The sequence below is a fragment of the Scyliorhinus torazame genome, chromosome 10 (assembly GCF_047496885.1).
Source record: "Scyliorhinus torazame isolate Kashiwa2021f chromosome 10, sScyTor2.1, whole genome shotgun sequence".
NCBI classification, from domain to species: Eukaryota; Metazoa; Chordata; class Chondrichthyes; order Carcharhiniformes; family Scyliorhinidae; genus Scyliorhinus; species Scyliorhinus torazame.
The window spans coordinates 23133768-23205612 of record NC_092716.1 but is presented as its reverse complement, the minus strand read 5'-3'; the positions used below and the strand labels follow the sequence as shown (position 1 = coordinate 23205612).

Sequence of the window (71845 nt, the reverse complement as noted above, 5' to 3'; positions counted from 1 at the left end):
ACCCTGGAGAATGGACATGGGACTAATGGCAGATGAGGGGGTGTGTCTAAGGGTGAGGGGGTGCATTGTAAAGTACTTGGAACTCAATGATAATGGGGAGGTCCAGGTGGGAGTGGTCTGGGAGGCGTTGAAGGCGGTGGTTAGAGGGGAGCTGATATCAATAAGGGCACATAAAGGGAAGCAGGAGAGTAAGGAACGGGAGTGGTTGCTGCAAGAACTTTTGAGGGTGGACAGACAATATGCGGAAGCACCGGAGGAGGGACTGTACAGGGAAAGGCAAAGGCTACATGTAGAATTTGACTTGCTGACTACGGGCACTGCAGAGGCACAATGGAGGAAGGCACAGGGTGTACAGTACGAATATGGGGAGAAGGCGAGCAGGTTGCTGGCACACCAATTGAGGAAAAGGGGAGCAGCGAGGGAAATAGGGGGAGTGAGGGATGAGGAAGGAGAGATGGAGCGGGGTGCGGAGAGAGTGAATGGAGTGTTCAAGACATTTTATAAAAAAATATATGAAGCTCAACCCCCGGATGGGAGGGAGAGAATGATGGGCTTCTTGGATCGGCTGGAATTTCCCAAGGTGGAAGAGCAGGAAAGGGTGGGACTGGGAGCACAGATCGAGGTAGAAGAAGTGGTGAAAGGAATTAGGAGCATGCAGGCGGGAAAGGCCCCGGGACCGGATGGATTCCCAGTCGAATTCTATAGAAAATATGTGGACTTGCTCGCCCCGGTACTGACGAGGACCTTTAATGAGGCAAAGGAAAGGGGACAACTGCCCCCGACTATGTCTGAAGCAACGATATTGCTTCTCTTAAAGAAGGAAAAAGACCCGCTACAATGCGGGTCCTATAGACCTATTTCCCTCCTAAATGTAGATGCCAAGATCCTGGCCATGGTAATGGCAATGAGAATAGAGGAATGTGTCCCGGGGGTGGTCCACGAGGACCAAACTGGGTTTGTGAAGGGGAGACAGCTGAACACGAATATACGGAGGTTGTTAGGGGTAATGATGATGGCCCCACCACAGGGAGAAATGGAGATAGTAGTGGCGATGGATGCCGAGAAAGCATTTGATAGAGTGGAGTGGGATTATTTGTGGGAGGTGTTGAGGAGATTTGGTTTTGGAGAGGGGTATGTTAGATGGGTGCAGCTGTTGTATAGGGCCCCAGTGGCGAGCGTGGTCACGAATGGACGGGGATCTGCATATTTTCGGCTCCATAGAAGGACAAGGCAGGGATGCCCTCTGTCCCCATTATTGTTTGCACTGGCGATTGAGCCCCTGGCGATAGCGTTGAGGGGTTCCAAGAAGTGGAGGGGAGTACTTAGGGGAGGAGAAGAACACCGGGTATCTTTGTATGCGGACGATTTGCTACTATACGTGGCGGACCCGGCGGAGGGGATGCCAGAAATAATGCGGATACTTGGGGAGTTTGGGGATTTTTCAGGGTATAAATTGAACATGGGGAAAAGTGAGTTGTTTGTGGTGCGTCCAGGGGAGCAGAGTAGAGAAATAGAGGACCTACCGTTGAGGAAGGTAACAAGGGACTTTCGTTACCTGGGGATCCAGATAGCTAAGAATTGGGGCACATTGCATAGGTTAAATTTAACGCGGTTGGTGGAACAGATGGAGGAGGATTTCAAGAGATGGGATATGGTATCCCTGTCACTGGCAGGGAGGGTGCAGGCGGTTAAGATGGTGGTCCTCCCGAGATTCCTCTTTGTGTTTCAGTGCCTCCCGGTGGTGATCACGAAGGCTTTTTTTAAAAGGATTGAAAAGAGCATCATGGGTTTTGTGTGGGCCGGGAAGACCCCGAGAGTGAGGAAGGGATTCTTACAGCGTAGCAGGGATAGGGGGGGGCTGGCACTACCGAGCCAAAGTGAGTATTATTGGGCCGCTAATATTTCAATGGTGAGTAAGTGGATGGGAGAGGAGGAGGGAGCGGCGTGGAAGAGATTAGAGAGGGCGTCCTGTAGGGGGACTAGCCTACAGGCTATGGTGACAGCCCCATTGCCGTTCTCACCGAGGAACTACACCACAAGCCCGGTGGTGGTGGCTACACTGAAGATTTGGGGACAGTGGAGACGGCATAGGGGAAAGACTGGAGCCTTGGGGGGGTCCCCGATAAGAAACAATCATAGGTTTGCCCCGGGGGGAATGGATGGGGGATATGGAATGTGGCAAAGAGCAGGAATAACGCAACTGAAAGATCTGTTTGTGGATGGGAAGTTCGCGAGTCTGGGAGCGCTGACCGAGAAATATGGGTTGCCCCAAGGGAATGCATTCAGGTATATGCAACTGAGGGCTTTTGCGAGGCAACAGGTGAGGGAATTCCCGCAGCTCCCGACACAAGAGGTGCAGGACAGAGTGATCTCAAAGACATGGGTGGGGGATGGTAAGGTGTCAGATATATATAGGGAAATGAGGGACGAAGGGGAGACTATGGTAGATGAACTAAAATGGAAATGGGAAGAAGAGCTGGGGGAGGAGATCGAGGAGGGGCTGTGGGCAGATGCCCTAAGCAGGGTAAACTCGTCGTCCTCGTGTGCCAGGCTAAGCCTGATTCAGTTTAAGGTATTACACAGGGCACATATGACTGGAGCACGGCTCAGTAAATTTTTTGGGGTGGAGGATAGGTGTGCGAGGTGCTCGAGAAGCCCAGCGAATCATACCCATATGTTTTGGTCATGCCCGGCACTACAGGGGTTTTGGATGGGGGTGACAAAGGTGCTTTCAAAAGTAGTAGGAGTCCGGGTCGAACCAAGCTGGGGGTTGGCTATATTTGGGGTTGCACAAGAGCCGGGAGTGCAGGAGGCGAGAGAGGCCGATGTTTTGGCCTTTGCGTCCCTAGTAGCCCGGCGCAGGATATTGCTAATGTGGAAAGAAGCCAAGCCCCCGGGGGTGGAGACCTGGATAAATGACATGGCGGGGTTTATAAAGCTAGAGCGGATTAAGTTCGTCCTAAGGGGGTCGGCTCAAGGGTTCACCAGGCGGTGGCAACCGTTCGTCGAATACCTCGCAGAAAGATAGACGGAATGGAAAAAAGAAGGCAGCAGCAGCAGCCCAGGATCAGGGGGGGGGGGGGGGGGGGGGGGGGGAAACCAGAAGGACTCTCAGGGTTGTTAATATATACTGTATAGTATGTATAGGCCGTTGCTACAGATAATTATATATTGGACTGTTAAATTATATTTTTGGAGAGTGTTACTTGTGACAAGGCAGTTGCCAATTAGGACTAGTTTTCATTTTTATTATTTATTATTTATTCATTTTTTGTTTATAAAATAGGTCATTGTTATTTGTGTTGTTATAATATTGTGTAAAGGATGCACAATGTACTGTGTTGGTTGACCAAAAATTTTCAATAAAATATTTAATTTAAAAAAAAGCACATCTCGGTTTAAATTTGCACTTTTGTATAGCCAGGTGAAAGGTAAACCACCTGTTATATCATGGCAGTGGCAAGGAGGCTTTGGGACGGCATAATTGGAAAAAGAAAGGGAGCAATTAACATATGGTACAGAAAGAGGCCGTTTGGTCCAACAGGTCCATGCCATTTATGACCCACACATGTCTGCTCCCAGCAAAACTTATCAGCATAACCTTCTATTCCTTCAACGCATCTATACTTTCCGCTTCATCTACGCAATTGCATGATTCGCATTCTAACCACTCTCTTCTCTTTATATCCCTTTACTGTCCCTCGATCTGCAGACCTTTTATAAAACTTGCCCTGACTGACTCTAACCCACTTACTTGATCGTCTGAGGGAAAAAAATAATGTAAGTACATCACGATTGCCAAAGGATTCCAAGTTGAACTCTGGAATATTTATTGATCTCTATCGCTCTCCTCTTCTCCATAACAACACCCTGCACTTTTAGCTGAATAAACCGTCCCAAGAGACTGCGCAAGAGAGTTATCAAATATAACTCGACACCTCCTTCCGGTGACGGCGGGCGGGAGGCAGCCGCACAATGGAGGGCTCCCGTTCGGGAACGGCATTTTCGGGGCTTTAAGCCCGGTCCCAGGGTCCATGGAGGCGGCAAAAGCAGGGAGAGGGCACAGAGGAGGCACAGTGAAGGCACAGTAAAGAAAAATGTCGAGGGTGAGCAAAAAAACGGCCGTAAAAAAACAGCTGAAGGTCCGTCGGGGAGTGGAAAGGTCACCACGGGGTCACCAAGGAAAATAGAGGCTGGAGCGCCAGGGGAGGCCGCATTGCTTACGGCTGAAGAAATAACTAAGGTGATGGCTGCGGAATTCGAAAGGCAGTTTACAAAATACATGGAGACAATGAGGGAGGTTTTGAGTGCATTGGTGGAGGAGGCGATTTCCCTGGTGACGACGGCAGTGGCGAGCGCAGTAGCGGAGGTGCGAGAGCAAGGGGAGGCGCTGAAGGGAGTGGAGGAGACATTATTGCAGCACGGTGATCAACTTACCTCGATGGGGAAGGAGATGCGGAAGGTGATGGAGATTAACAAGGATCTGCGAGGAAAAATGGAAGACCTGGAAAACAGATCCAGGCGACAGTATTTGAGGATTGTGGGGCTGCCCGAAGGAGTTGAAGGACCGAGGCCGACTGAGTATTTTGCCGCGATGCTGGCGAAACTATTGGGGGAGGGGGAGGATCCCTCCCGATATGAGCTGGATCGGGCTCATCAGTTGTGGAGGCCTGTACCAAAGGCGAGTGAGTCGCCAAGGGCAGTGACTCTGTGCTTCCGTAGGTACAGTGTGAAGGAGAAGGTCCTGTGCTGGGCCAAGCAGAAGCGGGTGGTGCATTGGGCTGGAGCTGGTATCCGTGTATACCAGGATTTTACGGTGGAGTTCGCGAGGAGGCGGGCTGCCTTCAACCGGGTGAAGAGGGCACTGTACATTGGCAAGGTGCAGTGCGGCATTGTATATCCAGCGAAGCTGAGGGTGACTTACAAGCTCAGGGACTTTTATTTTGGAACGGCGGAAGCAGCGGAGGAGTTTGCGAAGGCAGAAGGACTGTGGCAGAACTGAGAAATTGAGAAATGGCCAAGTGTCGCTGTAATCTCATGACTGTATTTTCTTCTTTTTTGTTTCACTGCGTGCGGGTGTATGGGCTAAAGGAGCCAATGTTTTATATTTTTGGACAAGGAAAGGGATGGGACTTTCATTCGAAATGAGGGCTCTTTGGGGTGTCGGTGGATATGCGGGGTTTGTGTGCTAAAAGGGGATTTCTGGGCTTTCCTAGGGCCGGGCAAGGGGGAAAGGGACCCGGGCGGGGGCCTCCACGCTGGCTGGTTTAAGCCGGCCAGTGAACGGGAGTGAGGTGGGGGGAGGGGCTGCGGCCATCGGAGCCTAGCAGAACAGGGTCTAGCCGGGGTGGAAAGTTGGGGGGAAGGAACCGAGGTTGGGGGGAGGAGTTTTACACGAGGTAGTGGATGGGAGGAGTTGGAGGGGGGGGGGGTTTACAACTCTTGGGTATCATGTACAGTACTCTTTCAGAGGTTGGAGGGCGTTGAGTGTGTGGGAGGGGGGGGAGTGGACTCTATAGGTCAATGGTGACCATGGGCGGTCCCGGACTCCTTATTCTTTTTCTCCTTTTTTGTTTCCACCGTGGGAGGGTTTGTTTTATTGGATGCACATATTGACAGGTGGGCTGTTGTTTGGGGTGGTGGGAGGATGGGATCGTTGTTATTGTTAAGGGGATTGATTTTGTATTTTTTACCGTTTACTGTCTGTGGGTGGGGTGTAAATTTTGAAAGAAAATGTGAAAATGGAGAATAAAAACATTTTTAAAAAAACATAACTCGACACCGGGCCACATAGAAACAAAGACTTGCATTTATATAGCACCTTGCATGACCACCAGACACCACAAAATGCTTGACACCCAAGGAAGTATTTTTGAAGTGTTGTAATGTAGGAAACCCGTGGTGAGGTTGCTGGGTTACGGCGATAGGGTGGAGGTGTGGGCTTAAGTAGGATGCTCTTTCCAAGGGCCGTGCAGACTTGATGGGCCGAGTGGCCTCCTTCTGCACTGTAAATTCTATGATTCGATGAAACCCAGCAACCAATTTATACACAGCAAGCTCCCACAAGCAGCAATGAGAGATTCATCAGATCGTCTGTCTTTGTGCTGTTGATTGAGGGATAACTATTGTCCAGCACACTGTGGATAACTGCCCTGTTTTTCTTCACAATAGTGCCATGGGATCTTTTATCTCCATTTGATAGGGCCTTGGTTTAATGTCTCTCTGAAGAATGACACCTCTGGCAGTTGTCATAACCGAAATGGGAGAAGTGCGCAGTTTCTCGAGCCTCACTACTCCGCAGGTTGCACCACAGGTCTAAGTGCTTAATTCACTTACCAAAATGGTCAATTGTTTACCTTCGCTACAGTTAGACCCATAATAAAAGAGACTTTAACCAGGCTTCTTTCGATAAACTCAGAATCATTGATTTGTTATAAAACAAAACTTTATTCATAAACACATTGAAAAATAGGTTGACGTACAATTTGTAATCTGGAAATGTAACTATTTCGCACGCACAAAATTGAGGCATGGCATGTCTGACAGCTAATGTAGGTTAACAAGCACAGGGTGATGGGTCAATGGGGCTTAGTTCAAGCTAGGTTATGGGCAGCAGATTTTTGAATGAGGTCACCGCATAAGGGCTGCCAGGAAACAATTGAAATAGTCAGTATTTGCTTAACTACCTCAGAACTAGGAACATGATGTCCCTTGGAACATCACATAAAATTACTATCCCTTTGACTTCCAAATATGTTCACTCATCAGCTATTAGATGTGCATTGAAATAGACAGGACTTAAGAAAAACTGGTGTATTATGGGTCAGTTATGTATCTGAGTAATGGGGGAGGCAGGGTTTGCACATTCTCCTCTTCTGCGTGGGTCTTAGATGTGCAGGGTAGGTAGATTGGCCATGCTAAATTACCCTTTAATTGGAAGATAAATAATAATTGGTTACTCTAATTTTTTTTTTTAAGTATCAGAGTATTAGGGGCGGCATGATAGTGCAGTAGTTAGCACTGCTGCCATACTAGGCCAAGGACCTATGTTCAATCCCGGCCCCGGGTCACTGTCCGTATGGAGTTTGCACATTCTCCCCGTGTCTGCGAGGGTCTCACCCCCACAAACCCAAAGATGTGTAGGGTAGGTGGATTGGCCGCGCTAAATTGCCCCTTAACTTTTAAAAATGTATCAGAGTAACACCATTGGTTGGTGTAATGTCACGTATTATGCAATGACATCATCAGGGCGTTTTGCAGGATTTTATGGAGTTCACCATTGTACCTGTGTGAGCAGCATCTTGTAAATAAGCTCCTTGCACTATGTTATATGAACTCACAGAATCACAGAATAATACTGTGCAGAAGAGGCCCTTCAGCCCATTGAGTCTGCACTGACGCATGAAAGACACCTGACTTGCCTACCTAATCCCATTTGCCAGCATTTGGCCCATAGCCCTGAATGTTGTGACATGCCAAGTGCTCATCCAGGTACTTTTAAAAAAAAAATTTAGAGTACACAATTCATTTTTTCCAATTAAGGGGCAATTTAGCGTGTTCAATCCACCTACCTTGCACATCTTTGGGTTGTGGGGGCGAAACCCACGCAAACACGGGGAGAACGTGCAAACTCCACACGGACAGTGACCCAGAGCTGGGATCGAACCTGGGACCTCGGTGCCGTGAGACTGCAGTGCTACTGCTGCGCCACTGTGCTGCCCCTAGGTACTTTTTAAAGGATGTGAGGCAACCCACCTCAAGCAGTGCATTCCAGACTGTCACCATCCTCTGTTTAAAAAGGTTTTTCCTCACATACCCCACAAACCTCCTGCCCATCACCTTGAACTTGTGTCCCCTCGTAACTGACTCTTCAACTAAGGGGAACAGTTGCTTCCTATCCACCTTATACATGACCCTTATAATCTTGTACATCTCGATCAGGTCACCCCTCAGTTTTCTCTGCTCCAGCCAAAACAACCCAAGACTATCCAACCTCTCTTCATAACTTAACTGTTCCAACCCAGGCAACATCCTGGTGAATTGCCTCTGCACCACCTCCTTCCTATAATGTGGTGACCAGAATTGCATACAATACTCCTATGGCCTCACCAAAGTTCTATACAACTCCTTCTTTTGTAATCTATGCTTTGATTGTTAAAGATGTGTCCCATAAGTCTTTTTCATCACCCTATTAACCTGCCGTTTTGCCTTCAGATATCTATGGACAAACACGCCAAGGTCCCTTTGTTCCTCGGAGCTTCCCAGTGTCAGGCCATTCATTGAATACTTCCTTGTCAAATTACTCCTTCCAAAGTGTACCACCTCACATTTTGCAGGGTTAAATTCCATTTGCCACTTTTCTGCCCATTTGACTATCCTGCCTATATATTCCAGCAACCCAAGACACTCAACCTCACTGTTAACCACCTGGCCAATCTTTGTGTCAACTGCAAACTTACTGATCCTACCCCGCACACAGTCATCTATGTCATTTATATAAATGATGAATAATAGGGGACCCAGCACAGATCCTTGTGGTACGCCACTGGATACTGGATCCTCGTCACTAAAGCAGCCGTCTGTCATCACCCTCTTTATCCTACAGCTCAGCCAATTTTGAATCCACCTTATAAAATTACCCTGTTTCCCAGGTGCATTTAACTTCTTTATAAGTCTCCCTTATGGGACCTTGTCAAAGGCTTTGTAGAAATCCATGTAAACTACATCAACTGCACTACCCTCATCTACACACCTGGTCACATGCTCAAAAAATTCAATCAAATTTGTTAGGTATGACTTCCCTCTGACAAAGTATGCTGACGATTCCCGATCAAACCTTGCCTCTCCAGTGGAAATAGATTCTCTCTTTCAGAATGTCTCCAATAGTTAGAGAATACCCAATGTGTGCCATCTCTGATTCTTCCTCTTTGCGGCTACAACAAAGAATATAATAGGATCCCTGAGTGTATTCCATGGTTTCCTAAACGCTGAGATTTCTTCAGCGATCTCCAATGGTCACCTTCTTTGAGAAGCTAGCAAACTACCATGACAGAATTCCATATGTGCACATTCAAAGATGCTTGACACAATTTCCCAGAATGGGAGAAGATTCTATGCATCTGCCTGCAGTGCGCTTAAGTGCTTAAATGTCTGACACCACTGTTACAATCCCAGTTCAAAAGACTAATAGTTACTTTTTTTAATAAAACATGGAGGAACAGAGTCACAGGACTGCTAATTAGTTTTAACAACAAGAAAAAAAACATTTACCCCCCCTTATCTTAACAATTACACACAGGTTTTAGGATTAACACGGATTACAATGGGCATCTTAATCTACAATGGTCTCATTAATACAAGGTCCCTTTTAAGCACACAAAATGACTGTGACCAAATACACTCTCCACTCTGAACCCCAAGTGAATGTTTGTAGATGTTTCCTCAGAATCCCCCCAGATGATTGTCACGTGAGAGTTTCCAAACTCCACTCCCAAAAACACACTTTAAAATCTCATAATTATAATGCTTTTCCTTGGTGGGTTACATTCCAAAGTCCAGACCAGGTTTTCCAAATGACACTTTTAAACAAATTTCCACTCCACTTTTAACAGTGAATCCAGTTCAAGATTTCACACCAACCGTTATAGAAATTCTTGACTTTATCTTGACTGCTGAACAAAGAGCTCACAATTGCTTTAACTCTCGATTCCCTGACTGTATTAAAATGGCATCAGATGCTTATTTTACTAGTTTACATTTGAAGACTGTTGTCCTACTTTAAATCTGGTTACTGCAGTTGTCTCTTTAACTCATAATAATAATAATATAATATTTATTGTCATAAGTAGGCTTACATTAATACTGCAATTAAGTTACTGTGAAAAGCCCCTAGTCGCCACATTCCGGCGCCTGTTCGGGTACACAGAGGGAGAATTCTGAATGTCCAATTCACCTAACATGCACGTCTTTGGACTGTGGGAGGAAACCGGAGGACTCAGCGGAAACCCACGCAGACACAGGGAGAACGTGCAGACTCCGCACAGACAGTGACCCAAGCCAGGAATCAAACCTGGGACCCTGGCGCTGTGAAGCAACAGGGCTAACCACTGTGCTACCATGCTGCTGTCACTCTTCCTTGAATTCTTCTGACCAATATCTTGGTCTCAGTTCACTTAACTCCAGTCATCGTAAACATTCTTTTTGTTTCAATTCCCTGGTTATCTGGACTGTAACTTATACTTTGGGCAGACTGCTTCATTACAGCTCCCGTTCTGTCCAGTCTTTCTTCTGGCAGAGTTGAGAGATGTTCACTTCCTGAGATTCTGTCTCCAACTGCCTACAAATTCAGCTAAAACCAAAACTTAAAAGCTTCTCTGCATTACAAGACCCCAGTTGTTAAGCAACACCGCGTGCCGCTGCTGGCCTGTTTATTTATTCTTCACACCATAGCCCTCTCTAAGCACAATAGAAACACAGTTGGAAACTTAGCCAACCGGAACACAGATAAACACCTTTGTCCAGCATGAATCTAACTATAGGTTTTACCCTCCCAGGCACAGAAACATTACACTAAACCCACTTAAAACTATACCTTATTTCTAATGTTTACCAATAGAAATAGAAATCCCTTAAAACTACCTTTGTTTTCCTAACACCACTGTCAAACTTTTCTCTGTGTCAACAGTAAAAGTTTAAAAATGTGAAACACTGTAATGTGATCATTTGAGTTGGTCGCTGAGAATTCATGTATATTTTTAAAAGTTATCAGTCTCCACGGGATTGTAACAAGGGGATCCCACAGCAGCAGTATTTCACTATAAAAAAAGAGATAGCCTCAAAGTCCTGGACGATATTCATTCCTCAACCAACGTCACTAAAAGAGACTAACTGTTTATTATCACACGGCTGTTTGAGGGAGATTGCTGTGCAAAAATTGGCTGCCGGGTTTGCTACACTACAATAGGGAGTACACTTCAAAGGTACTTAATTGGCTGTAAAGTACTTTGGAACATCCCAATGTTGTCGAAGGTGCGAAATAATTCAAGTCTTTTTTTTTCTCTTTCAAGGCTCAGACAGACCTTTCTTTCACCATTTCAAAAGTACATGCATGTCTTCCGACCTGGACATTTCTAATTATTTTGGTTTAATAAGGTTTTCAATTAATTTCCATGAGCCCATCAGTAAGCATTGGAATTCAGCTTATGGTACAATCTCATTCTCTACCCGATATCCATCCTGTTCCCTGACCTGGTTTCCAACACAGCAAAGCTTCATCAGAAAATACCAGCAGATCAATAGCGTAACACTTTCAACATCAAACCAGAGTGCAATTTGCAACCATCTAAAGTTCAAAAGTACATTCAGCTTGTCACTTGGACATTACAAGCTGTCCTGCCTTTGCTGCTAGTTTATTTGGGTGGGTTACTGTCCTCATTGAATATTCATCGTGGCATTGGGAGCAGTTTGACCTTTAGTACAAAGGGGCCATTAATATTTCACTGCCTGCTGGCACACATCCTTGTTTTGTTTTTATTGGTGCCAAGCTAGAAGTAGCTTTTGGAGTAGACAATTCTAATTTCAGCTGCCATGCTAAAATAAATTTTAAGTCGTGTTGGTTACTGAATGAAATCAGCTTTCCCCATAAGCATTCCTCCAGCTTTGACTCAGACCTGTCGCTTGAGTAATGCCAGGGAAATAATGACATTCCCCCTTGATTCAATTTAAACCACGGTTCTTAAGTGATAGACATCTGAAGCCGCGATGCCCTTTTCTCCTGCAGTTTTCTATCATTCAACATGGGGACCCCTAAGGAAGTAAGCTTGGACCCCTCCCACCTCTCAGCAAGCTGTCCCTCAACCACCTCATCCAAAAATACATCAAGTTGTTGTTCGTAACTTAATTTTTCTGTGGAAAGGGTAAACCAGTGGCCGAGTCACAAATGTTGCTGCTTTTTACACCAGTGAATTTCTAGCACAGAAAATGAAGCTGAAAAATACATATTTCATTTCCACCCTTTGTGTTTTCAATGTGGAGGAGTGCCAATCTTTACTACGTCAAACACTATCAGGAGTCAACATCTTAGTAGGAGCCAACATCTTCAAAGAAGGTAGCGACAAATGTTGGCAACTGGAGACAGTGTCAGCTCGGCTTAGCAATAATAATCTTACATCTAAGTTGGAAGGTTGCGGACTCAGTTTAGGTTGTGAACACAAATTCGCTGCCGAATCTCCAGTGCTGTACTGGAGGAGCGGTTCACTGTTAGAGGTGCAGGGTTTCAATGAGACATTCAGGTGAACATAAAAGATTCAATGGCACGATTAAAAGAGGGGAGTTCCCCCCCATGTCTTCACCAACATTAATTCAACATCACCAAAAACAGATAAATTGCGTGCAGTTCTGGTCACCACATCATCAGAAGGACATGGAAGCTTTTGAGAGAGTGCAAAGAAGGTTCACCAGGATGTTACCTGGTCTCGAGTGTGTTGGCTATGAGGAGAGGTTGAATAAACTTGGATTGTTTTCACTGGAAAGATGGAGGCTGAGGGGAGACCTGATAGCTTTTTCCAAGGGTGGAAGTGTCAATTACAAGGGGGCACAGGCTCAAGGTGAGAGGGGGAAAGTTTAAGGGAGATGTGCGGGGTATGCTTTTCATACTGAGAGAAGTGGGTGCCTGGAACACGCTGCCAGAGGATGTGGTGGAAGCAGGCAAATTACAACATTTAAGAGGCATCTGAATGGATACATGAATAGGGAGGAAATAGGGGGATACGGACCAAGTAAGGGCAGAAGGTTTTTTTTTTAGTTAGGGCGACATGATTGGCACAGGCTTGGAGGGCCGAAGCTCTCCTGTGCTGTATTTTTCTTTGTTCTTTATTCTTTGTTAACTCATAATTACTGTTTTTTTGTGGAACTGAGCTGTGGACAAATGAAAGGCCTTGATTGCTTACAAAACAACAGTGATTGCAGTAGTACAATGACTGTAAAGGATGTAAAAGGGTGCTATATAAATGCAAGTTCTTTCTTTTGACAGTAATGCTATTCTTAGTGTCCACTTTATGGATCCAAGATGCTCCTCTCATGTCTGACCTTCAGCTTTTCGCTCTCAAGATTAGGTTCACTGGTTTTTTACATTTCATTAATAATTATTATATGACAGTGTTTTTCCTAATTATCATACTAGCAAGTTATCACTAACCCATCTCTGCTGTGAAACTTTTCACTTTGCTTCATGTTGGCGCCTTTGGGTTGTTATCGTAAACTCAAGCTTTCTCGTTATTTTACTCACAGAATGTAATTTACATGTTAATGCTGTGTTATGGATGAACTCGCACACTTGAATTGGTGGCTCATTAGCAATGAATTACCTCCCACCAGCCCAACGTTACTTTTATGAGAAAGTGCTAATGTGCTAAGAAGGTTGTCTTTTAGCATGGGCTGCAGTTTTGGGGACGAAAGCAGGAAGCAAATTGATAGATTAATTTCAGCTCAACATTGAATGTATGAATGAAGGATGACAATTCTACAGACATTCCTGCAAGTGTGCCTATGGAAGGAACTCAGCCAGATTGACTCAGTAGTAATGACATTCAGACCAATAAAACAAAGCTATTGGATTCCAACTTCACAGAAAATACTGGTAAAGATACTAGGATCACGCATACTGAAAACGAAACTTGATTTTGTCACATGCAAACCAATGGGCCTGTCAATCACCAATGAAAACCCGTACTGTAGTATCAATAATAGGGTTGCTTTGTCAGTTCTGTTTGATTTTTCACCTCCTGTTTTCCCTGAAGGAATTGATTCAATGTAAAACTCACTCCCATAGGCACTACTCATCCTCCAATGTCTAGGTGCATTTCCGTCAATTTTTCTTTCACTCATTTGTTCTGGGGTGCGTGGAGTTAATTTTTTTTTTTAACTTCCTTCCTGTACGTTTGATTCAAAATCAAGTTCCCGATGAAAGGTCTGTGAAGAATACAATTCAGAACATTGCTGAACTGTTGAAATGAAACTACTTCATAACTAGGACGTGCTCTGCTGGAGCTGTGCTCTACACAACCACCAAGCATACTTTTGTACACAGGTCGAGCGCATTGATTATAAGAAAGTTGGCTTGATCTCAGTCAGTCCCATTTCCAGTTCTGTGTCAGAATTACAGAATGATATAATAGAAAGAAGGTGACTCGGCCTATCGTGTCTGTGCTAACTCCTAGAAAGAACTATCCAATAAATTCCATGCCCTTCCCCTGTCCTCAAAAGCAGGCAATGTTTTCCCCTTCAAGGATTTACCGCTTCCCCTTTTGCATGTTATTTTTGTATGTGCTTAGATTAGGCAGTGCATTCAGATTATGAAAACTTGCAGCATTAAAAAAATCCTTCTCATTTCGACTCTTTTCCCAATTACCGTTAATCTGCGTCCATTGAACGCAGTTCTTCTTTAATTATCATCTCAAAACCCTCCAGCATTTGGAACTCCTCTCTTAATTATCCCCTTAATCTTCTCATTTGTATCCAGAACAACCCCAACTTCTTCAGCCAAGAAGATTCTGGGCTGCAGCCTCATAAGTGGATCTCAACTGAACACACAGGCTGACGACGATGCAAAGCAGAGGAAGTCAAGTGCTGGCCTTTCCATGAGATACTAAACCGGGTCCAATCAAAATGTAAAGGTCCAATGACACTATTTAAAGACAAATATTGGGTTTGACTGCTCACCTGGCTAAGATTCCTCTCCCAATCCAATGTGACCAAAAATAACCCATTTTTAGTCATTTATCTCCTTTATCTGTAACCTCTTCCCAGGATGTAGTGATAATATTATTGTTATTATACCAGCAAGGCCATATATACAAATAACCTTTATTGTCACAAGTAGGCTTACATTAACACTGCAATGAAGTTACTATGAAAAGCCCCTAGTCGCCACACTCCGGTGCCTGTTCGGGTACACTGAGGGAGAATTCAGTATTCTCAGCTGGTACGGGAATTGAACCCACGCTGCTGGCCTAGTTCTGCATCACAAACCAGCTGTCTAGCCCACTGAGCTAAACCAGCCCCTTTATATTGGTGGGCTAGTTGATCGTAGAAAGTGCAGCGATGGATAGGAAATTCCAGCATTCTGAACCCAACTACAATAAAAGAACAGATACATGGTTGTGGGGATAGGGTCGAGGTGTTGACCTTGGGTGGGGTGCTCTTTCCAGGAGCACTCGGTGCAGACTCGATGGGCCGGGTGGCCTCCTTCTGCACTGTAAATTCTATGATAATCTATGATTAATCTAGGACAAAGGTTCGGCACAACATCGTGGGCCGAAGGGCCTGTTCTGTGCTGTATTTTTCTATGTTCTATGTTCTATGTCCGAATCAAGATGGGCATATGACCTGAGGATAACCCAGAGGTGATGGCGTTCTCTTGACATTAGTACTCTCCCTCCACCCAGTGACTGAGCTCACAAGGCTGGCAAGTGCTGTTCAAGTAAACTTGTGAGTTTGGTGAAGTTCCTCTTGAAATCATTACATGATAGACTCGGTCGGGCAAGTGGCTTTCTTCTGCTCCTATGTCCTTTGATATGGCCAGCATGTGCCAGTGGTGGAGTTTAATCCCAGGAAAACAGTTTGAGCTTTGACTTTGAATGTTGATGTACTATAATCTTCCAAGTGAAAGCTGAGTATTCCTTATAGAGATTGGAGTGTACAGAGGTGAGGCAGTATCTACGCTGTTCCCGGTCTCTACCTTGTTGTTACAGCCATGGTGACCCTCAGGATACGCTCAGGATATGGTATTCTACATCCATAGGGGAAATGATTTTGCTAGGTAGAGATGGTCATTATTTGGCATTTAGATTGCTGCCAATTGTCAGCCAAAACGTAAATGTTGCCAAGATCCTTTTGTAGACTGGTGTGCTCTCGTTTCAATATTGGTAGAATTTTGAGTATAGCTGAGTTTTGGAATCATCAGTGAATCACCCCATTGCAGCTGAACTTGTTGGGCAAAGAACACATTCCTCAAGATCTCCTGCAGCGATGTACCATGGATGCAATGATTAGCTTCCAAAAAACTATGACCATCTTCTTTTTGTATCAGGTATCACTCCAACCACTGGGGCGTTTTGTCCAGGTTCCCCAGTGGGCTACCTGGTACCAAAATGGATTTTTAAAAATCTTGCCTTGATCTTGCTCCAACATCCTCCTCTTGCATTCATGCCTGAATAAGGGCTGTGGAAAGGTCTGTTGATGTGTATTGATGAACAGCTTCTTTCTGGAGAGGTGCTACCCGGTGACAACATTGATGAGTCCTTCCATTAACTTGCTGATTATTTGCAGGATGTTTCTGCTGCTGAATGGAGTTGTGTTTCCCTGCGTAGTCACTGAGCTTCAAAAAGTCCTTTGAGAAGCTCCTTTTAATACAGGAGAAAAATGCAAATTCCTAATCTCTGTGGTCACCCCTCTTCCAAAACAAGCATGGACATCAGTGGTACAACTAGGTATAATATTTTGAGTGAGGTATCTATAAACTTTCCACGAGTTTTAATGGGGGACATGGCACTGGCAAAACTCATACCAGAAAAAAGAAGCATTGTACAGAACTTATAGCCCATAAACTAAACACTCAGCCCAACTGGTCTATCCTGGTGTTTGTGATCCACTTAAGCCTCCTCCCACCCTGCTTCATCCAAAAAAACTTGCATTTAGCCCCTATCACAATCTCAGGGTGTTCCAAAGGGCTTTACAGCCAGCGCAGTACGTACTGAAGTGACGTCATTGTTGTAAAATAAGACACATAGCAGCCAATTCTCGCACAGCAAGCTCCCACAAAGAGCAATGTGATAATGACCAGATAATCTGATTTTATTAAGTTGACTGAGGAATAAATATTGGCCAGGACACTGGGGAGAAAGCCCTTGCTGTTCTTCCAAATAATATCATAGATTTTCTTTTACATGGACCTGAAAGAACAGAACAAAGCCTTGGATCAACATGTCATCTGAAAGATGGCACCTCTTACACTCAGTACTGCACTGTCGGCCAGCCCAGATTGCTGTGCTCAAGCCTACGGAGTAGGACTTGAACTCACAACCCTCTGACTTGGGGGAAGAGTAGAGTGTCAACTTGAGCTCTGGTGGTTACTAATCCAACCATCTCAGCATAGCTTCTCTTTCTTTCTTCCTTCTGTATTTATCTAATTGGCCCTAACATTTATCTGTGGTGTTTACCTCAGCTACATAAAACATAAACACTGATACCAAAAGCTTCTAGAAGTATATAAAGAGGAAGAGATAGCTAAAGTAAATGTTGGCCCTTTAGAGGACAATACTGGTGAGGTAATAATGGGGAAGACAGAGATGGCCGAGGCACTGAACCAACATTGTCCTCTGTCTTCATGGTAGAGGATAATAAAAAATTTCCAGAAACTGAAGTAAATGCAGAGGAACTTGGTGCAATAACCATCACTCGGTAATGAATAAACGACTGGTATTAAGGGATGTGGCAGCAGAAGATTCACTAACAGCTTATTACATTGCTTAATATGCCTTACAAAGCAACCCATCAAAAAGATCAAGATATTGGTTGGAAGATGCGTGGGATATTTTGCAAAAGTAATCTCTATATATATGGTAGGTAAGGGCAGCACGGTAGCATGGTGGATAGCACAATTGCTTCACAGCTCCAGGGTCCCAGGTTCGATTCCTGGCTTGGGTCACTGTCTGTGCGGAGTGTACACGTTCTCCCCGTCTCTGCATGGGTTTCCTCCGGGTGCTCCGGTTTCCTCCCACAGTCCAAAGATGTGCAGGTTAGGTGGATTGGCCATGCTAAATTGCCCTTAGTGTACAAAATTGCCCTTAATGTTGGGTGGGGTTACTGGGTGATGGGGATAGGGTGGAGGTGTGGGCTTGGGTAGGGTGCTCTTTCAAAGAGCTGGTGCAGACCCGATGGGCCGAATGGCCTCCTTCTGCACTGTAAATTCTATGATTCTATGAGGTTAAGTCGCCAAAGTCCCAGGTGACCGTAGGCTGCTTTTCCCTTTTGAGGGGGAGAGCTGGCTGGTGGTGATTTAACCTGAGGATCACCACACCTCTGGCAAGGGGCAAGGTTGAGAAGGTGAGGGGTTCCTGAATAACCTCAGCCGGTACGGCAAGTTATATAATAGTGATAATAATTTTTATTGTCACACGTAGGCTTGCATTAACACTGCAATGAGGTTACTGTGAAAAGCCCCCAGTTGCCACACTCCGGCGCATGTTCGGGTACACAGAGGGAGAATTCAGAATGTCCAAATGACCTAATAGCCCGTCTTTCGGGACTTGTGGATATATATACCAGCACAATCCTTAATTCCCAATCGAAATTTGGAGCAAATGCAGTTTTATATGGGGTTGATTAACAGGTTTTTAAAAACGTGTACTTTAGTTGAGAAATAATTACTTTTAAAAAAGATCTTTTTCAAAAAAAAGGTAAGGTTTTGTCAAAAAGTACTGTCAAAAAGAGTACTTTCAGTGAGTGAGCAAACTGAGACTGAGCCTGCTTGTGGGGGGAGGGGCAACAAAGGGGGCGGGCCTGTACTCAGGGGGCGGGGCGTGCGGCCAAGACGCGGGGACTGCAGCCAGGGGGCGCGGCCTGTAGTCAGGGAGCGCGGCCTGTAGTCAGGGGGCGCGGCCTGTAGTCAGGGGGCGCGGGGACTGCACAGACAGGGGGCGCGGCCTGCAGTCAGGCTGTTGGGCCTGTAGTCAGGGGGCGGGGTCTGTAGTCATGGGCCTGTCGTCAGGGATGGGTCCTGTAATGGGGATGGGCCCTGTAGTCAGGGGACGCGGCGTTTAGTCAGGGGACGCGGCGTTTAGTCAGGGGGCGGGTACTGTAGTTAGGGGGCGGGGCTTGTAGTCCGGGGCCCGGAGTCAGGGATGGGTCCTGTAGTTAGGGGGCGGTGCTTGTAGTCGGGGGCGCGGCCTGTAGTCAGACGGCGGTGCTGTGAGTCAGGGGCGCGTGTGTCGTCGGGGGGCGCGGCCTGTAGTCAGGGGGCGGGGCTGGTAGTCAGGGGGCGGCGTTGAATGGCAGCGCCGCTCTTTCCGGGTCTGGGTTTGCGCGGGAAGGTGTCTGGCGCCTGCAGCCGTGTCTCCCGGTTCCAGCGGGATATTTAAAGCCCGAGGGCAGCATGGACCCCTCGGAGGTGGAGTTTATCGCGGAGAAGCAGAGCGTGACCATCATACCCAACTTCAGCCTGGATAAACTCTACTTAATAACCGTGAGTGAGCCCTGGCAGCCTGCTTTCTGCGGTCCAGCTTCAATAGTTGTGAGTCACAATAGTTGGTGCACTTGTCCCAATCTGTATTCTGAGGCACTTTGAGACATTTCGCACACATTAAATGGGCGAGCAAGTCTAAAGCAGAAGGCAAAGGCGTGTCTCTTTTAAAAATAGTTGTCAGCATCACTTTTGGGGGGGGATTCTTCCCCTTCCTGTCTTGTTCTCCGCAGCAGGAAGACTCCAGAGCGTGTGGTGAACTATTCCAAATCCGCACTCCCTGTTAACATTAAATTCCCATCAATCCGAATCTCACTGACTTAGGTTTCAAAGTTTTTGCTGCATTTCAAGTACTGTTATACTGGAGTTGATCGCAGGTAAATGTTGCCTCCTCCCCCGCCAAAATAATTGCCCCCCCAGAAAAATGTTGCCCCCCCCCCCCAAAAAAAAAAGTTGCCCCCCACAAAAAAACCTTCCTTCTTTTCACATATCGCATATGTAAGTTGAGCCCTGACTTTGAACCAAAAGAAAGATGCCAAATCTTTGTCCTGGCCACCTGCTTGCTGCTGAAGTCTGACTTGGTCTGGTCGCAAAGCTGCTCATTGATAGAATTGAGGACGGCGGCTATTCAGCCCCTCCTGTCTGCGCACTCAATACGTTATAATGTTACCTTTTTGGCTCTTTTTTGCCCTGTTTTGGGGAGCTGGGGTTAGCAGGAACAATTTCCCCCCCCCCCCCCAACTACCTGGCAACTCAGTAAAAGTGAGATGATGGAAGAGGGTGAATTTCAGCCCTCCCGCCCCCCCCCCCCCCAAACTGTTACTGGTGAGACATTGCAAACCTACTGAAAGATGTGGAGATTTGCTGACTTACTGTACATACTTGTGTATAAGTGGAACCCCCCCCCTACATTTTGGCTAAAGCTTTTGCCTTAGAAATTCAGCTATTACACCAGCATACACAATAAGTCAGCAATGTGTCAGGTCTTTAGACATGTCGCACTTTGATCCTAAGTCTAACTCAATCACTCCTGATTTTTCTGCAAGTGTAAACTGACAGATTTTCAGCCCAGTTGTCCAAATCCTGCTTATTTTCTTCAAACATTCTCTGTTTTGACATATGTCACACTTGAGAATTAAAATCAACCTCATAAGCTTGGTCGAATGGGGCTTGTAATCTCTCATTTGCTGATCTTAGGCACAACTCTTAATATTCCCCTCATTTTGGTTGCCCAGCTGATCCAAATTCCACAAAATGAAGAAAAATACTTCTTCCCTACCATCAGTACCTTTAGTTTATAACACAGTGTGTATATGGTGGTCACGATTCTGGACGACAACCCAGCTATATGCAATTTGTAAAACTGAGGAAATGTCACTGCAGCACAGGAGTGATAACACTGATCCATAGGTATCTTTTATGTTAAAATAAACTTTAATTTAAACACAGAATTAACCAGGTTTCTATTAGCTTTCCTTTCTGCAGAATCTCTGGAGAGCGAACCTTTCAGGACCAAACTGAAACACCTGTCCAGATGAAAGTTCTAGGACCAACTGCCTTTTCGGACAGACCTGGCTCCTCCCATTAACTACATCCTCTGTACCCAAAGCAAAAGGCATTCTTTTGTCTCTTCGAAGATGGCCCTTGACTTCAGAATTCCGGGGGCTACCATTGACCGGAACCTGAACTGGGCTCGCCATATAAATACTGTAGCTACAAGAACAGATCAGAGGCTGGTGATTCTACAGTGAGTAGCTCGCCTCCTGACTCTGCAGAGCAGTGATAGGTAACCTAGGCTAGTGAAGGGCCCTATGAGTGCCCTCCTTCATCTCAGTGGGCCGTAACATTGAAATCAGGGATGTTGACTAACCATAACCCGATGAATAAGATTCAATACGTTGAATAATACTAATTTATTGTCGCAAGCAGGCTTACATTAACACTGCAATGAAGTTACTGTGAAAATCCCCTAGTCGCCACACTCCGGCGCCTGTTCGGGTACACAGAGGGAGGGAGGATTCCGAATGTCCAATTCACCAAAACAAACATCTTTCGGGAATTGTGGGAGGAAACTGGAACACCCGGGGAGAATGTGTAGACTCTGCACAGACAGCGAATAAAGAGTTATAGTAAAAGGTTAACCATTCATCTAATAATAGAACTGTTGTCAACTTCAAATGGTAATAAACAAAATAAATATTTACACTTTGGATGCAGAGGGAGTTGCACACAACATTGACTGTGGGATCCATCAGCATGCACCTCTCTCAAATTGCTATTGCTTTGCATGTGTATCACTTCAGACATACTGGCAGGAAGCAAACTGCATGGACGGAAATCGGACGTGGACAACAGTCAACAAAATGTCTCCAGGGCTGCACTCAGAACACACATGGGCCGCATGTGGCCCCAAGGCCACCACTGCACCAGAGCCTGTCCACCATTTATAAGGCATAAGTCAGAAATGTGATGGAATAGTCTCCACTTGCCTGGATGAGTGCAGCTCCAACAACACTTGAGTAGCTTGACATCATCCAGGTCAAAGCAGCCCACTTGACTGGTACCCGTTCCACAAACATTAACTCCCCCCCCCCTGTCGCACAGTGACAGCCGTGTGTACCATTTACAAGATGCACAGCAGGGGCTCATCAAAGCTCCTTAGACAGCACCTTCCAAACCCATAACCACTACCATCTAGAAGGACAAGGGCCACAGAAATATGGGAACACCACCACCTGGAGGTCCCCCTCCGAGTCGCACCCCATCCTGGCTTGGAGATGCATCGTCATTCTTTCACTGTTGGGCCAAAATCCTGGAACTCCCTACCCAACAGCACAGTAGTGTAGCCACAGTTCAGGGACTGCAGTGGTTCAAGAAGGTGGCTCACCACCACCTTCTGAAGGGCAATTGGGGATGGGCAATAAATGCTGGCCTAACCAGCAATGCCAACATCCCATGAAAATTAATTTTGAAATTATGGTACGCAGTTTAAAATTAAATTAATGCCCTCCCATTTAAGGCAGTGGTGAGGAGACTTATTTTTCTTTGAGGATCATTAAATATTTTTAGGGCCGAGTTAGATTCTTGGTTGACAAGGGAGTCAAAGGGTATGGGGGGGAGGGGAACTGGAGTGAGGGGCACAATCCGATCCAGTCATGATCTTATCAAATCGTAGAATAGGCTCGAGGGGCTGAATGGCCTACTCCTCCTAATTCTGTGTTCGCATGCATGTTCATATTAAGCATCTCTTGCTGAAATGACCTCCGTGTTTCATGGCGAACAAACTATTTTGAAAAGTAGCTTATGTAAGCAAAGCACCAGTTGTGTTGCAAGGCTCCATAAACAGAAATGGGGCAAATGACGTGGTTTAATCCACTTCTGGTGGCATTTGATTATGTTGTGTTTTGATGTGTGTATGAACTGCATCCATGAACCCAAGGGGCTGAATGGCCATCTTTTGTGCTGTTAAGATGCTATGTTGTGCATTCAATGGCTTTTTGCATACAGGGAGATTTGGGACCATTCAATCCAGGGCTTCCAGTCGACGTTCCTGTGTGGCTTGCTATTAATCTGAAACAACGACAGAAGTGCAGGATTGTCGTGCCAGATTGGATGGATGTGGGTGAGTTACCTTGGTGTGTTTGAGCTCCAGATCAGAAACCAACTTGTGTAAATTTAAAATACTGTTTGTTACTCCCCATGCATTTTGTTGGGGCTGTTTTGGGAGGGGATAAGGGGGTTTTATCCAGGTCTGAGGTAGACTTTGCTAGTGCCATTGCCAAGTGGCAGACATTCAACTTGTCAGCGTCCATCATCAGGCTGGTGACCTAATGCGCTGGTCTGCCCAGTGCCACTCATTTCTCCGGCTGCAGTCTCGTGATACATCGGATTTGCATTTGTAAAGCAGCCTTCATTCCTTCAAGGCAAACCCAAAGTGCGGGTGCAGCTGAAGCCCAAGGCCAGCCGTGATCATATTGAATGGCAGAGCAGGCTCGATGGGTTGCGTGGCCTACTCATGGTCCTATTTCTTATGTTCATGGCCAATGTCGTACCTTTTGAAATGTCGTTCCCTTTTCGATCTGGGCAAGCATCGCATTGTAAGATTTGGCGAGCAACAATGAGATAAATGACTAGATAATTTTAATTAGTTCTTTCCAGGAAAAAATCTTGGCTGCGAGAACTCCCTTGCCCTTCATGTAGCCCTGGGGCCATTAATGCCCATATAAGGCCTCTGTGTAACATCTGATCTAAAAGCAACAGTTCCTATAGTTCGGTACACCCTCTGTACTCTGCCACATTGTCAGATTGGATTATGTTCCAAAACCGTCTTGAAGCTCACAACCTTGTGACCACTCTTGATCAAACACTGACACCTATGGGGATGAGGAGTTCACGCTTGCTCATTTTTATATATTCTTCATCATGAGGCAAGACATTCTTGGCCTGCTGTGTTCAGAGACAGTGCCGGTTGCTGCCATCCCACAGTGTAAAGGAATGAAAGACTCTCATTTTTGTAGCGCCTTTCTCAACCTCAGGACATCCCAGAGGGCCTCGCAGCTGATGAAATATTATTGACCTGTGGTCACTATTGTAATGTGGGAAGCACGGCAGCCGTTTGTGCACAGCAAGCTCCCACAAGCCACAATTTCAATTCAAATGAAGACTCGGTAAATCTCTCCTAGTGACTCAAAAGCAAAATGCCACCGATGCTGGAAATCTGAAACAAACACAGAAAATGCTGGAAATACTCAGCAGATCAGACTTTATCTGTGAAGAGAAAAAAACAAGGGTAACGTTTCAAGCCAGAGATCTCGTGTCAACCGGACAAAGTTAGAGATGAAGTACAGAGATAGGGGACAAAGAACAAAAGGGAAACTCTGTTAGGAGGAAGACAAATAGAGGTTAAATGACAAATGGGTGATAAGCTCCAATAGTAACTCTATAATAAGAACTATGAAGCAAGTCTTCGTCTCCAAGTTTGAGTTCAGTAATCACTTCGCCACAACAGAACAGTGTCACCTGTATCCGCTTTATATATTGGTGCAGTCTATTGAACAATATCTGAAATCTATTAAATAATTAAAACCCCAATTCCAACTTGCGTATTAGGGAATGTTAGTTCTTTCCTAACAGATTTCTCCTCTTAAAATACATTTTAATTTTGACGTAAATTGTAATATGCTGTAACACAAATGTATGTTTTTTTTTTCTATTTTTCTTCTTTTTAAATTTAGAGTACACAATTGATTTTCCCAATTAAGGGGCAATTTAGCGTGGCCAATCCATCTGACCTGCACATTGTTTGGGTTGTGGGAGCGAAACCCACGCAGATACTGGGAGAAGGTGCAAACTCCACACGGACAGTGACCCGGGGTCAGGATCGCCGGAGTCCCAGTGCTAACCACTGCACCAAGTGCCGCCCCTGAAACCCCAATTCCAAATACTAGGGAACATTATCTCTTTCCTAAAAATGGGGTTGGAACGGAACGAGAAAAGATGGGGCTAGAGGAGGTGCAAATGAGAACAGATGAAGCATTACCAGTATTTCCTGTCCAGAAAAGGGAGGCGGTGGTTCTGGTTAGCAATTGTTGAGCTCGGTGTTGAGTCCGGAGGGCTGTAAAATGCCTAATCAAAATCTTTGGAACTGTGTAGGAGGTCCAGGACAGAGAGATCTGATTGTGAGTGGGGTGCAGAATTCAAATGGCGTGAATGGAAACACTGGGTCATGCTTGCACATTGTACGGAGGTGTTCTGCAAAGCAGTCACCCAATTTTAGTTTAGTCTCCCCAGTTTAGTGCACTAAATTGAAAGAAGCGCAAGTAATGTTTCAGTGATGTTCCTTGCTCACTCGAGAGGAAACGGGGCCTTGTGTTTGACAGCACCTCTGGCAGTGCTGCACATCTTCAGTACTGTGCTGAAGTGTCAACCTACATGTTGTGCTCCAGTCTCTGGAGTGGTATTTGAATCCACAGCCTTCTGAATCAGTGCCACCACTCGTGCAGCCTTCAATTATCGTTTAAGGTGTGACTTTAAGTGACGACTAATGGTATTGGTGATACAAGCATTTTGTTATTTTTCTTCAGAAAAACTTGAACAAATCAAAGAACAGGAACGTAAAGAGAACACCTTCACCTTGATGCCCAATCCACACTACATGGAACTGACTAAGTTACTGTTGAATCAGTAAGTTGTGCACAGAACTCAACAATTGCTCTAACAGCAGTGCACCGTATCTCTTTCCTGTTCATTCCTCGTGTCAATGTGTTACCTTCTTGCTAGGGATGCTGCTCACCCTCCCATTCCTCCTCCTAACTGGCCCTAACCTGTGTGTTAACCTTGGCAGTGAGAAGTGCAAATTTAACTGTGATGGGTTGACATCCAAACCAAACCATGTGCAATCAGCGGAGTCTGACCTCACACTGCACGCAAGACGTGCATACGTGTTCCCAGGCACACACAGATACACATAGATGCACAGGCACACAAGGGCGTGAACACACCAATGTGCACAGGCACACGTGCACCTGCGTGCACAGACTTGCACACATGTCCTGGCATACACACAGCGATGTGTACAGGCACACACACACACGCACTTGTGTGCCCAGGTACACACGCGGGCATCTGTACATGCATGCACATTGCATTGGATTGGATATGTTTATTGTCACGTGTACCGAGGTACAGTGAAAAGTATTTTTCTGCGAGCAGCTCAACAGATCATTAAGTACATGAGAAGAAAAGGGAATAAAAGAAAATACATAATAGGGCAACACAACATATACAATGTAACTACATAAGCACTGGCATCGGATGAAGCATACAGGGTGTAGTGTTAATGAAATCAGTCCATAAGAGGGTCATTTAGGACTTCTGGACTGGTTTGATGGAAAGAACTGGAACTATCGCCGATTTTAGTTCTCCCCTACCCCATGGTGCTGAGGTCCATTGTAGTGTACCAGAACCGATTGAGGATTGAATTAGGGAGCTTCTTTTAAAATGAGAGCAGTTTACAGATTTCCTCTGTCGCCTCCAATTCCCCATTCTGCCCGGCTTGTGTTACTCTTGAGCTGGATGTTAAGTGGGCCAATTCTCTCTTTGTCTTCCCGCTGCTCGGCATTTCCCCGATCAGTATGCACAGGCTTGGGAATTCACCATGTGGAAGACCGAGGTGCAAACTGACATCCTATGGCTCCATATGCTTTTTGTTGTGACATTGAAAGTAATCTAACCATGTTTAAGCAAACTTGTTTACATGAGAGCCTTGATTCTGCTGGCTTCTGGTGCTGAATATTTTGGGAGGTGTTGCCATTGACACTGCAGATTGCTTTCTTTTGCTCATTCCTGTGCTGATTAATCGTTTAAAAAGCAATTAAAACTGCTTAAAGTGTAATTCGAACAACAAATAGAACAGTAAAAGTCTTTGCTTTTGATATGCGTAGAAACGTGAGGATCCTTTTCTTGCACATTGGCCCATTTGGATGTCACCTTGCATCAATTGTATGGGACAGGGATTCATGCTGGTGCTTGCCCATGTCACTGGATCGCTGGCATTAGATCGGGCTCCGAGCGTAGATCAGACGCCCCTTCTGTCCATCGTTTTCTCTGGAAACTCACCCCCAAAAAGGTGGGGGGGGGAGGAAATAGGAGCATCACTCTCCACTGTTCTACATGTCCTGCGTGTGGCCAATACGAAGCAGCAATGACTAAGGCAAGGAGCAGGTGGACTGGAGTTGGGCAAAGTGAAGAGGGGAAGAGGTGACCCTTTTTCTTTACTGTTTTGAAACCTGCTCAGCGTCACTCCTAATTTTTATCTTTCAATGAATAATCTTGGTTAGGACATGGATGGTCAATGCTCCATATATACTTACTTTTCAAACTATTTTTGGGGAGGTGACCTTCCTTTTGTGCACCTGTAAAACTCATGACAACTGGAGATGATCCCAATTGCAACAAACCTGATAGCTCCTCTACCTGATGCAATTCGGCCCTTTGGAATGTATCGCCATGAAGCCACTTTAGAATGTTCTGAGGTAGTATGTTCGGTCTGAGCACATTATAATGTAAGAGTACGGGTTATTAGGGACCAAGGGGGTAATCTATAGGTGTAGCTGGAGGACATTGGTAGGGTGTGGAATGAATACTTCACACCCACCTTCACCCAAAAGAATGAGGATGTAGGTTTGAAACTCGGAGTGAGATTGTGAGTTTCTTGATCAAATTGACTGAAAAGTGTGAGGTGATACACTTTGGAAGGAGTAATTAAAAAAAAAAAAAAATTTAGAGTACCCAATTCATTTTTTCCAATTAAGGGGCAATTTAGCGTGGCCAATCCACCTACCCTGCACATCTTTGGGTTGTGGGGGCGAAACCCACGCAAACACGGGGGAGAATGTGCAAACTCCACAGAGACAGTGACCCAGAGCCGGAATCGCAACCGGGACCGTGGCGCTGTGAGGCAGCAGTGCTAACCACTGTGCTGCCGGAAGGAGTAATTTGACAAGGCAGGCATGACACTAGGAAGTTCTGAGGAACAAGGGGACCTTGGTGTGTTCGTCCATTGATCTCTGAAGGCAGAGGGGCAGGTTAATAGGGTGGTGAAAAAGGCATAAGGGACACAGCCTTGTCAATTGAGGCATAGATTACAAAAGAAGGGAGGTCATGTTGGAGTTGTATAGAATTTAGTGTGGACACAGCTGGAATACTGTGTGCTGTTCTGGTCACCACATTATAGGGGGCGGGGTGCAACAGAGATTCATCAGGACGTTGCCTGGGATGGAATATTTAAGTTAAAAAGAAAGGTTGGATAGGCTTGGGTTGTTTTCTCTGGGGCAGAGCAGACTGAGGGGAGACCTGATTGAGGTATACAGGATTATGAGGGGCATGGACAGGGCGAATAGGGAGCAGCTGTTCCTCTTAGTTGAAGGGTCAGTCACGAGGGGACACAAGTTCAAGGTGAGGGCTGGGAGATTTAGGTTGAGATGTGAGGAAAGATCTTTTTGCCCAGAGGGTGGTGACGGTCTGGAACGCACTGCCTGGGAGGGTGGTAGAGGCGGGATGCCTCGCATCCTTTAAAAAGTACCTGGATGAGCACTTGGCACGTCACAACATTCAAGGCTATCGGCCAAGTGCTGGTAAAACGTTAATATGCAGGTACAGCATATAATCAGGAACGGCAATGAAATGCTATCCTTTATTACGAGAGGAATTGAACATAAAAGTAAGGATGTTATGCTTCAGTTATACAGGTCATTGGTGAGACCCCATCTCAAATACTGTGGGCAGTTTCTGCTCTCTATTTAAGAAAGGGTGTAAATGTGGTGGAAGTGGTTCAGAGGAGGTTTTTAGATCGATATCTAGAATAAGTGGGTTGTCTTATGAGGATAGGTTGGACAGGCTGGGTTTGTTTAGGAGAGTAAAGGGCAACTTGGTTGAAGTATATGAGATCCTGAATGGTCTTGACAAGGTGGACGTGGAAAGGATGCTTCCTCTTGTGGGTGAGTCCAGAACTCGGGGGCACTGTTTTAAAATTAGGAGTCGCTCGTATAGGACAGCAATGAGGAGAATTCTTTCTCTCTGAGGGTTGTGCGACTTTGGGGGGGTCATTGAATATTTTTAAGGCAGCAGCAGATAGGTTCCTGTTGGGCAAAGGAATCCAAGATCGTCGGGGCTATATGGGAATGTGGAATGGCAGAGCAGGATCAAGGGGCCGAATGGCCTACTTCTGCTTCTATTTCCTGTGATCGTATCACTGTGTGATCAATCACTCCCGGAGTCAAAAGAAGTCACTACTAGCAATGGAAATAGATAGCCACATCCCAAGAATGATTTTTCTTCCCCTAAAATTATAACCTAATTTGGATGTGGCACGGTAGCACAATGGGTAACACTTCAGAGCTCCAAGGTCCCAGGTTTGATTCCCAGCTTGGGTCACTGTCAGTTCGGAGGCTGCACGTGTTCCCCATGTCTGCGTGGGTTTACTCCGGGTGCTCCAGTTTCTTCCCACAAGTCCCGAAAGATGTGCTGTGAGGTAATTTGGACATTCTGAATTCTCCCTCAGTGTACCCGAACAGGCGCCGGAGTGTGGCGACTAGGGGCTTTTCACAGTAACTTCACTGCAGTGCACAAGTGTCACAAGTAAGCCTACTTATGACAATAAAGATTATTTTTTTAAAAAAATGTGCTTCCTCGTCGGGTTACCGGTTTGAGTGGCGGTTCAGTAACTCTAAGTGTATTTACTCTCCCTCTCCAGTGCCTCAGATAACATTCCCAAAGCTGATGAGATCCGGACCTTAATAAAAGACACTTGGGATACTCGCATTGCAAAGCTGCGGTTGTCTGCGGATAATTTCGTGAATCAGCAGGAGGTGCACGCTAAGGTAGGAGACTCTGATGTTCTCACCTGGCTCCCCTACCGTTTCCAACTTGAAAATCTGGCTCTCGGTCTCCATTTTGATAGCTTCCAGGCATCTGGAGCCCTTTAGCATCGGGAAAGCCCACTGAGGCTTCATGAAGGCTCGATCAACAAAAGTAAACGTAGCAGGAGATCAAAGAGAGAGAGAGAGAGAGAGAGAGTTTCCGAGGAATGTCTGAAAACTGCGGCAAAGAGATGGCTCAGCGAGGAGAAGGGGCGGTGAGGGGGACATTGTTGAGGAGGGATTTTCAAAGATGGAGGCTGAGGCACAACTGTTAGCTAGCAGAATGCAGAGTGTCCAAGTTAGCTAGCAGAATGCAGAGTTTTTCAAGGTGGCTGTGGGAGCTTACAGTAATGGTGAGGAGCAAGTTTCGTGAAGGGATTTAGGTTTGGGAAATTTAAATTGCTGTCTTTGGGTGACTGGGGACCATTCTAGGTCAGGGTGACGGGGTGATTTGCTGCGGTGTACAATACCTGTACTGGAACGTGGAGATGCTGAAGGTTTGGGGATGGCTGGTGTTTGGGAACCGATAACACTGCAACAGTTGGGTTTAGGGGTGAGAGAGGCGCAGCTTGAGGGTGACGGACACTGAAGTGGATATTGTCACTGGTCCTAGTAATTTCAAAGTCATGGGCTTGATAGCTCTTGCGGTTGACTGAAGGTTGTAAACAGCCTGGTTTAGCGGGAGGTGGTGGGTGGGGAGGGGCTGCAGCAAAGCTGTGTGAATCTGCCTCTACCGCATTGATTTTGGATAATTGATACGAGAAGCAGGAAGGCAGCGCTAACTCCACTGGGTTGTGGGCAACTGAGAAAGATGTGCAAGTATTTGATGCGATCCAGCAGATTGGCTGATTCGCAGCTATACCTACTGAACACCAGATACGACAAAGCCTTTTTAATTCTTTTATGGGGGTGGATGGTGATGGAAAGGCCAATACTTGTTGTCCATCCCTAATTGTCCTTAAACTGGGTGGCATGCTAGGCTATTTCAGAGAGCAGTTAACAGGGAACCACATTACTGTAAGGACTGGAGTTGCATGCAAGCCAGCGGGTGTCCTTCCCTGAAGGGTCGTTGGTGAACCAGAAGGGTTTTTACAAACTGATGATAGTTTCACAGTCACAATTGCTGAGACTAGCTTTTTAATTCCAGATTTTATTGAGCGAATTTCAATTCCACCCAGCTGTTGTGGTGGGTTATGAACCCCTGTCCCCAGCGCATTTGGAAGAACTGCACAGTTTGGAGGGCTCGCGGTTGGTAGTTTAAAGTGAGTGAGGCGAGAGCTTTATCCATGGAAGGGGCGGGAGAGGGTGTCAGTGCTGAGGGACACAAGGAAGTGGTCAGAGATGCTCCACTATTAAGGAGGTTGCCTTGAATACGAGGGAGGAGGGGACTGAGCTGAGGCTTGGGTTCTGAATTACTTCCTAACCGGCATCTGCCCATGACCATTATTCCCCTCCCACCGTCCAAAATATTCAAATGTCCTCTTTGTTATTCCAAGTTATTCCCATTTTTTTGAAGTCTGTTTTTCCCTCGAGCTGATGTTACATTGCGACATTGTTTCCAGCTTTTCCACGAACCAGCAACGTCCCTTCCTCTACTTCACTGGACAAAAGTTGAGGAACCCGAGTGAGGCGGTGTTACCCTCAACTGCAACAACAGCTTACACTTGGAAGACAAATAAAGGTCCCATGGTGCTTCCAGGGCCGTGACTACTGAGAGGATTCTGGCAACATTTTCATGCTGTTTGAGGGCATTAAGTAAAAACGTTTGCCTAAGGGCTGTTTAGCACTGGGCTAAATCGCTGGCTTTGAATGCAGGCCAAGGCAGACCAGCAGCACGGTTCAATTCCCGTAACCGCCTCCCCGAACAGGCGCCGGAATGTGGCGACTAGGGGCTTGTCACAGTAACTTCATTTGAAGCCTACTTGTGACAATAAGCGATTTTCATTTCATTTCATTCACACAAAAAACAAGAGTTCCAAACGCCCCTCAGTCAATTTGTCGAGTAGTTTGGACTGTTTGTACATTTCCTTTGCCACTAGAGGTTGCTGTTCTTCAGTTGTAACCGAGTTGCAAAGTAACATTGTGCAAGCCAGTCGTCGACAGGAGCACTCGGAATCACCTCCTGCTGGTGAGATTTTCAGTAACTAGCTCTAAACCTCAGAAACTAATTCAAAACCGAAGTGGTTTGTATTTGAGACTTTAGTGAACTGATTTGCGACGTTGGAGTTCCAAGGGTGAGAGGAGGTGTGATAACAGTGTTCAGAATCATGAGGGGTCTAGGGGTCGAGCGAGAAACTTCCTGTTGGGAGAAGAGTTGAGAAGCAGAGGACATCGATTTAAACGGGATTGGTAAAAGAGCCAGAGGCGACATGAGGGACATGTCTTTTTAAAACAAGAGATTGGGAATGCACTGCCTGAGAGTGTGGTGGAGGCAAATTCACACAGCGAGTGGTTAGGATCTGGAATGCACTGTCTGTGAGTGTGGTGGAGGCAGATTCCCACAGCGAGTGGTTCGGATCTGGAATGCACTAACAGTGGGTGTGGTGGGAGCAGATTCACACCGAGTGGTTAGCCTCTGGATTACGCTGTCTAAGAGTGTGGTGGAGACAGATCCACACGGATCTGGAATGTACTGTCTGCGAGTGTGGTGGAGGCAGATTCACACAGCAAATGGTTAGCATCAGGAATGCGTTGTCTGAGTGGTGCAGACAGATTCCACAGTGAATGGTTAGGATCTGGAATGTGTTGTCTGTGAGTGTGGTGGAGACACGGTCAATTATCGCTTTCAAAGTGGAATTGGAATCTGGAGAAATGATTTGAAGGGCTCTGGGGGAAAGGCAGTGGAGTGTGACTAGCTGAGTAGTTCTTATAGAGACGCGATGAGACAAATGGCCTCCTGCGCTGTAAACATTCTATGATTCTCTGTATATCTGTGTTTGTTCTACAATGTGCAGTGGAGACTGAGCATGGAGACAAAAAACTGGTCAAAAGGCTTTTCAGTGGCTTTGTGGGAGCAGGGTCAGGTTAGGTGAACTGGACAGGTCTGTTCTAGAAGAATGAGTGCCCCCCCCCCCCCCCTTGTATCACCAAACCTCATTCAAGTTGGAGCGCAGCACTGCAGATGCGCCTTGCTACAGTTTCCTTCCATCTGTTGCTGAGATTCAGAAGCACCGGTACCCGTATCTCTGCATACAGACAATGAGCCTCAAATTTCCGATGGCCGCTATTGTTACACTGGCATTAGCCTGTTTAAGAATAAAATGGATGAGCAGTGGACAGGGGGAAGATCTAGGCTCACGTGGGCTATATGATCGGATGAGGTATCGCGCAGCTTCTGGTTGCTTATCCCCTGCACATCCAATCATTGTGGCCAGTTATCACACATCAAATCAATCCTAACTAAGAGGACTTCACAAAGCTTGGCCCACCGGTTGGGCTGCTGCTAATTCAAATGACTATGTTCAATACCCTGCTATTCAATAACTACCGACTGAGCAATTGGGGGATTTTCACTGTTGGAAGTTACCCGTGCCGCTGAGCTGTGCTATCGATGCCATGACTGCAGCACCTCTCCCAAGTTGTTTTGGTGGCATGTGATTGCCACCCAGCACACGGTACTTCTGGTGAGAATCTCCGCTTGTGGATCATTTCCCGTTGAAACTAAGATCAGAATGAATAGCCAGGGGACCTTGCTGTAGTAAAATAATGGTGTCTCTGAGGGAAATGTGTTGCCGTAATACAGAGTTGTTGTATTCCGACACGATTCTGGAGTGACTACCCTCCCAACAGTACGTCATTGAGTGAAACCTGGTGAGGTGATATGGTGGCTTAATGGTAATGCCACTGGGCTAGTAACGCTCTGGGGACACGGGTTCAACTCCCAGCACGGCAGCTGCCTGAGAATTCGGTTAAATCTGGAATATAAATCTCGTCTCACCTGATTCACTGTTGTCCTTTAGGGAAGGAAATCTGCCGCCCTTACCTGGTCTGGCCCCTTACCTGGTCTGGCCTACATGTGACTCCAGACCCACGGCAATGCGGTTGACTCTTAACTGCCCTCTGAAATGGCCGAGCGCAGTCGAAGGGCAATGGACAACCAATGTCCACATTCTGTGGATGAATAAGAAAAAAAGGCCATGAACAGTTCTATATGTATACCTATAACAGTAGCACTAACATATCAGATGCTTCCTCCAGTCGATTTGATACACACACTACCGAGTGCAACTCTGAACCCTGTTCATTCCCGCTACATTCTCAAACTGTTTTGTCTGTGGACCACTTAAGTGGGGCAGGAGACACCCACGGACCACCTACTGACCCTACCCCTCCCTGTCGCTCGCCACTGTGATAAAACTCACCTGAACTCGCCTAGCAACTTGTGCAACATGAATATTTTGCTGCTTTTTCACTGCTGAATTAACCAAATCAAATCGCCAATATAAGCCTAGATTCTATTCGCTGTTCATCCGTTTCATTCTTAAACCGTTGATGCCAACGTGCATTCACTCTTTAAAATCTTATTGGTTTATCAGAATAGGCACTACAATCCTAATGGCCATCAAAATAAGCCGTCTGAACCTATTAGTTATTTTAAAAAAAATTTATAATACCCAATTCATTTTTTCCAATTAAGGGGGAATTTAGCGTGGCCAATCCACCTAGCCTGCACATCTTTGCGTTGTGGGGGCGAAACCCACGCAGACACGGGGAGAATGTGCAAACGCCACACGGACAGTGACCCAGGGCCAGCAATCCTATTGGTTACTAAGAATACACACTCCAATTTTATTGGTCCATCAGAATAGGCACCCCAATTCTATTGGTCCATCAGACGAGGTACTCCAATCCTATTGGTCCATCAGACTAGGCACTTCAATCCTATTGGTGCATCAGAATAGGCACCCCAATCCTATTGGTCCTTCAGAATAGGCACCCCAATCCTATTGGTCCTTCAGAATAGACACCCAAATCTTATTGGTCCAGCAGAATAGGCATCCTAATCTTATTGGTGCATCAGAATAGGCACGTCAACTCTATTGGTCCAACAGAATAGACACTTCAATTCTATTGGTCCATCACAATTGCCCCTCCCCTAAAACATGAAAGAGATGCGTGGGGAACTGCCGTCATTGCATTCCTCATCACTACCTCATGCTTTGTCATCATGTCACATGGTCGAGTACTGAGTCACGCAGACCAAGGGGGTGTGCCTTGTGTCCATGTCACCATGAAAGCTGCCCTATTTCCACCTCCATAACATTGTCCAACTACAATCAGGTCCCCTGTGGTGAAACCCCCGTCAAAGCCTTTGTTACCTTGGGAGTGGTCTCCTGGCTGACTTCAATAAAAGCAAATGACTGGAAATCTGAAAAAGAAACAAAGTGCTGGACAAACCCAGCAGGTCTGGCAGAATTATCATCGTTGTTTTCGAATCCCTCCCTGGCCTTGCCCCTCCCTCCCTCAGACCCACAACCCTCCGAGATAGCCATACCCGATATTCCGATTTTTAATGGCTCCACCATTGGTACTTGTGCCTTTAGCTGCCTTGGACCGAAGCTCGGGAATTCTCTCTCCAAGTCTCTCCGCCTCTTCTCCCTTCTTTCAAACACTCCATCAAACCTGCGTCTTTGCTCAAGCTTTTGGTCATCGGCCCGAATATCTTCTAATGTGGTTCATTGTTGTACTTTGTTACATAATGCTCCTGTGAAGCACCATGGGAAGTGTCATTACTTCCAAGGTGCTAGATGAATGCAATTTGTTGTTGTTGATATCTAGGGGGAGGGGTGGGGGTAGAGCGATGTAGGAAATGCTGTGAGAATTGAGAGACTCCAGTCCGTCTCTATTTGGAACAGTAGGGAAAGATGCTGCAAACGGGCACTTGCCCGAGGATTGCAGTAAGTGTACTAAAGTGCAGTCTCCTATCTGAATGCGGAGCCCCTGCTTCACTTTATAGACTCAGCACCTGTGTATGTGAGCGCTGCACTAATAGCTCCCAGTGGAAAATAGACACGGCTGACTATTACGATTTTGTTTTTGTTTTTTGAATAAAGGTTCAGGCCGAAAGTTTAATAATCGTTCACTTTTCTTTTACTTCCCCATCCCAGCTGGACAACCTCACACTAATGGAGATTAACACAATCGGGACATTCCTTACAGAATCGCTGAATCAGATGCACAGGCTCCGTGCGAACCTTCATCCTGGAGAAGAGGCTCAGTCTCAGGACTATTAAACTGCTTTCTTTGAGGAAAGGCTGGAGGAGGGGAAATGGAGAGGGGGAAACGATATTGAGCGACTTTTAAACCTTAAAAAGTATTTATGTCATGAAAATAGGCTATCTGGGGACATTTGGCTGGACAGCTGGTTTATGATGCACAGCAAGGCCAGCAGCACAAGTTCAATTCTTGTACCGGCTGAGGTTATTCATGGAGGCCCCCCCTCAACCTTTCCCTTGCCTGAGGTGTGGTGATCCTCAGGTTAAATCACCACCAGTCACCTCTCCCCCTCAAAGGGGAAAGCAGCTTATGGCTATCTGAGACTATGACGACTTTACCTTTATCATTTCGGACATTCCGAGGTTGTGAAAGATGCTGTCTAAGTAGTGCAGGACTTTCTCACACATGCTTGCAAAAACAGCCTGTTAAAATCTTCTGATGACCTTCAAATTTTGTTCTTAAAGTGATCTTTTCTTTTAGTTTGGATTGGATTGGTTTATTGTCACGTGTACTGAGGTACAGTGAATAGTATTCTGCGTGCAGCTCAAACAGATCATTCCGTACATGAAAAGAAAATACATCATCGGGCAAGCATAAAATGCACAACGTAAATACATAGACACAGGTATCGGATGAAGATGAAGTGAAGAGATCAGATAAGTCCACCAGTCCATAAGAGGATTGTTTAGGAGTCTGGAAACAACGGGGAAGAAGCTGTTTTTGAATCTGTTGGTGCGTGTTCTCGGACCTTTGTATCTCCTGCCTGACAGAAAGAATTGGAAGAGTGAGTAAGTGGGGTGAGAGGGGTCTTTGATTATGCTGCCCACTTTCCCAAGGCAGCAGGAGGTGAAGACAGAATCAATGGGTGGGAGGTGGGTTCGTGAGATGGACTGAGCTGTGTTCACGACTCTGTAGTTTCTTCCGGTCTTGGGCTGAGCAGTTGCCATACCAGGCTGTGATGCAGCCAGATAGGATGCTTTCTATGGTGAACATGTAAAAGTTGGTAAGAATCAATGTGGACATGCACAATTTCCTTAGTTTCCTGAGGAAGTATAGGCACAGTTGTACTTTCTTGGTCTTAGTGTCGACGTGGGTGGACCAGGACAGATTGTTGGTGAAGTGCACACCTAGGGATTCAAAGCTGTCAACCATCTCCATCTCAGCCCCGTTGATGCTGACAGGGGTGTGTACAGTACTTTGCTTCCTGAAGTCAATGGCCAGCTCTTCAGTTTTATAATTTTATGTTGTTGATTCTCCTATTAACGAAGGTGCTCGAGCCTCCCAGTTCGATCCTCTAACCTCATCCACTGGAGCCTGTCTTTAGCAATAAACTCTGCTGTGTAGACCTTTTATGAAGAAGGGATTTATTCCAATGAAGGGGAATTTTGCTGGATCACGCGGTGTACTAGAAAATGCCGAGTGCTAGCATCCTGTTAGTATTGAAAGCCACCAAATAAGTTTGTAAACTGACAGAAGCAGGATACTGCCAATGCTGTAAATCAGAAATTAAGAAAAAACTGAGCAAGTACTGATGGGCTGCTGCATTCCTGTGGCGCCGATGGGCCACTGCAGTGTTTCAGGTGAATGTTAAAGGGTTTCTGGTGCTGTTTCGATAATAGGAAATTTGCTTTTGACCCATGGCTGTCTCCCTGCGCTTGAGTTGAGATTTGAGGCTAATGCTTTCCAGTACGCACTTGGAAGGGCTGCCCTGACTTGCAGGTGAGAAGTTAAACTGAGGGACCCATCTGCCCTCTCGAGAGAATGGCAAATATCCCATGGCATTATTTGGAAAAGCAGGGAAGTTCTCAATGGGGTCCTGGGCAATATTTACCCCTCAATCAATATCCCTAATAAGAAACAAATTATCTGTTTAATCATGACATTGGAGTTTGTGGAGACTTGCTGCATGCAAATTGGCTTCCCTGCTTCTTGCATTGCAACAGTCCACCATAGTTTCAAAGTGCTTGATGACTGAAGCATTTTGGGATGGTCTGGGGTACTGAAAGGTGTTATCTAAATGCAACTCCTCATGGGTTGAATGGCCTTTTTGTGGTGTGTTAATCTATGATTTGTGCCAGTCTCCATGGAATTTATCTGATATGGGCTTGACACTGAGGGCCAGCAGGCTATCCATCAACAGAAGGCACCAAAGCCAAGCCCAATTCTGCCCTCTGAATTCCAAACACACACTGGGAGTTGCCGAACAGGCATTGAAAAAGAGGCAGAAGGATCGCTTCTCAGCCTTTTGGCTAAGATCAAGTGTCTGTAGATTGAGCCTTTGGGTTCAGATCTGGTATGTCTCTCTTGTGGGGACCATGAATTCGATTCAATTTGAATTAGTTTTTTGGAGCAAGCGAGGAGCTGGATTAGGGGTTCGCCCCTGACCCACACTCTGAGCCCTGGCTTGGTAACTCAGAAAAGGAAAAATAAAAAAAAAGAGGCAGAAAGCAATCCAGTTTGCCCCACTCTTTGCCCATATCCTCGCCATTTCTTTTGAAGGGAACCTATCAGGCAATTTGTTCCAAATCGTAAACCACTCATTGTGTAAAAGAAAAAAAAACAGCTTCCCTCTTGGCTCTTCTGGTTCTTATGACAATCATCCTAAATCCATGCCCTCTAGTTATTGATTCTCTGGCCATTGGAAACAGATTGTCTGCATTCACTCGCCTAAAAGCTTGGTGATATCATATCTCATAGACTTTTCTGTTCTAAGGCGAACAACCTCAATTTCTCTTGTCTATCCATGAAGCTCTAATCCCTCAACCCCATTTTAGTCAATCTCTCATGTGCCCTCACCATGGGTGGCACAGTGGTTAGCACTGCTGCTTCAAGGCATTGAGGATCCGGTTTCGATCCCAGCCCCGGGTCACTGTCTGTGGAGTTTGCACATTCTCCCCTTGTCTGCGTGGGTCTCACACCCACAACCCAAAGATGTGCAGGCTAGGTGGATTGACCAGGCTAAATTGCCCCTTAATTGGAAGCAAAATAATTGGGTACACTAAATTTATTTTTTAAAATGTGCCCTCTCCAAAATCATCTTGTCCTTCCAAAATTGAGGAGTCCAGAACAGGACTTAAGCTAAAGGCGAACTTGTGTTTTATAATCTTTATTAGTGTCACAAGTAGGCTTACATTAACACTGAAATGAAGTTACTGTGAAAATCCCCTAGTCGCCACACTCCAGCTCCTGTTCGAGTTCACTGAGGGAGAATTCAGAATGTCCAATTCACCTAACAAGCACATCTTTCGGAACTTGTGGGAGGAAACCGGAGCACCCGGAGGAAACCCACGCAGACAGGGAGAACGTGCAGACTCTGCACAGACAGTAACCCAAGCCGGGGATTGAACCCAAGTCCCTGGTGCTGTGAAATTGTACCCCAGCCTAAGTGAATGATTTGTATCAAAAACAGCAGTGCTCCTAAACACTGACCCCTGGAGAAAATTACAATCTCAAAACAATCCTGCAATCTCAAAGCAGCCATCCATCACATCTCTGATTTTTACAAAAAACATATCTTTGATCTAATTCTGTATCCATGCTGCGAACTGCCCCTTTTATCCCATGGACTTCTCCTTTGCGCACAAGCCACTCCCTCATGCATTTATGTATTTTCTTGTTGGATAAATCGTTCCCATTTGCCTCAATCACGCCACGTGGCTGGGAATGTATTTTCTGTAAGAAGTCTTACAACACCAGGTTAAAGTCCAACAGGTTTGTTTCAAATCACTAGCTTTCGGAGCACTGCTCCTTCCTCAACTGAATGAAGAGGTATCTTCCAGAAACAGAAATATAGACAAAGTCAAAGATGCAAGACAATGCTTTGAATGCGAGCATTTGCAGGTAATTAAGTCTTTACAGATCCAGAGATAGGGGTAACCCCAGGATAAAGAGGTGTGAATTGTCTCAAGCCAGGACAGTTGGTAGGATTTCGCAAGCCCAGGCCAGATGGTGGGGGGGTGAATGTAATGTGACATGAATCCAAGGTCCCAGTTGAGGCCGTACTCATGTGTGCAAAACTTGGTTATAAGTTTCTGCTCGGCGATTTTGCGTTGTCACACATCCTGAAGGCCGCCTTGGAGAATGCATACCCAGAGATCAGAGGCTGAGTGCCCTTGACTGCGGAAGTGTTCCCTGACTGGATGTCCCAAAGCGTGGTACATTGGCGAGACCATGCAGACGCTGCGACAAGGGATGAACGGACATCGCCCGACAATCGCCAAGCAGGAATGTTCCCTTCCAGTTGGGGAACACTTCAGCAATCAAGGGCACTCAGCCTCTGACCTCCGGCAATTCCAAATCTGGAATTGGAAGCTAGTCTCAGTAACAGTGACCATGACAACTATCACCGGTTGTTGTGAAAACCCATCTGGTTCACTAATGGAAGGAAATCTGCCTCCCTTACCCGGTCTGCCCTGGGTTCAACACCCACTGCAATGCGGTTGCCTTCTGAAATGGCCGGGGAAGCTACTCCCGTTCAGGGGCAATTAGGGATGGGCAACTAATGCCGGCCTTGCCAGCGAGTGCCACATGTGAGAGAATACTTTTTTTTTGTTTGGGATCTGTGCTCCAAGTTGAGCAGGGAGCTGCTGGAGAATGGGATGAATGGGAATGGTGTCGGAAGAAGGGGTGGGATGGGGGTGATATGCGGGATGAAAGGGATGGCATGGGAGAGATGGAATGAGGAAAGAGGGACTGTTGCAATAGATACCAATTGCACCACAAATGTTCTGTGGGCTGCTGTTGAGCAGTAATTCACAGAACCTAAGTGTATTTAAATCATGCAAAACAAAGTGAGGAAATGAAACGTGTGTAAAGCAGAAGTAATTTTAAACTTCATTTTAATTTAAGACCTCTATACTGGTATTGGACAATTTTTCAGTCTTAGTGGATTGACCGAATGTTTGATTGTTTTTAAAAAGAAAAGCACAGAGAATTGTCTGAACTTCCGGGGGTTAAAAAAAGCCTTTGGCTAAATTCCGATCCACGGAACTCCTGTGGGATACTGCCAACAGCTCCGATTGCCTTCAACTCTGCTGCTGCTTCCTGTACATTGTGAGGTACAGCGTCGCTGCTGTGAATACATTACACCAGAGTTAATCTGACGTAAATCAAAGGTTGGGTTGTCTGCGGCATGGGAATTTGGAGATTCTTGTTCTCATGTCAAAGGTTCCGATATTCGTTGCACGAACTTCAGGCAACAGCAGCTTTGCAGAGTGAATTTAGATCTCTGGGATTCCAGCTCGCAAAAGCAAGGAGCAAGATTTGCTGGATTCAGCCTGTGGTTTTCACACTTTTTATCTCTGTAAGGGATTTCCTGCGTATAATGATGCCTCCCCCTGGAAGGATCTCCGGGCCTAATCCCCGAAGGTTGGTTTAAGGAGCACAATCCTTTCATCGGCCAAATACCTTTTAATGACCACGGAGATAACGTTTAGGGTCGGTCAAGAAATGCATAAATTTGATTACCTCATGAGAGCCCCCCTGTGTCGAGGCGCACACACACACACCCCTCAGGTGAGGGATTTGAAAGCGTATAGATTGAGGAAAAGCAGATGAAAGGAAGCGCTGAACGAGCTGCCTTTCGGAGAGAATTGTTAGGCAATGGTCATGATGGGACCTGGTGCCTTCGGGCCTGGCTTCGTCTGTGTGACCTGACTCCAGAACGGAGTTCAATGTTCGCCATTTATTCGCAATTTTCTCGTTCAAACCAGTGCCTTCAAAACTTACTACCACCCTCTCTTTAGCCACGGATGCTAGTTCCCCTCCTCGGGTCGATAGAGTGGTCAAGAAGGCATACGGCATGCTTGCCTTCATCGGATGGTGTATTGAGTACAAGAGTCGGCAGGTCATGTTACAGTTGTGTAGGACTTTGGTTAGGCCACATTTGGAATACTGCGTGCAGTTCTGGTCGCCACATTACCAGAAGGATGTGGATGCTTTAGAGAGGGTGCAGAGGAGGTTCACCAGGATGTTGCCTGGTATGGAGGGTGCTAGCTATGAAGAAAGGTTGAGTAGATTAGGATTGTTTTCGTTGGAAAGACAGAGGTTGAGGGGGGGGCCTGATTGAGGTCTACAAAATTATGAGAGGTATGGACAGGGTGGATAGCAACAAGCTTTTTCCAAGATTGGGGGTGTCAATTACAAGGGGTCAAGATTTCAAGTGAGAGGGAGAAAGTTTAAGGGAGATGTGCGTGGAAAGTTTTTTACGCAGAGGGTGGTGGGTGCCTGGAACGCTTTGCCAGCGGAGGTGGTAGAGGCGGGCACAATAGCATCATTTAAGATGCATCTAGACAGATATATGAACGGGCGGGGAACAGAGGGAAGTAGATCCTTGGAAAATCGGTGACAGGTTTAGATAAAGAATCTGGATCGGCGCAGGCTGGGAGGGCCGAAGGGCCTGTTCCTGTGCTGTAATTTTCTTTGTTCTTTGTTCTACGAGCTAGGGCTAGTGTTGCCAACACTCCAGGATTGTCCTGGAGCCTCCAGGAATTGAAGATCAATCTCCAGGACACTGCAATCCTAAAAAATCATCGGACATGAAGAAAATGTTGTTTTTGTTTGTCCTTTTCTTTGGATATTTCTCATGACCAGATATAGAAAATGAAAGTGGTGGGGAGAAAGGCTATTTGGCTGACAGTCGAACATCATCCGATAGGAAGATGGTACATCACATGGTTGGATGTTTTGGCCAATAAATGGCTGGAGCATGGGGGAATAGTCCCCAAGAAACCTCCTGGAATACGTTTAATCACATTTGGCAATCCTATCCACCAGTCCCACTCCCAACATGGCACTCGCAGTGTGAACGAGGGCTACATCACTCGTCTGCCATTTCTGGCTAATTTTTTTTTTTTTCCTGTCTTAGTCGTAAGGAAATGTTTGCCCTGTATTTGGCACCAATAAGCACTGTCCATAACATTGCTGAAAATAGAGACTTGTTGCCGAAGCTTTTCGACTAGCACTCCTCGGGACAAATTCAAGAATACCAAATTTCAAACGCTCCCAGCAATTTACACGACAGGAGAAAAGGGTGCTGATTAGTTGGCACGCTAAATCTGATTGCCCGAGGTGTTGCAATGGAGGAAGCAACAAGGAACTGCAGGCTCCTAGATAATTCAAAAAGGACACAATGGACATGATCCTTTTGTTTGCAGAGATCTGGCCCATGTGTATGAATTCATGCCACTTTAAGCAAGCATAAATGAGCCACACTACAAACTCAAATGATTATCTTAATTTGGTTGTTAGTGTAGGTTTGCTAACTATTATCAGCAACATGATAGTTACTACTTGCATACTTCCTTTAACAAAACCTTCTAAATTACTTATCCCTTCAAACCCTCTCCATTATACCATAGTAACCAATACAACACCACCTCTATCCTGCATCATACCACTCTCATCATACCACAGTAGCCAGGGTGTGACGAGTGGGTCTGTGCTGGGGAGTCAACTTTTTACATCAAAGACTTGTATGAGGGGAGCTAAGCCATCGTTGCCATTTGCAGACGACACAAAGATAAGGGGGGAAAGTATGTTGTGAAGAAGACATACGGAGTTTGCAGGAAAATATAGATGCTTTTTAGTGGGCAAAAGTTTGGCAGATGGAGTATAATGTGGGAAAATGTGAACTTGTTTAGCAGGAAGAATGAAAAAAACAGTTTTGTTTAAGCAGAGTATGACTGCAGAATTCTGAGGTGCAGAGGGATCGAAGTGTTCTAGTGCATGAGTCACAAATGTTTAGGATGCACATACAGTATGTAATTAAGAAGATTAATGGAATTCTTTACCCTTATTCTGAGTAAAATTGAATGGATGTTATGCTTCAGTTATACAGGGCATTGATTGGACCACATCTTGAATACTGTGTAGTTTTGGTCTCTTTATTTAAGAAAGGGTGTAAATGTGTTGGAGGCAGTTCAGAGGAGGTTTATTAGATGGATGTCTGGAATGAGCGGGGTTGTCTTGTGGAGACAGGCTGGGTTTGTTTCTACTGGAGTTTAGACGAGCGAGATGTGACTTGATTGAAGTATATTAGATCCTGAATTGTATTATTATTTGAATGGGTGTAAATTGAGAATGGTGAATACTCAGCGAGACCTTGGTGTCCTCGTGCATCAGTTGCCAAAAGTAAGTGCGCAGGTACAGGAGGCAGTAAAGAAGGCAAATGGTATGTTGACCTTCATAGTGAGAGGATTTGAGTATAGGAATAGAGATGTTTTCCTGCAATTGTATAGAGCGTTGATGAGGCCACACCTGGAGTATTGTGTGCTGTTTTGATGTCATCTTAGGAAGGATGTTCTTGCTATGGAGGGAGTGCAGTGAAGGTTTACCAGTCTGATTCCTGGGATGGTGGGACTGTCATATGAGGAGAGACTAAGTCGGTGAGGGTTATATTCATTGGAGTTTAGAAGAATGAGAGGGAATCTCATAGAAATTTATAAAATTCTAATAGGATTAGACAGGGTAGATTCAGAAAGAATGTTCCCGATGGTGGGAGAGTCCAGAACTAGGGGTCATAGTTTGTATGTAAACTCCACACAGACAGTGACCCGGGGCCGGGATCGAACCCGGGTCCTCGGCGCCGTGAGGCAGCAGTGCTAACCACTGCGACGCCGTGCTGCCCTCCAACAAAGAGCATTAGCTGTAAACTAGTCTGTAGTCGGTGAATGTACCTTGTGATGTGGAACTGATGCATACAAATTCTGGGAGTCTTTGCTCTGATCAATAGTCTGTGCAAGTGAGCTGATCTCAGCTGGAATGGCAGCAGCCACAGCTTTATAATTATCCTCAGCATGTCAATCCAGAGGTGAGAAAGTCAGTCTGGAATGCCACTCTTCGTTGCTATGTGACGATCCGCTATGTGGACAGAAACAACAAGCTTTTTTTCCCCCCACTCGTTCATGGGATGCGGGTATCACTGGCAAACGCAGCATTTATTGCCAATCCCTCATTGCCCTTGAGAAGGAAGAGTTATCTGCCTTCGGAACAACTCCAGTCTGTCTGGTGCCGTTAGGGGGGGGGGAGGGCGGTGCAGGATTTTGTCCCAGCGACAGTGAAGGAACAGCTGATGTGTTTCCAAATCACCGTACCGGTTGGAGATGAATTTGCTAGTGGTGATGTTCCCGTATTTCCGCTGCCCCTGTCTTAAGTGATTGATGTTGCGGGTTTGGAAGTTTTCCCGGAGCCTCTTGTCGATGGTACACAGTGGTGCGAGGGTGCAAGATGCATTTTAAGGGGGGCGGGGGGGGGGGGGATGGGGAGCATCAGCATAGTATTGCCACTGGACTGGTAATCCAGAGGCACAGGTTAGTACTCTTGACGCCCAGTGTTTGAATGCATCCCCAAATGATGGTGAAATTAGAATTCAATAAATATCTGGAATTAAAGTCGAATGATGGCCATTGTCATAAAAACCCAGCTGGCTCACTAAGGAAGGAAGGAAGGCCATCCTTTTTTAAAAAAAAAATTCATTTCATTTCATATTGGCATTTGCAAAATTTATAAACAGTTACATACAGTGTTGCCCGTGTTTATTCTGTACAATACAGAAAGGTTTGTCTTTCCTTCCCTTAATTTCCCCTCTCTGGCTTGGCGTGTGGTCCCCCCCCCCCCCCCCCGCCTTGTGTCCTCCCTGGTCGGTTTTGGAGGGGGGTGTTTCATCTTCCTCTCCCCTTCCCCTCCCCCCTTTCTTCCCCCATCAACTTTGGCTGTGTTTCCTCTGCAATTGGCGGGGGGGGCGGGGATCTGCCATCCTTACCTGGTCTGGCCTGCACATAACTCCAGGACAACACAACAATGTTTTGCCATCTCTTAAAAGCACTCTGAGCGAAGGATCTTGCTAATGTGGAAGGAGGCGAAGCCCCCCAGTGTGGAGGCCTGGATAAATGACATGGCTGGGTTCATTTAGCTGGAGAGGATAAAGTTTGCCTTGAGAGGGTCTGCGCAGGGGCTCTATAGGCGGTGGCAACCGTTCCTAGACTATCTCGCGGAGCGTTAGATGAAGTTCGGTCAGCAGCAGCAGCAACCCGGGGGGGGGGGGGGGGGGAGGGGGTCTGCCTGGGGGGCATTTGAGCAAGAGAACACATGAAAGATCTGGAAAACTGGCATGTACGGGAGGAATCCAGTGTACAAAGCTCTGTAACATATATTACCATGTTTATATCTTGCTATGTGCGTTTTCTTTCTATTTTGTTCCGAGGGGGGGGGGGGGGGGGGGTTTGTTTGTAAGGGTGAAAAATTGTGTTAAAAAATTTCAATAAATATATATTTTTTAAAAATTAAAAGCCCTCTGAAATGGCGTCGTAAGTCACTCGGTTCAAGAGTAATTGGGGACGGGCAATAAATACTGGCCCAGCCAGCGATGCCCATGTCCCACAAATACATTTTCTTAAAGTAGTTGAAAGGGGTAAATTTTAAACTGGTGGATAGTGGTACATAACGTTCATTTGTATGGCGCCTTTCACAGGCTCAGGGCCTCTCAAAGTACTACAGCCAATCAAGTACTTGCAAAGTGCAGTCACTGATACAATGTAGAAAATGCAGCCACCAATGTGTGCACGGCAAACTCCCACCGACGGCAATATGACAAAGAACAAATTGGTGATGTTGGTCATGGGATAAATACTGAGGCCAGGCCACTGCTTAAAAAAAACCTCACTGCGAGACTTCCGGTTGCGGCGATGCCCAGCTAAGCCACACGTTTCGGCGGCTCCAGCTCAAACGGACCTTCGGGCTCTTTTAAGAGCCCCAACGGGGAATTTTTCCAGGACGAAACCCGGTGTGGGGTGAGTTAACAGGGAGTCCCCCCCAACGAAAGAGAAAAAATATCGGCGGTGGCGGCTACATCGCGGGGAATCCTCGACGATAGGGACAGGAGGAAAAAAGAAGCAAGATGGCGGCGGAGAAAGCCCAGGCGACATGGGGGCCCGATCAAGACAAATTCTTCAGACGGTGTGTGGAGCTACTTAAGAAAGAGGTGGTGACCCCGATGCTACAGGCAATTGAGGGGCTTAAGGAGGCACAAAGGACCCAGGAGTTGGAGCTCCGCGTGGTGGAGCAGAAGGTGACGGATAATGAAGACGAGATCCTGGGCCTGGCGGTCAAAACACAATCGCACGAGGCGCTCCACAAAAAGTGCATTGAAAGGATTGAGGCCCTAGAAAACAGAGCACGAAGGAAGAACCTTCGGATCCTGGGTCTCCCCGAGGGAGTGGAAGGAGCGGACTGCGGGGCTTACGTGAGCACGATGCTAAGCTCGCTGATGGGAGCTGAGGCCCCTTAGAAGTGGAGGGGGCGCATCGGGTCCCTGCGAGGAGACCAAAGGCGGGAGAACCACCTAGGGTGACGATCGTGCGATTTCACTGCTTTAATGATAGAGAAGTGGTTCTGAGATGGGCCAAAAAGGTACGGAGTAGTAGATGGGAGAACGCGGTGGTACGGGTGTACCAGGATTGGAGTGCGGAGGTGGTGAGAAGGAGGGCGAGTTTTAATCGAGCCAAGGAGGTGCTACACAAGAAGAAAGTGAAGTTCGGGATGCTGCAGCCGGCGCGACTATGGGTCACGTACCAGGAGAGACATCACTACTTCGAAACGGCGGAAGAAGCATGGACCTTTATTTATTTATTTTTAAAAAATATTTTGTTGAAAATTTTTGGCCAACCATCACAGTACATTGTGTATCCTTTACACAGTAATATAACAATATAAATAACAATGGCCAGTTTTATAAACAAGAAATAAATAATATATAAACAAAAACAAAACTAAATGGCAACTGCCTTGTTCCAGATAAATATTCTCCAAAAATATGTTTTAACAGTCCAATATACAATTATCTATAACAACAACCTATACATATTATACTTATATAATAACATCCCTGAGAATCCCTCTGGTTCCTCCCCCCCCCCCCCCCCCTCCCCCCTGGGCTGCTGCTGCTGTCTTCTTCTTTTCCATTCCCTCTATCTTTCTGTGAGGTATTCGACGAACGGTTGCCACCGCCTGGTGAACCCTTGAGCCGATCCCCTTAGGACGAACTTAATCCGTTCCAGCTTTATAAACCCTGCCATGTCATTTATCCAGGTCTCCACACCCGGGGGCTTGGCTTCCTTCCACATCAACAGTATCCTGCGCCGGGCTACTAGGGACGCAAAGGCCAAAACATCAGCCTCTCTCGCCTCCTGCACTCCCGGCTCTTCTGCAACCCCAAATATAGCCAACCCCCAGCTTGGTTCGACCTGGACCCCCACTACCTTCGAAAGCACCTTTGTCACCCCCACCCGAAACCTCTGTAGTGCCGGACATGACCAGAACATGTGGGTGTGATTCGCTGGGCTTCTCGAGCATCTCGCACACCTATCCTCTACTCCAAAAAATTTGCTAAGCCATGTTCCAGTCATATGCGCCCTGTGTAACACCTTAAATTGTATCAGGCCTAGCCTGGCACACGAGGACGATGAGTTTACCCTACTTAGGGCATCAGCCCACAGCCCCTCCTCAATCTCCTCCCCCAGCTCTTCTTCCCATTTCCCTTTCAGCTCGTCTACCATAATCTCCCCCTCGTCTCTCATCTCCCTATATATGTCTGACACCTTACCGTCCCCCACCCATGTCTTTGAGATCACTCTCCTGCACCTCCTGCGTCGGGAGCTGCAGGAATTCCCTCACCTGTTGCCTCGTAAAAGCCCTCAGTTGCATATATCGGAATGCATTCCCTTGGGGCAACCCATATTTTTCGGTCAGCGCTCCCAGACTTGCAAATGTCCCATCTACAAACAGATCTCTCAATTGTGTTACTCCTGCTCTTCGCCATGTTCCAAATCCCCCATCCATTCTCCCCGGAGCAAACCTATGATTATTTCTTATCGGGGACCACACCGAGGCTCCCGTCTTTCCCCTATGCCGTCTCCATTGCCCCCAAATTTTCAGAGTAGCCACCACCACCGGGCTTGTGGTGTATTTCTTCAGTGAGAACGGCAACGGCGCCGTCAGCATGGCTTGTAGGCAAGTCCCCCTACAGGACGCCTTCTCCAATCTCTTCCACGCCGCTCCCTCCTCTTCTCCCATCCACTTACATACCATTGAGATGTTGGTGGCCCAGTAGTACTCACTCAGGCTCGGTAGCGCCAGCCCCCCCCTATCCCTACTACGCTCAATCGCCAGTGCAAACAATAATGGGGACAGAGGACATCCCTGCCTCGTCCCTCTATGGAGCCGAAAATACGCAGACCCCCGTCCATTCGTGACCACGCTCGCCATCGGGGCCCTATACAGCAGCTGTACCCATCTAATATACCCATCTCCAAAGCCAAATCTCCTCAACACCTCCCACAAATAATCCCACTCCACTCTATCAAATGCCTTCTCGGCATCCATCACCACCACTATCTCCGCTTCCCCCTCTGGTGGGGGCATCATCATCATTACCCCTAGCAGCCTCCGTATATTCGTATCCAGCTGTCTCCCCTTCACAAACCCAGTTTGGTCCTCATGGACTACCCCCGGGACACAATCCTCTATCCTCATTGCCATTACCTTGGCAAAATCTTAGCGTCTACATTTAGGAGGGAAATAGGTCTATAGGACACGCATTGCAGCGGGTCTTTTTCCTTCTTTAGGAGAAGCGATATCGTTGCCTCCGACATAGTCGGGGGCAGCTGTCCCCTTTCCTTTGCCTCATTAAAGGTTCTCATCAGTATCGGGGCAAGCAAGTCCACATATTTCCTATAAGATTCGACTGGAAATCCATCCGGTCCCGGAGCCTTCCCCGCCTGCATACTCCTAATTCCTTTCACTACTTCCTCTATCTCGATCTGTGCTCCCAGTCCCACCCTCTCCTGCTCCTCCACCTTAGGAAATTCCAGCCGGTCCAGGAAGCACATCATTCTCTCCGGGGGCTGAGCTTCGTATAATCTTTTATAGAATGCCTTGAACACTCCATTCACTCTCTCCGCTCCCCGCTCTATCTCTCCTTCCTCATCCCTCACTCCCCCTATTTCCCTCGCTGCTCCCCTTTTCCTCAATTGATGGGCCAGCAACCTGCTCGCCTTCTCCCCATACTCATACTGTACACCCTGTGCCTTCCTCCACTGTGCTTCTGCAGTACCCGTTGTCAGCAAGTCAAATTCTACGTGTAACCTTTGCCTTTCCCTGTACAGTCCCTCCTCCGGTGCCTCCGCATATTGCCTGTCCACCCTCAGAAGTTCTTGCAGCAACCGCTCCCATTCCCTACTCTCCTGCTTTCCTTTATGTGCCCTTATTGATATCAGCTCCCCTCTAACCACTGCCTTCAGCGCCTCCCAAACCACTCCCACCTGGACCTCCCCATTATCATTGAGTTCCAAGTACTTTTCAATGCACCCCCTCACCCTTAGACACACCCCCTCATCTGCCATTAGTCCCATGTCCATTCTCCAGGGTGGACGCCCTTCTGTTTCCTCCCCTATCTCCAAGTCTACCCAATGTGGAGCGTGATCCGAAATGGCTATAGCCGTATACTCCGTCCCCCTCACCTTCGGAATCAACGCCCTTCCCAAAACAAAAAAGTCTATTCGCGAATAAACTTTGTGGACATAGGAGAAAAACGAGAACTCCTTACTCCTAGGTCTACTAAATCTCCACGGGTCTACTCCTCCCATCTGCTCCATAAAATCTTTAAGCACCTTGGCTGCAGCCGGCCTCCTTCCAGTCCTGGATCTCGACCTGTCCAGCCCTGGCTCTAGCACCGTATTAAAATCTCCCCCCATTACCAACTTTCCCACCTCTAGGTCCGGGATGCGTCCTAGCATGCGCCTCATAAAATTGGCATCATCCCAGTTCGGGGCATATACGTTTACCAAGACCACCGCCTCCCCCTGTAATTTGCCACTCACCATCACGTATCTGCCCCCGCTATCCGCCACTATGGTCTTTGCCTCAAACATAACCCGCTTCCCCACTAGTATAGCCACCCCCCTGTTTTTCGCATCTAGCCCCGAATGAAACACCTGGCCCACCCATCCTTTGCGTAGTCTAACCTGGTCTATAAGTTTCAAGTGCGTCTCTTGTAACATAACCACGTCTGCCTTAAGTTTCTTAAGGTGTGCGAGTACTCGTGCCCTCTTTATCGGCCCGTTCAGCCCTCTCACATTCCACGTGATCAACCGGGTTGGGGGGCTTTGTACCCCCCCCCCCTTGTCGATTAGCCATCCCCTTTTTCCAGCTCCTCACCCGGTTCCCACGCAGCTGTGTCCCCCCCAGGCGGTGCCCCCCCGCCCACCCCACCCCATTCCGACTCCCCCCTCTCCCCAGTAGCAGCAACCCAGGAACTCCCCACCCCCCCCCCCCCCACCCCCCCCCCCCCCCCCCGCTAGATCCCCCACTAGCGTAGTTACACCCCCCATGTTGCTCCCAGAAGTCAGCAAACTCTGGCCGACCTCGGCTTCCCCCCGTGACCTCGGCTCGCACCGTGCGACGCCCCCTCCTTCCTGCTTCCCTATTCCCGCCATGATTATCATACTGCAGGAACAAAGCCCGCGCTTCCCTTTTGGCCCAGCCCCCTATCGCCAACGCCCCATCTCCTCCACCTCCCTTCCTCCCTCCACCACCACCTGTGGAAGAGAGAAAAGTTACCGCATCGCAGGATTAATAACATAAAACTCATCTTTCCCTCCCTTTTTCCCCCCTCTTCGCCCCCCATACTCGCCCCACCACTTTGTTTCAAACGTTCTTTTTTAATAACCCGCTTATTGCAGTTTTTCTTCCACAATAAAAGTCCACGCCTCATCCGCCGTCTCAAAGTAGTGGTGCCTCCCTTGATATGTGACCCACAGTCTTGCCGGTTGCAGCATTCCAAATTTTATCTTCTTTTTGTGAAGCACCGCCTTGGCCCGATTAAAGCTCGCCCTCCTTCTCGCCACCTCCGCACTCCAGTCTTGATAAACGCGGATCACCGCGTTCTCCCACCTACTGCTCCGAGTTTTCTTTGCCCATCTAAGGACCATCTCTTTGTCCTTAAAACGGAGGAATCTCACCACTATGGCTCTAGGAATTTCTCCTGCTCTCGGTCCTCGCGCCATCACTCGGTATGCTCCCTCCACCTCCAGCGGACCCGCCGGGGCCTCCGCTCCCATTAACGAGTGCAGCATCGTGCTCACATATGCCCCGACGTCTGCTCCTTCTGCACCTTCAGGAAGACCAAGAATCCTTAAATTATTTCTCCTCGCGTTATTCTCCAGCACCTCCAGTCTTTCCACACATCGTTTATGGTGTGCCTCGTGCATCTCCGTCTTCACCACCAGGCCCTGTATATCGTCCTCGTTCTCGGCAGCCTTTGCCTTCACGACCCGAAGCTCCCGCTCCTGAGTCTTTTGCTCATCCTTTAGCCCTTCGATCGCCTGTATTATCGGGGCCAACAGCTCCTTCTTCATTTCCTTTTTAAGTTCTTCCACGCAACATTTCAAAAACTCTTGTTGTTCAGGGCCCCATGTTAAACTGCCACCTTCCGTCGCCATCTTGGTTCTTGCTTGCCTTCCTTGCCGCTGCGCCAAAGGATCCACTGCAATCTGGCCACTTCCCTCTCCTTTTTCCATCCGTTTCCAGGGGGGATTCCCTTCTGGTTTACCGCACAGTGCTTCTAGCTGTTAAAATTGCCGTTGGGGCTCTTATTAAGAGCCCAAAAGTCCGTTCCACCGGGAGCTGCCGAAACGTGCGACTTAGCTGGTCATCGCCGCACCCGGAAGTCCAGCATGGACCTTTATTAAAGACGAGAAACTGGATCGGAACTGAGGGACTGATATTAGAGGGAAATGTCACTGTCGATGTATATAGAGATGTAAATTGGGAAGGGGGGGGGCACTAAGAAATGTGGGCGCCGGTGGGGGGAAAGAAGAGACATAGGCGGAGAATGGAGAGGGAGCTGCGCCATAAGGGGCGGGACAGCTAGAGAATATGGAGCCTACTGTCCTTGTTCCCGTGCCAGAAAGGTGATGGCGGGAAGGTAGGCGCAAGGTAGATGGGAGTTCCCCACACGGCGGGGTCAAGGAGTGAGCGGGAGAAGCCGGGGTCAGTTGAAGTCAGCTGACTTTCGGAAGTAACATGGGGGGAGCAATCACGCTAGATGGGGATCTGGCGGGGGGAGGGGGGGGGGAGGATAACTGGGTTGCTGCTGCAGAAATCAAAGGGGAACTGGCTAAAGAAAGGGTGGTCGGGGCTGGAATGCACCACCTGGGGAACGAGTGGGAGCGCGGAATCGGGACGTGGGACTGGCCTAGAGAGGGGGATGTCTAGTTGACGCGGGAAGGGGGCAGGTAGCCCCCCAGTGCGGCTGATCACGTGGAACGTGAGAGGCCTAAATGGACCGATTAAAAGGGCCCGAGTGTTCGCGCACTTGAAAGGACTGAGGGCAGACGTGGCTTGCTTCAGGAGACGCGCCTGAAGGTGCTTGACCAAGTTAGGTTAAGGAAAGGATGGGTGGGACAGGTGTTCCATTCAGGGCTGGATGCAAAGAATAGAGGGGTGGCCATACTGGTGGGGAAACGGGTATCATTCGAAGCTAGGAGCATTGTAGCAGATAGTGGAGGCAGATATGTGATGGTGAGTGGCAGGCTGGAGGGAATGGAGGTCGTGTTGGTTAATGTATATGCCCCGAATTGGGATGATGCGGGATTCATGAAGCGGATGCTGGGACGTATACCGGACCTGGAGGTAGGAAACTTGATAAAGGGGGGAGACTTCAACACCGTGCTGGACCCAGGGTTAGGTAGATCCAGATCTAAGACCGGAAGAAGGCCGGCAGCGGCCAAGGTGCTTAAGGGGTTTATGGACCAAATGGGGGGAGTGGATCCATGGCGATTTGTTAGACCGAAGGCCAAGGAGTTCTCCTTCTTCTCCCATGTTCACAAGGTGTACTCCCGGATAGATTTTTTTGTTTTGGGAAGGTCGTTGATCTCGAGGGTGGAAGAAACTGAGTATTCAGCCATACCTATCTCGGATCATGCCCCACATTGGGTGGACCTGGAACTAGGAGAGGAGAGGGAGCAGCGTGCACTCTGGCAATTAGATGTGGGATTGTTGGCGGATGAGGGAGTCTGTGGAAGGGTGCGGGGATGCATCGAGAGATACCTGGAGGCCAATGACGACGGGGAGGTCCGAGTGGGAGTGGTATGGGAAGCACTAAAGGCGGTGGTCAGAGGAGAGATGATCTCCATCAGGGCCCACAAAGGGAAAACAGAGGCCAAGGAAAGGGAAAGATTACTGGGGGAGATTTTAAGGGTGGACAAAGAATATGCGGAGACCCCGGAGGAGGGACTGTACAGGGAGAGACGACGACTCCAGACGGAGTTCGACCTTCTGACCACCAGGAGGGCGGAGGTGCTGTGGAGGAAGGCACAGGGGATGAGATATGAATATGGGGAAAAGGCTAGTCGCCTGTTAGCCCATCAGCTGCGAAAGAGGACAGCGGCGAGGGGGATAGGGGGAATTAGAGACGAAAAGGGAGCTACGGTGCGAAGAGCAGGGAAGATAACGAGGTGTTTAAGACCTTTTACGAAAGACTTTATAGGTCCCAACACCTGGAGGGAAAAGAGGAGATGCGGCAGTTTTTGGACCAATTAAGGTTCCCGAGGGTGGAGGAGCAGGAGGTGGAAGGCCTGGGGGCACCAATTGGGGTGGACGAGGTTACCAAGGGGCTAGGGAACATGCAGGCAGGGAAGGCCCCGGGACCAGATGGGTTCCCAGTGGAATTTTATAGAAAATATGTGGACTTGCTGGCCCCGCTGTTGGCGAGGACGTTTAACGAGGCCAGGGAAGGGGGGACTCTACCCCCGACAATGTCGGAGGCGACGATATCGCTAATTTTGAAGCGGGATAAAGATCCGCTGCAGTGCGGGTCCTATAGGCCTATTTCACTACTAAATGTGGACGCCAAATTGCTAGCAAAGGTGCTGGCATCGAGGATAGAGGATTGTGTCCCGGGGGTGGTGCACGAAGACCAGACAGGATTCGTAAAGGGGAGACAACTAAATGTCAACGTGCGACGGCTATTAGAGGTGATAATGATGCCCCCAGTAGAGGGGGAGGCAGAGATAGTGGCGGCAATGGATGCAGAGAAGGCATTTGATAGGGTGGAGTGGGAGTATCTATGGGAGGTGCTGAGGAGGTTCGGGTTCGGAGACGGGTTTGTTAGCTGAGTCAAACTCCTCTATGGGGCCCCAACGGCAAGTGTGGTCACGGGTCGGCAAAGATCGGAGTATTTCCGACTAAACAGGGGAACAAGACAGGGATGCCCACTATCTCCATTACTGTTCGCGTTGGCAATTGAACCACTGGCCATGGCGCTGAGAGACTCCAGAAAATGGAGAGGGGTGATTAGAGGGGGAGAAGAACACCGAGTCTCACTCTACGCAGATGACCTACTGTTGTATGTGACGGACCCAGTGGGGGGGATGACAGAGGTCATGAAGATATTGAGGGAGTTCGGAGATTTCTCGGGATATAGGCTTAACATGGGAAAGAGTGAACTTTTTGTGATACACCCTGGGGACCAGAGTAGAGGGATAGATGGCCTGCCTTTAAGGAAAGTGGAAAGAAACTTCCGATACCTGGGGATTCAGATAGCCAGGAGCTGGGGAACCTTGCACAGACTTAATCTGACACGACTGGTGGAACAAATGGAAGAGGACTTCAATGGTGGGACATGCAGCCACTGTCACTGGCGGGTAGAGTGCAGGCAATTAAGATGATGGTCCTCCCGAGGTTCCTATTTGTATTCCAATGTCTCCCTATACTGATCACTAAGGCCTTCTTTAAAAAAAATAGACAGGAGCATCACGAGCTTCGTGTGGGCAGGGAAAGTTCCGAGGGTAAGGAGGGGGTTCTTACAGCGTAGTAGAGACAGAGGGGGACTGGCGCTGCCGAATTTAGGCGACTACTACTGGACCGCCAATGTGGTGATGATCCGTAAATGGATGATAGAGGGAGAGGGAGCGGTGTGGAAAAGATTAGAGAGAAAGTCCTGTAAAGGGACGAGTCTAGAGGCGCTGGTGACGGCGCCACTACCGTTCTCACCAAAAACATTTACCACGAACCCAGTGGCGGCGGCAACATTAAATATTTGGGGGCAATGGAGGCGACAGAGAGGTGTGCTGGGAGCCCTGGTGGGGTCCCCAATTAGGAACAACCATAGGTTTGCCTCTTCCTCGTGTACCAGGCTTAGCCTGATTCAATTTAAGGTGCTACATAGAGCACACATAACGGGAGCAAGGTTGAGCAGGTTCTTCGGAGTGGAGGACAAGTGTGGGAGGTGCGGGGGAAGCCCGGCAAACCACACACATATGTTTTGGTTGTGCCCGGCACTAGAGGGGTATTGGAGGGGAGTGACGGGAGTGATTTCGAAGGTGGTGAAGGTCCGGGTCAAACCAGGCTGGGGGTTAGCTTTATTTGGAGTTGCGGATGAGCCGGGAGTGCAGGAGGCGAAAGAGGCCAATGTCGTGGCCTTTGCGTCCCTAGTAGCCCGGCGTAGGATTTTACTCATGTGGAAGGAAGCGAAACCCCCCGGACTGGAGGCCTGGATAAACGATATGGCGGGGTTCATAAAACTGGAGCAGATTAAGTTTGCACTGAGAGGATCGGCTCAAGGGTTCACCAGACGGTGGCAACTGTTCCTCGACTACCTAGTGGAACGTTAGAGGGAAGATAGATGACCAGCAGCAGCAACCCGGTGGGGGGAGGGAGGGGGGAGGGAAAAGTTTCATTTTATGTTATTGGGTTAGTTTACTATGGTAGTTAGTTACTCTTTATTAGATTGTAGTTATCATGTTACTTGTACTGTTAAATTTTCTTTATGTTTGATGTGTAAGGGGAGAAAATTGTGAATGAAAAATTTCAATAAAATATATTTTTTAAAAAAAACCTCACTGCTTTTCATCACAGTATTAACATGAGATTGTTTTTTACATCTGCCATGACAGGGTTTAACACCTCATCCAAAGTCCGGCACCGCTGTCAGTGCAGCATCTCACACTGCACTGGAGGTGTCGGCCTACATGATCTGCTGAACTTGGAGGCTTTTGGTTGACGAGCACCGCCACCGAGCCGCAGCGAACACCCCCGTGGATGTCAGGTGGAGGAGGAAAGTGAAAATTGAAAGGGAAGCAGGAAATAAAAGAAGCCGCCTTGTGTTGATGTAAATATGATATACGAGGCACTGCTGCTCACAGAGATATGCTGTTTGTGTGCCCTGGTGAGGCAGAGCTGTGTACTTTATGTCTAATCTAAAGCCTTTACTGAAGGAGCTGTAAAGTGGTTTAAAATTGCATGCTGCTACACCCAGCAGCATCCATCCCTCAGTCGTGTCACTTACTGCTTGGTGTGGGTGAGTGCTTCTCTGCTACACTCTGTAACTTCACTAAATACCTTTTGATGGATCTGTGGGTGTCCCCGCTATCTGACTCAAATCTGGATGAGTGCAACTAAACATTGTCTATTTGTGCACAATTCACACAAATGTGTTCAGTTGATTGACACACTCAAAGTATTCTTCTTGGTTTTGTAATGATCTTTAAAAAGTGCACGTTATCAGTAGCGAGTAAAGTGCCTGAGAATTCTCTTTAAAAACAACAATACCTAATGGTCGATGAAAAACAGCTGCCATGTTATATGGGGTTGGGTAGCTGATATTTATTGTGCAGTACACACCAAGCGAAAAATCAATCCCAGTCACTTCCAGTCCTGCAAACAGGAATGGCAGACTTGCACTTATATAGTGCCTTTCAGGAAGCAAAGAATCGTACCCCCCCCCCCCCCCCCCCCCCCCCCCCCATCTGCATCAATGGTGCCGAGATGGAGATGGTTGTGAAGTATGGTCGCAGCTATAAGGAGGAAACATGGCGACAATGTCCCATAAACAGCAATGTGATCGTAACCAGATAATCTGCTTGTGATGTAGATTGTGGGGCCAACATTGGCCAGGACTGGTCTGATTAGTAAGCTTGCGGACGACACAAAGGTTGTTGGAATTGTGGATAGCGATGAGGACTGTCAGAGGATACAGCAGGATTTAGATTGTCTGGAGACTTGGGTGGAGAGATGGCAGATGGAGTTTAATCCGGACAAATGTGAGGTAATGCATTTTGGAAGGTTTAATGCAGGTAGGGAATATACAGTGAATGGTAGAACCCTCAAGACTATTGAAAGTCAAAGAGATCTAGGAGTACAGGTCCACAGGTCATTGAAAGGGGCAACACAGGTGGAGAAGGTAGTCAAGAAGGCATACGGCATGCTTGCCTTCATTGGCCAGGGCATTGAGTATAAGAATTGGCAAGTCATGTTGCAGCTGTATAGAACCTTAGAACAACAAAGAAATGTACAGCACAGGAACAGGCCCTTCGGCCCTCCAAGCCCGTGCCGACCATGCTGCCCGACTAAACTACAATCTTCTACACTTCCTGGGTCCGTATCCTTCTATTCCCATCCTATTCATATATTAGTTAGGCCACACTTGGAGTATAGTGTTCAATTCTCGTCGCCACACTACCAGACGGATGTGGAAGCTTTAGAGAGGGTGCAGAAGAGATTTACCAGGATGTTGCCTGGTATGGAGGGCATTAGCTATGAGGAGCGGTTGAATAAACGCGGTTTGTTCTCACTGGAACGACGGAGGTTGAGGGGCGACCTGAGAGAGGTTTACAAAATTATGAGGGGCATAGACAGAGTGGATAGTCAGAGGCTTTTTCCCAGGGTAGAGGGGTCAATTACTAGGGGGCATAGGGTTAAGGTGCAAGGGGCAAGGTTTAGAGGAGATGTACGAGGCAAGTTTTTTTACACAGAGGGTAGTGGGTGCCTGGAACCCGCTGCCGGAGGAGGTGGTGGAAGCAGGGACGATAGTGACATTTAAGGGGCATCTTGACAAATACATGAATAGGAATAGAGGGATACGGACCCAGGAAGTGTAGAAGATTGTAGTTTAGACGGGCAGCATGGTCAGCACAGGCTTGGAGGGCCAAAGGGCCTGTTCCTGTGCTGTACTTTTCATTCATCTGAGGAAGGAGCAGCGCTCCAACAGCTAGTGACATCGAAACAAACCTGTTGGACTTTAACCTGGTGTTGTAAGACTTCTTACTGTGCTCACCCCAGTCCAACGCCGGCATCTCCACATCATGTACTTTTCTTTGTTCTTTGTAGGGCACCTACTCTTTCTTTAAAATAGGTTCTCTCGATGCTCACCTGAAAGAACAGACAGAGTCTGGATTTAGCATCTGGAAGACAAAGTCCTGCACTGGAATATCGTCGGCCTTTATTTTTGCGCTCCAGTCCTGGAGTTGAAGTTAACTTACCAACCTTCTAACTCAAAGATGGGAACGCTACCAACTGAACCCTCAGCTGGCACTGCCCCGTCTCATCTGAAAAAGCAATGGTTTGGCGGTGCAGGTACCCAAACTGTAATCCCCCCAAATCTTCCCGATTCAGGATGGCTTCCTTTGGGTTGAAAAAAATAAGCATTTCGCTCCACTATTTAAGAAAGGTGACGGAAGGCACCCAAAGAATTCCAGACAAGTTAACCTAATATCTGATATCAGGAAATCGCTAGAGTCGGGGTGACGCAGTGGTTAGCACTGCCGCCTCAAGGCGCCGAGGACCCGGGTTCGATACCGGCCCCGGGTCACTGTCCGTGTGGAGTTTGCACATTCTCCCCGTGTCTGTGTGGATCTCACCCCACAACCCAAAAAGATGTGCAGGCTAGGTGGATTGGCCACGCTAAATTGCCCCTTAATTGGAAAAAAAGAATTGGGTACTCTAAATTAATTTTTAAAAAAGGAAATTACTAGAGTTTATAATAAAGGATTGAGTGAAAATATTCAACTGATCAGAGAGAGTCAGCATAGATTTCAGAAAGGAAGATAATCAACGTCATTGGATTTTTTTGAAGAGTTGACTGAAGTAGCAGCCAGGGATATGTCTAGAGGGGGCTAAATCGCTGGCTTTGAAAGCAGACCAAAGCAGGCCAGCAGCACGGTTCAAATCCCGTAGCAGCCTCCCCGAACAGGCGCCGGAATGTGGCAACTAGGGGCTTTTCACAGTAACTTCATTTGAAGCCTACTTGTGACGAGCGATTTTCATTTTCATTTCATGTGTCTGTGGATGTTATTTCTATGGATTTGCAGAAGGCATTTGTTCAATCCCCCGTAACAGCCTGTTAGTTAAAATCGAAGCTGAGGGAATTAAAGGTGAATTATTGACCTGATTGGGAGGCTGATAGAGTGGAAGGAGTCAGAGAGGAGGGATAATGGACAGATACTCTCATTGGCAGCATGTGATGAGTGGTGTGTTGCAAGGACCTGTGAAGGTTTTAACTGTATTTGTTCATGGTTTAGATGATGGGATAGAAAAGTCACAAAGCAGGATTGTAGGCAGTGTAAACAAAAGCATAAAATTACAACGAGATTTTGATGGATTAAGTGAAAGGGCAAAACTATAAGAACATAAGGCGTAGGAGCAGACCTAGGCCATTCGCCCCATCGAGTCTGCTCTGTCATTCAATAGATCATCACTGATTTGATGTGATAATCCTCAACTTCATTTACTCACCTTATCCCCATAAGCCTTGATTCTCTTACTGATTACAAAAATCTGTCTACCTCAGCCTTGAAAAACCTTGGCAAATGAATTTCAGTGCAGATGATTATGAGGTCCTCTACTTTGGACCCAAAGTTGATAGAACAGGGTGCTTTCCAAATGGTGAAAAGCCAGAAATCGTCAGATTGCTTGAAGGAAGCATTACCTCCCTTAGGGGTGGCACGGTAGCACAATGGTCAGCACTGTTTCTTCACAGCTCCAGGGTCCCAGGTTCGATTCCCAGCTTGGGTCACTGTCTGTGTGGAGCCTTCCCGTTCACCCAATGTCCTGCGTGGGTTTCCCGTGGGTTTCCTCCAGGTTCTCCGGCTTCCTCCCACACTCCAAAGATGTGCAGGTTAGGTGGATTGGCCATGCTAAATTGCCCTTAGTGTCCAAAAAGGTTAGCTGGGGTTACGGGGATGGGATGGAGGTGTAGGCTTAAGCTTTCCAAGAGCCGGTGCAGACTCGATGGGCCGAATGACCTTCTGCTGCACTATAAATTCTATGATTCTATGAAATAGCAGAAATTCAAAGAAACTTGGACTTAGGTTCATAGATCATTAAAACAATATGAACAGGTAAAGAAAATAAACAGAAATGCTATTGAAATGCTGGCCTTTATATCTCTGTGTCTGGAATTTAAGAGGGTAAGACGTCATGCTTCAGATATATAAAACCTGTTTGGACCACATTTGGAGCACTGTGAGCATTTCTGGTAACCACACCATAGAAAGGATATGCAGGCCTTGGCGGGAGTGTAAGGTCAACTTACCTGAATGATACCTGGTCTTGAAGGATTACCTTTCTGATGAGAGATCACACACCAAGTTGTGTTCCCTGCAATTTATATTTTTCAAAAAATTAAGAGGAACAGATAGGGTGGACAGAGAGAACTTATTTCCTCTAGCTGGGGAGTCGAGGACCAGGAGGCATTGTCTAAATAGTGGCTTGGTATTACAGAACTTGAGTATTGCTGAAAAAGAAAAGATGCGGTTGAAGCTTTTTGGCTTCTTGATGAGTGCAGGATGAAAAACTTTGACAGCATGTACTTTTTTTCAATTATTAGAGCCAGACATCTGGGGGTGAGATAAGGGGCTAGATTCTCCGTTTCAGTGATTAAGTGTTGATGCAAACGGAGCATGTGTGGTCTTTTAGAACCAAAATTCCTACATGAAACTCTCACCCATTCCGGGACTGTTGAGGGGCTAGCAGCGGCGCTGGGTGAAACACCTGGCTCCCGCGCCAAAAACGGCCGGAGAATGGCTGGGTCCCTGGCCGCACATGCGCACAGCTGATGACCCGCAGCGGTCGTGCCGTACAACTTGGCGTTAGCCGTGCGTGGACCCGATCCACCATCCTCGACCCGACAGCCCACCCCCTGGCCAGCCCCCACCAGTCCCCCCAGCCCTCGTGGAAGCCCCCCCCCCCCCCCAGCCAGCGGCACAGGTCCCGGCTGAGTGTAGTGGCTCTGGACAAAGTCAGCAGCCTCCATTCTGAATTCCCGCACGGCTGAGACCATACGTGCCCCGGGCCATCGGGAACTCGGCCCTTCGGGGAAGGAGCATCACAGGAGGGCTGGCCGATGAAGTGCCTATGCCATTGCAATGGCGCACGGCGCAATGGTGTTATTTCCGAGGCGGTGGAGCATGGCTAACTGGCATCAAACTGGCACCGGCACCAATTTGGGCATCAGAATCGGTTCTCCGCCCGATCGCCGATTACGATAGTTGATGCTAAATCAATTGTTTATTTTAAAACTGAGACTGGTAAGATCATTGTTAGCCAAAGGGCTATGGGGCAAAGCTGGGCCCTAGATTGGCAACAATCTCATAGAATGCAGAACTGGCTCAAGGGAATAGGGCATACTCCTGTTTCCATGTTCTTGGAGCCTTGATCCCAGGTCAGTAATAGGCAACCTGGGCTAGTGAGGGGCCGCATGAGAGACCCTCCTTCATCTCAGTGGGCAGCAAGATTGAAATCAGGCTTGTTCACTAATCATGACCCCATGAATAAGATGAAATACATTTAATACACACCATATATTTCATAATGAGTTATAGAAAATGTTTAATCATTCATATATTAATATAATGTCATCTACTTCAAAAGGTGAAAACAAAATAAATATTGACGCTTTGATTGGACACAGAGGGCTCTCACAGTCAATGCTGTGAGCAATCAACACGCACCTCACTGCACTTGCCCTTGCTTTACGCGCGAATAAGACCATAAGACATAGGAGCCGAATTAGGCCACTCGGCCCATTGAGTCTGCTCCGCTGTTTAAACATGGCTGATATTTTCAGTCATACCGGTAGGAAAAAAAACTACGAGGACAGAAATCAGTGGCATGTGGCAACCCTGCGCGTAGGCGGAGGTCAGCAAAATGTCTCGTGGGCCGCACTCGGAATTCTGATGGGCCGCATGTGTGGTTCCGCGGCCGCTGGTTGCCCACCGCTGCCCGAGGCCACGTACTGAGGGCTCTGGGGAGGGTCCCAAACCCACGAGCCTCCGAGCCCAGAGGAGACTGCCCAACCCACCCAGCGATGGGCGATACCGTTGCATTTCACCAACAGTTAAGCAAAACCTTTGGATCGCGCCAAAGCAGATTCATTTAGTTCAACAGCACCAAGCACCAGACCAGCTGTGAGACAACCACTTCCCCAGCCTGTCATTTGACTTTCATTAATAAATTGCATTAAATATCTGGAGGTGGTATTTCATCACTCGCAATCCTGAGATTAAGTTCCATTTAGCCCTAATTCTGTCAGTGAAATATGCCTGTTAATGTCAGCCTCTAATTTATTTGAGATTAATGTCATATGCAGCTTTCTAAAAAGATTAATTATTGAAAGGTATTTCGGGAAACATTTTCACAGCATTAACCTGCATATTTAAACATGAATGGGCTATTTAAAGGGTTATAAAGGAATCCACTTCATTGCGTTCATCTCTTTATATATTTCTAAATGGAGTTTGACAGGGCAAATTTTTTTTTTTCAAAATTGGTTTACAGAACACAATGTGGAAAGTACAATTCCCCCCCCCCCCCCCCCCCCCCCCAGTGGTTTAATCGGTGAATACACCACATGGTGAGTTATTAACTCGTGGATGAGATGGGCTCTGAAAATGCACCAGCAAGGCTGGCAGCATCTGGGGACAGGGAAACAGAGTTAATGTTTCGGGTCGAGGCCTTATACCTTAGTCTGTGCTTAAGTTGGAAATTATGGAGGCCAGTTGGAGCTTCCTGTTGTCTGCAGTGAAGTAAGGCCTCGAAGGTCTTTCTAAGGAGGGTTAAAACGGACAAGCGGTCTGCTCTGCTGGAATGTTGGAATTCTCCTTGCCCGCTGGTGGTGCACCCCCAGGTGGCGCGGAGTGGCTTCAATGGGTAATCCCGTTGACAAGCGGCAGGAAGAGAGAATCCTGCCGCCATCGTAAGCCCGCGCCGTTGGAGAAACAAGCGACTGGGGGACTGGAGAATCCCGCCCAAGTTCACTATTTTGAAAAAGGGAGCAGGAGATTTTCCCCCACCGTCATGGTCAATATTTATCCTTCAACCAGCATCGTAAAAAAAACAAGTGTCGTACAATCACATTGCGGATTGTGGGAGCTTGCTGTGCGCATTTTGACTACCGCGATTCCTACTTTACAGCAGCGGCTACACTTCAAAAACACTTAACGGGGCTGTAAAGCGCTTTGGGATGCCCTGAATGGATTGGATTGGATTTGTTTATTGTCACGTGTACTGAGGTACAGTGAAAAGTATTTTTCTGCGAGCAGCTCAACAGGTCATTAAGTATACGGGAAGAAAAGGGAAGAAAAGAAAATACATAATAGGGTAACACAAGGTATACAATGTAACTACATAAACACCGGCATCGGATGAAGCAAACAGGGTGTAGTGTTAATGAGGTCAGTCCGTAAGAGGGTCATTTAGGAGTCATTTAGGACATGCCAAATTTCCTTAGTTTCCTGAGGAAGTATAGGTGCTGTTGTGCTTTCTTTGTGGTAGCGTCGACGTGGGTGGACCAGGACAGATTTTTGGAGATGTACATCCCTAGGAATTTGAAACTGCTAACCATCTCCATCTCGGCCCCGTTGATGCTGACAGGGGTGTGTACAGTACTTTGCTTCCTGAAGTCAATGACCAACTCTTTAGTTTTGCTGGCATTAAGGGAGAGATTGTTGTCACTGCACCACTCCACTAGGTTCTCAATCTCCCTCCAATATTCTGACTCATCGTTATTCGAGATCCGGCCCACTATGGTCGTATTGTCAGTAAACTTGTAGATGGAGTTGGAACCAAATTTCGCCACGAAGTCATGTGTGTACAGGGAGTAGAGTAGGGGGCTAAGTACGCAGCCTTGCGGGGCGCCGGTATTGAGGCCTATTGTGGAGGAGGTGTTGTTGTTCATTCTTACTGATTGTGGTCTGTGAGACAGAAAATCGAGGATCCAGTTGCAGAGTGGGGAGCCAAGTCCTAGGTTTTGGAGCTTTGATATGAGCTTGGCTGGGATTATGGTGTTGAAGGCGGAGCAGTAGTCAATAAATAGGAGTCTAATGTAGGAGTCCTTGTTGTCGAGATGCTCTAGGGATGAGTGTAGGGCCAAGGAAATGGCGTCTGCTGTGGACCAGTTGCAACGGTATGCGAATTGCAGTGGATCAAGGCATTCTGGGAGTATGGAGGTGATGCGCTTCATGATCAACCTCTCAAAGCACTTCATTACGACTGAAGTCAGGGCCACTGGACGTTGCCTGGTTCTTATTTGGCACCGGTATGATGATGCAGGTCTCCCTTTTACATCCAGGCATGGAGATGTTGCCTCAGCGCCTCCTGTGCTAGAGGGAGGGTTACTACCCCGGCTCACAATCCGCTAACCGCCTCGGAGAAGTGCAGTTGGTTTTTTTTTTTTTTTAAATATGTTTATTCAGAATTTTTCAACAACCCCCCCCCCCCGCCCCGTAACAAAAAAAAGAAAAGAAAAGTAACAGAACAGGACATAAACATATCAATCCAACATAATACAGAACTTGTACAATGGGTTCCTCCTGCACATATTGACTTTCCCATATGTTTATGTTTTTCCTTTTTCAAGTGCCCCTAGGAAAACCCCCTTCCCCGCCCACCCATATACCCCCCCGACAGAGACACCCCCTCGACAGAGACACCCCCCCCTCCCCTCTTCCCCCTAGGAACGGTTGCAACCGCCTGAAGAACCCCTGCGCAGACCCTCTCAAGGCAAACTTTATCCTCTCCAGCTTGATGAACCCTGCCATGTCATTGATCCAAGCTTCCACACTGGGGGCTTCGCATCCTTCCACAATAGCAAGATCCTCCGCCGGGCTACCAGGACGCAAAGGCCAGGATGCCGGCCTCTTTCGCCTCCTGCACTCCCGGCTCATCCGTCACTCCAAATAGTGCCAGCCCCCAACTTGGCTTGACCTGGACTTTCACCACCTTAGACATAGTCCTCGCAACACCCCTCCAGAACACATCCAGTGCTGGGCACGACCAGAACATATGGGCATGGTTCGCCGGGCTTCCTGAGCACCTCCCACATCTGTCCTCCACCCCAAAGAACCTACTCAGCCTCGCCCCTGTCATATGCGCTCTGTGAATAAACTGTATCAGGTTAAGCCTGGCACACGAGGAAGAGGAATTAACCCTACTTAGTGCATCAGCCCACAGACCCTCTTCAATCTCCTCCCCCAACTCCTCCCATTTGCTCTTCAGCTCCTCTACCAAAGCCTCCTCCTCTTCTTTCATCTCCTGATATATCGCCAACATCTTGCCCTCTCCGACCCATACTCCCGAAATCACCCTGTCCTGAATCCCCTGTGCCGGGAGCAACGGGAATTCCCTCACCTGTCGCCTCACAAATGCCCTCACCTGTATGTACCTGAAAGCGTTTCCCGGTGGTAGCCCAAACTTCTCCTCCAGCGCCCCTAGGCTCGCTAACGTCCCATCGCTGAACAGGTCCCCCATTCTTCTAATCCCTGCCCGATACCAGCTCTGAAACCCCCCGTCCACCCTTCCTGGGACAAACCGATGGTTACCTCTGATCGGGGACCACACCGAGGCTCCCATCGCACCTCTGTGTCGTCTCCACTGCCCCCAGATCTTTAGCGTTGCCACCACCACCGGACTCGTGGTGTACCTTGTTGGCGGGAGCGGCAGCGGTGCCGTCACCAGCGCCCTCAGGCTCGTTCCTTTGCAGGACGCCGTCTCCAACCTCTTCCATGCCGCCCCCTCTCCCTCCATCACCCACTTACAGATCATCGCCACGTTGGCTGCCCAATAGTAGCCACCCAGATTCGGCAACGCCAGCCCTCCTCTGTCCCTACTACGCTCCAGAAACCCCCTCCTTACCCTCGGGGTCTTGTTTGCCCACACAGAACTCATGATGCTCCTGCCTACCCTCTTAAAAAAGGCCTTGGTGATCATAATAGGAAGGCACTGGAACACAAAAAGAAACCTCGGGAGGATCATCATTTTAATCAACTGTACCCTGCCAGCTAGCGAGAGTGGCAACATATCCCATCGTTTGAAGTTCTCCTCCATCTGCTCCACCAGCCGCGTCAAATTACATTTATGCAGGGCCTCCCAATTCCTAGCTACTTCGATCCCCAAGTACCGAAAGCTCCTCTCCGCCCTCCTCAACGGTAGGTCGTCTATCCCTCTTCCCTGGTCCCCTGGATGCACCACAAAGAGCTCACTTTTCCCTACATTGAGCTTATAGCCCAAGAAATCCCCAAACTCCCTGAGGATCTGCATGACCTCCACCATCCCCTCCACTGGATCCGCCACATACAGCAACAGGTCGTCTGCATACAGCGACACTCGATGCTCCTCTCCCCCTCGGACCATCCCCCTCCATTTCCTGGACTCCTTTAATGCCACGGCCAAATGTTCAATTGCTAATGCAAACAACAGGGGGCACCCCTGCCTCGTCCCTCGATACAGCCGAAAATACTCCGACCTCCGCCGATTCGTAACCACACTCACCATCAGGGCTCTATATAGGAGCTTAACCCAACTAATAAACCCCTCCCAAACCCAAACCTCCGCAACACTTCCCAGAGATACTCCCACTCTACTCGGTCAAAGGCCTTCTCCGCGTCCATAGCTGCCACTATCTCCGCCTCTTCCTCCACCGATGGCATCATAATCATGTTTAGGAGCCTCCGCACATTGGTATTTAGCTGCCTGCCCTTTACAAATCCCGTCTGGTTCTCGTGAATGACCCCCGGGACACAGTCCTCAATCCTCGTAGCCAGCACTTTTGCCAGCAACTTCGCATCCACATTAAGGAGCGAAATTAGCCTATACGATCCACATTGTAGTGGGTCCTTATCCCGCTTCAGAATCAAAGAGATCATCGCCCCGGACATTGTCGGAGGCAGGGTCCCCCCCTCCCTTGCCTCATTGAAAGTCCTCACCAGCAACGGGGTTAACAGGTCCGCGTACTTCCTGTAAAACTCAACCGGGAACCCATCTGGTCCCGGGGCCTTCCCCGCCTGCATGCTCCCCAATCCTTTAATCAGCTCCTCCAACCCAATTGCTGCCCCCAAACCAGCCACCTCCTGCTCCTCCATCCTCGGGAACCTCAGTTGGTCCAGAAATCGTCGCATCCCCTCTTCCCCCGCTGGGGGCTGAGATCTGTACAGCTCCTCATAGAAGGCCTTAAATGCCTCATTTACTTTCACCGCACTCCGCACCGTAGTTTCCCTGCCATCCTTGATTCCACCTATCGCCCTCGCTGCCACCCTCTTACGGAGCTGATGTGCCAGCATCCGGCTCGCCTTCTCCCCATACTCATACGTCGCCCCCTGTGCTTTCCTCCACTGTGCCTCTGCCTTTCCTGTGGTCAACAGCTCGAATTCCGTCTGGAGACTTCGCCTCTCCCTAAGTAATCCCTCCTCAGGAGCCTCTGCGTATCTCCTGTCCACAGGTAAAATCTCCCCCACTAACCTCTCCCGTTCCCTGCCCTCTCTCTTCTCCCTGTGAGCCCTGATGGAGATTAACTCTCCCCTGACCACCGCCTTCAGCGCCTCCCATACTACCCCCACCTGCACCTCCCCGTTGTCGTTGGCCTCCAAATACCTTTCAATGCACCCCCGTACCCTCCCGCACACCTCCTCATCTGCCAGTAATCCCACATCCAAACGCCACAGCGGGCGTTGGTCCCTCTCCTCTTCCAACTCCAGTTCCACCCAGTGCGGGGCGTGGTCTGAGATGGCTATGGCCAAATACTCCATTCCCTCCACCTTCGGGATCAGCGCCCTGCTCAGAACAGAAAAATCTATCCGGGAGTAGGCTTTGTGTACGTGGGAGAAAAAAGAAAATTTCCTGGCCAGGGGCCAGGCAAATCTCCACGGATCCACTCCCCCCATCTGGTCCATAAACCCCCTAAGCACCTTGGCCGCAGCCTGCCTCTTCCACGTCCTAAATCTGGAACGATCTAATGCTGGGTCCAACACCGTGTTAAAATCCCCCCCCCCCATTATCAAGCTTTCTACCTCCAGGTCCGGAATGCGCCCCAACATACGCTTCATAAATCCAGCATCGTCCCAGTTTGGGGCGTATATGTTTACCAATACCACCCACACCCCCTGCAGCCTACCGCTCACCATCACGTATCGACCTCCATTGTCCACTACTATATTCTTGGCCTCAAACGACACCCGCTTCCCCACCAGTATTGCCACCCCTCTATTCTTCGCATCCAGCCCCGAATGGAATACCTGTCCAACCCATCCCTTTCTTAACCTGACCTGGTCTGCCACCTTCAGATGCGTCTCCTGAAGCATGACCACGTCTGCCTTCAGTCCCTTTAAGTGCACGAACACCCGGGCCCTCTTAACTGGCCCATTCAGGCCCCTCACATTCCACGTTATCAGCCGGATTGGGGGGCTTCCCACCCCTGCCCCCCCTGCCGACTAGCCATCTCCTGTTTTAGGCCAGTCCCGTGCCCGCGCCTCCCGAACCCTCCAGTCCCCCAGGCGGGGGACCCCGGCCCCGATCACCTCTTCTGTTTTCAGTTCCCCCTCGGCCAATGCAGCAGCAACCCTATTTCCCCCCCTCCCCCCATTCCCCCTCTCCCCGCTAGATCCGTATCTAGCTCTTTTGCTCCCCCCATAACACTCCCATAAGTCAGCTGACACCTGCTGACCGAGGCTTCCCCCGCCTTCCCGTTGACCCCCCCCCCGGAAATCCCCCCTCCTCCTCCTCCCCAGCAATCGGTGTGCGCTCCTCCATCCCCCCCCTCCGTCCTTCCCTAACGCGGGAAAAAGCCCGCGCTTTCCTGAGCCAGCCCCGCCCCCTCTGGCGCAGCCCCTGTTGCGGCCTTATCCCAATTCCCCCATCCCCGGGCCTCCCCTCCCTACAGCACCGGCGCCCACATTCCCCACAGTCTCCCCATCAGATCTCTTCCCCCATCCCCATCCATCGCCCCACCCGTGGAACATTCCTTACGCATACTTAAAACCCTGTATACAACCCTGTATCCCCCCCCACAACCATAGACTCTCAGTTTGAGTCCAACTTTTCAGTTTGTATAAAGGTCCAAGCCTCTTCAGGCGTTTCAAAGTAGTGGTGTCGATCCTGAAATGTGACCCACAATCGCGCTGGCTGCAGCATTCCGAATCTCACCCCCTTCCTATGCAGCACCACCTTGGCCCGATTAAAACCAACTCTCTTTTTTGCCACCTCTGCACTCCAGTCCTGATAGATTCGGATCACCGCATTCTCCCACCTGCTGCTCCGTTCCTTCTTGGCCCATCTCAGGACATACTCTCTGTCCACAAAACGATGAAACCTCACCACTACCCTTGGCGGCTCGTTGGCCTTGGGTCTCCTCGCCAGGACCCGATGAGCCCCATCTAGCTCCAGGGAACTCGGAGAGGCCTCCGCACCCATCAGCGAATGGAGCATCGTGCTCACATATACCCCGGCATCGGCCCCCTCCACCCCCTCAGGGAGACCCAGAATCCGAAGATTCTTCCTCCTCGACCTGTTCTCCAGGTCCTCGAATCTTTCCGCCCACCTCTTGTGCAGCGCCTTGTGCGCCTCCATCTTCACCGCCAGGCCCAAGATCTCGTCCTCGTTCTCAGTGGCTTTTTTCCGCACCTCTCGGATCTCTACCCCTTGGGCCTTCTGGGTCTCCTTCAGCCCCTCGATCGCTGTCAGCAGTGGCGCCAGCACCTCTTTCTTAATCTCCTCCACGCAGCGCCTGAGAAACTCCTGCTGCTCCGGCCCCCATGCTGCTAGATCTCTGCCCGCCGCCATCTTGTTTTTCCTCCCTCGTTTCTTTCGCTGCTCCAAAGCCGCTTTTTTTACCGCTCCACTTCTGGTCCACTCCATATACTATGGAAGGGGGACCTTGCTCTCACCTTCCCACACGGGAAGCCGTTGAGAAATTTCCGTTGGGGCTCCTCTGGAGAGCTCGAAAGTCCGTTCTAGCGGGAGCCGCCGAAATGTGCGGCTTAGCTCCGCATCGCCGCAACCGGAAGTCCGAGAAGTGCAGTTGTTGACTGAGCGTGGGATCGGACTTCGACTGTGACACCTGCTGAACAGCCTCGGAAGAGAAAAATTCCCCCAGGGAAGGAACCACCTATGTCACACACAAGGAAGAGCGAATATCCGTGAGGAATGTTGCTACTTTCATGAGGAGACCCCATCCCGGATGGAGCCTGCATGCAAAACCTTTTTTTTAAGTATTAACTTTTCAGGATTAAAACAAGTGTTATGGTGTCAGTGACAAAGGAGAGACCTCCCTGCCCTACTGCAAAGCTACCAGGAGAGGGTGCCACCTCATCTCAGTAGCACGAACAATCTTTCATTGTAATGAAGGACCTCTGGAGTTAAGCTCTTAATGTGGATTTTAAAGTTTCAATTCTAACGTTAAAACCCAAGTAGACATGGTGTGACTGTGTGTGTCCAAACGTTGGGAGGGAGAGGGTCACGATGTAGGGAGAAAGAGCCCAAACGACAGGAATACTTTTCCATAAATTTAAAGTACCCAATTCTTTTTTGCCCAATGAAGTGCCAATCCACCTACCGTTCACATCTTTGGGTTATGGGGGTGAGTTCCACGCAGACACGGGGAGAACGTACAAACTCCACACGGACAGTGACCTGGTACCGGGATCGAATCCAGGTCCTTGGCGCCGTGAGGCAGCAGTGCTAACCACTGCGCCACCGTGCTGCCCTCGAATGGCAGAAATTGGTGTAAATCGACCTTTGCTCTGAACATCACTAAATATCTTAAAGAAAGAAGGGATCGCTCCAGCTGTTGTGTTAAAAGACAACACCATTGCTTGCACAGCTTACAGATACTATTTTCATCAGCCTCAGCCGTAACATCTACTTCACCTTGCCAAGT

The 71845-nt window shown here is 47.9% G+C and overlaps 1 protein-coding gene and 1 non-coding gene across 3 annotated transcripts; both read left to right on the top strand.

Moving 5' to 3' along the window:
• Positions 1-19051: 19051 nt before the first annotated feature.
• On the top strand, positions 19052-57372 carry gins2 (GINS complex subunit 2). Of its 2 annotated transcripts, none has more exons than XM_072517871.1 (5): positions 19052-19240; positions 22745-22859; positions 25321-25420; positions 29490-29616; positions 56820-57372. In XM_072517871.1, exons 1-5 carry the CDS (start codon positions 19151-19153, stop codon positions 56904-56906), a joined length of 519 nt encoding a protein of 172 aa, XP_072373972.1. In that variant the 5' UTR covers positions 19052-19150; the 3' UTR covers positions 56907-57372. The 2 variants fall into 2 exon arrangements, with proteins under 2 accessions (XP_072373972.1, XP_072373971.1); XM_072517870.1 differs by lacking the exon at positions 56820-57372 and adding an exon at positions 35763-37216 and having other exon boundaries at positions 19055-19240.
• On the top strand, positions 38101-38295 carry LOC140385001 (U2 spliceosomal RNA). Its single transcript, XR_011933267.1, has one exon. It is a non-coding gene; the product is annotated as a U2 spliceosomal RNA (small nuclear RNA).
• Positions 57373-71845: the final 14473 nt, after the last annotated feature.

What these genes read in the sequence shown, in the direction of transcription:
- gins2 (XM_072517870.1), top strand. Translation starts at nt 19,151, where the DNA reads ATGGACCCCTCGGAGGTGGAGTTTATCGCGGAGAAGCAGAGCGTGACC. An exon ending in ATAAACTCTACTTAATAACC is followed by an intron (nt 19,241 to 22,744) that starts GTGAGTGAGCCC and finishes TTTTGCATACAG; the next exon opens with GGAGATTTGGGACCATTCAA. An exon ending in AGCAGGAGGTGCACGCTAAG is followed by an intron (nt 29,617 to 35,762) that starts GTAGGAGACTCT and finishes TCCCCATCCCAG; the next exon opens with CTGGACAACCTCACACTAAT.